Source organism: Salminus brasiliensis, chromosome 11, assembly GCF_030463535.1.
Source record: "Salminus brasiliensis chromosome 11, fSalBra1.hap2, whole genome shotgun sequence".
In the NCBI taxonomy this organism is placed as follows: Eukaryota; Metazoa; Chordata; class Actinopteri; order Characiformes; family Bryconidae; genus Salminus; species Salminus brasiliensis.
In genome coordinates, this window is record NC_132888.1 from 35527103 (window position 1) to 35599191 (window position 72089).

Consider the following 72089-nt stretch of genomic DNA (forward strand, 5'->3'; position numbering starts at 1 on the left):
ATTTTATATGACCCTGAATACAAGCTCATTATCCTACAATTGAATTTTTATGGATGAACTGTTCACATGGTTTCAGCAGTGGATCGTGGTCGCAGGAGGAAAATTTAATGACAAATCAAAGAGACGGCTAATACGAATGGTAACAAAATAGCCCAGCAAAACCTTTAAGAAATTAAAGGTAAACTTCAAGCTCAAGGAACATCAGTGTCAGATTGCACCATCTGTCATTGTTTGAGCCAAAGTGGACTTCATGGGAGATGACCAGGGAGGACAGCATTGTTGAAAACAAATCATAAAAAAGCCATTTGCCAAAGTACATGTTGACAAGCCCCAAAGATTCTGGACAAATGTCCTAAGGACAGATGAGGTGGAGGAGGCTCTGTTATGTTCTGGGGCTGCTTTGCTGCATCTGGCACAGGATGTTTTGAATCTGTGCAAGGTACAATGAAATCTCAAGACTATCAAGGGATTCTAGAGAGAAATGTGCTGCCCATTGTCAGAAAGCTTGTTCTCTGTTGCAGGTCATGGGTCTTGCAACAGCATAATGACCCAAAACACACAGCTAAAAACACCCAAGAAGGGCTAAGAGGAAAACATTGGACTATTCTGACATGGCCTTCTATGAAAATGAGCCCTGACCTAAATCCTATTGAGCATCTTTGGAAGGAGCTGAAACATGCCGCCTGGAAAAGGCTCCCTGAGACAACTGGAGCAGTTTGCTCATGAGGAGTGGGCCAAAATACCTGCTGAGAGGTGCAGAAGTCTCATTAACAGTTACAGGAATCGTTTGATTGCAGTGATTGCCTCAAAAGGCTGTGCAACAAAATAGTGAGTTAAGGGTACCATCATTGGTATGTCATAAGATATGTCCTCATTGGTATATCATCGTGTCATGAGGCCTTATTTTTTTTTAAATAATTCTGTTGAAGCATGGTAGAAAAGCAATGTTTGACTTTCATTGGTTAATTTTCATAGATTTTTTATTTATTATTACTTTTGTCAGATTCAAGGTATTTCTGTGACCATTGTAGGTTTTTCTTTCTGAGGGATACCAACAATTTTGTCCATTTGTATATCCTCCTGGTTTCAGCAGTGGAGGAGGAGAATCCAGCTGTGTGTCTATGAAGAGTGACTGGTATATAGTGAATCCTTTTGTATTCAGTGGTGGAAAAGGAGAATCCAGCTGCACATCCATGAGCCATTGCCCTGGTTTCAGCCATGGAGCTGCATCCTCTGAACCAGAATGAGTTGTTTTGTAGTGTAACACTGAGTTACCATGGTGCCTTAAGGTTTGTTACCGGTTGCCCTCACTCACCACTGCACCTTTTATGGCAGAGTTGAGTGGCCCTCATTGGCTGCACGTCACCTTTGACACTGGTATACTTTCATATATAAATCCATTCAAGGCCAACTCCCTCAGTATTTGTGGTTATATCTCAAGAACCCAGAGTATTTACTCTGTATGTTCCAATGATTGTTATCTATATGTTCCCAAAGTTCACACTGAATTTGGCCAGCACTCCTTTATGCATTTTGCACATGCTGCTTGGAATTCACTACAGATTCACTAACTTATTTCTATTGAAACATTCAGAAATATTGTTAGAAACCTGGAATCAGTCACTTATTGTTCCTGCTCCTGCTCCTGTCAATTCAGTGTCCAGTTGTTACCTTGCTTATTTAATGTTCCTAAGTGTATCTTGTCATTGTCTGGTTGTTCCAATGTTTTTTTTGCTCAGTTTATGTTTGTTTATCTAGTCAGTGTCTCATTGTTACCTCGCCCTGTTTGTCCTTTAGTTTCTTCTAGTTACTCCAGCTGTCACTTTTTTTCATCTGCTCATTCAAAATGAGTACATTTTAGTAACATCAAATATATTAAAGGAGCATTTATGTGCACTACTGAGCATTAACATGTTTCATGGAGCGGAAAATATGATGAGTAGTTGCCTATAGGTATTGTAATTATGAAAAAAGTCAAACTTCAGAGGCATGTGATCAATAACCTTTATTTGAATTGAAATGTGGTGTCTAGTTGGGACGTTTCACTTGAGTTCTCTTAAGTCTCTGCCACAGACATCTTCATGCTAGGCTACAGTGTAGATAGGTGGAACCCCAGTGTATTCTGGGGTTTTCACTGAGATCTTTAGGGAGGAATGTGTGCTTTACCAGAGGAAGGTCTACTGCTTTGTTCATCTGAGCTTTCAGGAGTTCCTGGCTGCTGTTTCACTGCTACCAGTGCAAGAAAATGAAGGAACTGCAGTTTGTCAATCCATGGTACAAATAAAAATTCCACTGGATGATCTGCTAAAAGGGTTTAATATATAAAGCTGCAGAGAGTCAGAATGGGCACCTGGATCTTTTCCTACGTTTCCTGCTGGACATCTCACTGGAGTCCAATCAGCCACTCCTAAAGGGTCTACTGAGACACACACACATACACTCAGATGAAACCACAGACTATATCAAAAGCTTTATCAAAGGAGATGGTGGACAATATCACATACCTCTTTCTACTGAGAGATCCATCAATCTGTTCCTCTGTCTGTCTGAAATGAAAGACCAATCTTTCTCCAGAGAGATTCAGTATCTTAGATCGAGGAAATACTCAGCAGAGAAGAAGCTCTTTCCTGGAAAGTGTTCAGCACTAGCCTGCATGCTTCTGACCTCAGAGGAGGTGCTGGAGGAGCTGGATCTGAAGAAATGCAACAAATAATGTCAGTTACAAGATCAACAATAAAAATCTACAGTAATGATTGAAAATCAAAAACTGCAACTAACTTAAGAAACTGTTGATTAATCCTGCACATCGGCTTGAAAGAATTCATTGCTCCATACAAACAGCTTCAATGTTAGTTGAATTCTCCTTAATCATTCTTCAGTAGAGTGACTCGTGTGCTTAGGGTAATTATCTTGCTTGATAAGTCACATTCTCTTGAGATTTAGGTCACTAATATTTTCCTTTAGAATTTGCTGGTGTAATTAATGTAGTTAATGCTAGTGAAGCATTAACAATGTTAAGGTCCTCAGAAATCATCTTTTTAAAATAAAAATGTGTTTTTTTTGTTTTATTCATTTATTGCAAATTTGACCCAAATAGATGTTTTGTTCCAGCGAAAAAGCATTGTGTTGTTGTACACCAAATGATCAAGTGGGTCAAATAATCAGAATGTATTTATATATTTTCAGTAATTCGACATAAGGGAAGGTTCCTATGAATCTTAGCATAAATAAATTTCTTATAACTCCTGATGTAGCAAAATACTAGACAAATATGAATAAATGTGAGGATAAGAATGCGTTGGATTGGATTGAATTGGATGAACAAAACCCGTCGGTCATAGTGATCATTTCATGAATAGCAGCAGCTGGCTCAATGATGGATGGAGACCTTTTTGGCAGCTAGTGGCAGAAGCTATTCCTCCCAGCATGCAGGGTTTCAGATCTTCTATAGTTCAATCTTCAAGAATTCAATATTTCGCAACAACCTAACCTAAAGTCTGGGCTTAAATACCAAACTAGCATACTCCAGCTAAAAAGCTCTGCTAATAAAAATAATTAATTTAACATTCATTTAAACGTTAAATGTTTCAACCAGGTTTGGTTGAAACCCTTAAAAACGACCCCTCCGTGGCAGGTCTTGGTGAGTAGTTTAACATAAAAATACAACACTCTGTCTCTTTGCTAGTTGTGGTGTTCAGGGCACTCGTTAATGTTGCTAATAGACTGAGTGGGAGGATTGTTAACCTGCGAGAGAATCAGTTACACTCACTGACCACTGACTTTATGTAACATTGAGATTTGAAAAATAGGAAAATTTTCTTGCAACCCAACCCTAGGCAATCTCCTCACCCCTTCCACTGTCCACATCCCTTTAGGGTTTAGTTCACACTGCCAGTCAAGCCAAGGCGGTGTAGTAAAAAAGCACCTGGGAGCAGCTCTGAAAACTCCATTTCCCAGAAGCCCCAGTGCTAATTACTGCTGATCAGACACACCTGCTGGGCTTTGTATGAAAGCTCTCCCAAACAATGGCTCAGTGCTGCACCTTTGTTGAGGGGCAGACAGTACACAGGTAAAAGGAAAACTAGAACAAAGGTCAACTGAGGTCTTAATTTAGGAAATATCTGGCTTTAAATTGTGAGCCAAACCAAGGGCTCAACTCATTGCCTTTAAGTTCATTAATTTCTGTAAACAAGTATTTTAGTTGCAGTCTAAAATAGTTGGTTGCAGTATTCTCAGCCCCAAGACTGTGAGTGTCTTTTTTTCTTACTTTCTGCAGATTGTCTGTTTACAGAAGACGGCTGTTCATTTCTGGCTTCAGCTCTGAAATTAAACCCTCCCCACCTGAGAGAACTGGATCTGACCTATATTCACCCAGGAGATTCTGGAGTGAAGCTTCTCTCTGATGTACTTGATGATCCACACTGTGTCGTACTGGGCCAGAATAATAAAACATAAAAAAGCACATTTACAGACATCGTATGAGTAAACATATTTGTGGTAAATGGTTTGCCCATTCATTTAAGAAATATATAGTACATTAAATATATATTTAAAAACTATTAAACAACAACAACAACAACAACAACATATGTACTTAACTGGCCTCATGAGTGGCATAACTGCTGTATTAGCCCAATCTTCAGATAATTGGTAGTTCTTCAGTGATTGCCACTGCAAGTTGGCCTCACTGTCTTTGTCAATTAAAATTAGTAAGTAAAATTAGCAGGAAGCATTAACTTCAGTGTTTGTTCAGCTCCAATGGTGTTGCTTTAGACACAGTTTGAAAAGCTGTGGTGGTGCTTCATGTGTCTTGAAGGAAGCAGTTGCTAGAGGCATCACAGGGTAGAGACCAGTCAAACGGGTGGAATGGGAAAAATGGAATAATAGGGGGAACACATTTATGGAAACACATTTGTTAGGATACCTCATGAAAACCTTTTATCTCATTTAACATTTTTATACTATTCTGTTCTCCCTTCAGAGAGCCCATTACTGTAAATGAGCTGTTATGGTGACTTTGTTTGAAAGTGGTTGCAACAAAAAGTGGCAAAACGACAAGAAGTAAGCTAAAATCTCATCTAAAACATCATATTAGTTTTCCAATCTGGGGACATATATTACAGTTAAAAAGAGTCAGATTTTTGTTTCCATGGAGACAGAGTCTAATTGCAGTCTTTTAAATCACCATCCTGCTGACTGAGCATTAAAAAACACACATTCTTCAGACAGAGAAAGAGAGAGAGAGACTGGAATTTGACAAGCCCCAAAGCTTTTGGGAGAATGTCCTATGGACCCCATATCTGCTTTTAAGTCCATCTTGGTGGTATTATCCATCAGAATAAATGACCATCTGAGACTGTTATCGGGTCCAGCCCTCTGGCTCCCACAGGTAGCTAGCTGTCCCATTACATTTAAGAAACACACTGTTCACAATCTGCATAATGGTATAATTGATTTTTTTAATAGTGCATCTCTCACTGTAATCACTGCAGTATTATAAACATACAGAAATCAATGAGTAGTGTGTTGTCATAATACCACAACTTACTTCTGTATTTTAAAAGATCTGTTGTAATTTTTGTATTTTTATAGACTAGCTCTGTGTGGGGAAACTCTTGTGTAACCCTGGGATCAGCTCTACAATCAGTAAACTCAGCTGGACCTTAGTAACAATGACCTGCAGGATTCAGGAGTGGAGCTGCTATCTATTCACAATGTAAACTGGAGACACTCAGGTAAATTTATTCCTGACAGGAAAAAAAAGTTAGTGTGCCGTCCTGATCTGCTGCAATTGAGATTCACAAAAAATCAAAGTTTTGGATGCGATAGTTACTTTCCTAAATCTGGCCAAATATTTTCAGTGGGGTTTGAGTCAAATGACTGTGATGGCCACAGTCATTTGCCGATCTTACGTGACTTCTTTTGAAACCATAATTTGGTGCACTAAAGTATGCTAAGGAGACTTGTACTGTTGGAAGGTTCAATGACACCAAGCCTTTTTTGGGGATTTTCCAATCCTGGAGCATGTTTACAAACATTTCTGAGATATTGTCTAAGAAGTGATCTTTAAGACCAGTAGACCAGTAAAGAATAGTATTCCTAGTTCTAGTGAATCATATCAGTGCTTCATTAAAGTAGATGGTGAAGTCCATACAGTGCCTGGAGTTCAGAGAGAAGATCAGCAAGCTTGTGTTCTAACCACGTATGAACGACTAAACTGACCAACACATTCTGTTTGCTGAACACAGACTTTGTTTGTTCGGGTTTATTTGATTCTAATGTAATAATTATTAGCGTTAACATTTTGATAGATACATTTCATTACCTCAGTTTTTTTTACTGACTCACTGAATCATTTTACATCTGCGAGCATCTGGTTTGTTTGACAAACACCACAGCATCTATTTTAGTAGTAAAATAAAACTATTTTAAAACTATTATATACTACTACTTAAAATGATTATATATTACTACTAAAACTATTTATACTTCTAGATTCAACACATGCATTCTTTTAGAAAACATATAATGGCTGATTACTTTAAGATTAAGAATTTTACTCTCTTAATGTAAGAATTTAATCACTTAATGTTATATGGTATAGTAGTGTTTCTGATTCTGGAATTGAACCTCATTCTCCCTGCTGCAGGTCAAACATGTACCCTAGCACAGCAAATACTTTACTGATGGAATACTTGATCTCACAAGAAAGAAACAGTCTAATTGTGGTCTAACAGCAAGAATTAGAAATTAGAAAAAAATGAATAGGGTTTTATTGTAAATTTTGTTGTTCTGCTTTGTTGAGTGTTGAGGTTTATTTTTAATATTCAGTTTATCTTAGACCTGTGCCTCTTTTTCCTTTCTTCCTTCCTTCTTTTCCTTTTCTACTGGATGATCCACAATGTAAACTGGAGAAACTTCTGTGAGTTGTTTGCTTTATTGGGCAAGATTCATAAAACAGACCACCAGATGTCTAAGGATGTTATGTATTATTATTATTATTATTATTATTATTGCATTAACACACTTGCTAATTAATGCCAATAACTGAATGTTTTTTAATTGGGCAAAATGTTGTGCTAAATATAAACATTTTAAATACATATAATTTTTTTTATCTAAACAAAACATATATTTAATTGGGCTCCTAGGTGGTCTAATCATTCACTGGGAATACAAGACAGCAAAACTGGCCCTGCTTTTTCTGGGTGCTGACTGAGCATCTGGATGGGGTATAAATGTCCTTTTTCAGACAGGATATCTGAAGTTCTAAATGGTTTAAAGTCCTCCATTACTGCCTTACATTGTCAGATATGGAGTTATTTTTTAAATAATCATTGTCTGATTTCTGAGGGTCAGTTCTTTTCATGTGTGTGTGTTCTTCTGAACAGGACAAACTAAAGTGACTCCAATCAACTCCAAACTGAAAACCAACTCTAACATGTCTTGTACATTTGTACACTTCTATATTTATATATAGTGCCCAATAGTGTACATTATAGAGGACACTACACATTTAAAGCAGACATATTTACTACTGTGTTGCAGATGTCTTGCAAGAATTGCATGTATGTCTGGCATGATTATGTTGCTGTAGGATGAAGCTCTGCCCAATGAGTTTGGAGGCATTTACTGGAGCTTGAACAGATAAGATCCTTTACTCCTCTAAATTAATTGTGCTACTTCTTTCAACAGTTACATTATCAATAGAGATAATTACATTAGTCCCTGTGGCAGCCATGCATGCACAAACCATAGCACCCCACCACCATGTTTCACAGATGAGGTAGTATGCATTGGATTGTGGGCAGTCAACACTTTGCTCTAACCTTGCTCTGATATGGGTTAATCTTGGTCTCCCCTGTCCACAAGACCTTTGTCCAGAAATGTACAAGCTCTTTTATGTACTTTATGGAAACTCTGGCCATTCTGTTTAGTTATTTGTGTCTTACTTCTGTGTTTAGCAGCCTCTGTATTTCTATTTGTAAAGAAAGATTGTTGTCTCAGATAAATACACACCCACATCCTGAAGATTTTGATCTGTCGGACAGACAATTGATGATTTTTTAGAAAATTAGGGATGATGCATAGTGATTATTTATTTTTTACTTAGCATATGATAATCTCTTTTAAGATTAATGTGCTCAGTGTTATTTCTTCTTAATGATACTCAACACTGCTGATTCTGGAAATCCCAAGGTTTGACTGGTCTATTCTTGCTTTTCAGCCTTGTAATAGCTTATTTGAGTAGCTAGCAGTGAGATGCCTGGGTAGCTAATGCCTGCACCGATGAAGCACTGGAACACAACTGAGTAATTACAAACACCTGTGATGGCAAATACCCTAAGCATTATGGTGCCCTAGAATGAGGCTGCTACTTTAGTCATTGCATTGAAAGTGGCAACTAAGTGTGAATGAGCCCAGTGAGCTCTGACTGTGGCAGCACACACACCTGTACTCTATGCTAGTCAGGGTCTAAGATGATTAACCAGCATAACCAGTTTTACCAGCAAGAGCAGAACAGACAAAATGGTAGTAAGAAGTTTTAGAGGTCCAAGTTAATATAGATACTGTTGAAACTTCTGCTAATACATGCTATTATCTTATGTTCAGCATTTAATTACACTTCAGTGGCTCAGTACTGTCAAAATGGCAACTTTGCATGATTTAAAAAAAAAAAGTTCGTTACAGTAGAAGGCCCTATACTATACTTCCACACACTTCTTTACACAATTAAATATATCACCCATTCATCATTGGTCAGTTTCTGAACACATTTTATAATCTCACACTATGTGAAGTATAACACATGGTATAAATACTGAAATAACAATGGATGTTAAAACTTCCTCTCGCTAAACTCTGAGAAAACAGGGCCTTGTGCTCGATGACATTTTATGAGACATAAAAAACAGTTGAAATAAACCAAACAGCAGATTAATTTAAGCTAAATGATTCAACCTCAAAATCTAGCAGAAAGTAGTAGGTAAAAGGTGTTTATTCACAACATTTTCACAAATTATTTAAATGGCAATTTGGTAATAAAACCAAGATTGATAAAACAAACTACTTATGAATGACAAAACTACTTATAAATGGTTGGTAAAATTTTCATCATAGAAGCCCCCCAAAAGATGGCAGCAATGATAGCTAGGTAGAGTGTCTGGGGCAGCCAGCAAGCTGGCCTATAGGACAGCATGAAATTAAAGCTAAAAAACAATGCCCATCAAGCTTGATTGGGTTGAGCTGCTCTGCCTGCTGGATTTTGGCCAGTGAAAGCCTTTAAGGCAAGAAGCTCCCTATCCCCAATGTTGTAATTGTATTCTGCTGGTATTAGCTGGTGGAAGTAAAATGCACAGGGTGGAGCTTCTTGGCTAGAGCTAGATGTTGAGAAAGGACTGCCTTATGCCAACATCTGAGGCATCTATGTCGATGACAAAAGGGGGATATCATTCCTCAAATGCCTCTTGGATTTTGGCTGTCCAATGACATGGACCTGAAATCTTCTATGTATGAAGGGACCCACCACATACACACACAAGAAGGCAAACCCCAGGAACCATTGGGGCATTTATGAGCCCATGAGACATTATCCAGTACTCATAATGCCCAGTGAGGTAAATGAATGCAATCTCAAATTCTTACCAAGGGATCCTCAGCACTAATTGCAGTTGGGGGGCTTGGGTTAGATACAATGATGTGTTTTCACTGCGGGACCCCACCCTTAAAATTATAAAAAAGGCAAGGAAACCAAACAAAACAAAAAGCTGATTATAGATGCAAATTTTAAAACAATGAATCTGAAAGTCAAAGCTTGAAGCTTTACTTTCAGAGCAGAAATCTCTTTTCTTTTTTATTTATTTTCCAACTCTTTTCCTTTTCAACTCCTTTCTTTTCTTTCTTTTTTTTTTTCAATTTTTCTTTATTTTTTCTTTCACCTCAGTGTACCTTACCTGTCACCCCTCTACAAATGTGTCCAGCAAACAGGAGTGATAAGGACAGTACCTGACATGGGCAAAAGAAGCCATGGAACAGGTCCAAAACCAGTTATCAGACATTACCAACCAAGCCCATGCAACCCAAAAGGGCAAAACAGAAAGAAATAACAAAAACAAGCAAACAAAAAATAATTATGTGAAGGGAATCGACAGGGGCAGAACCCAGAAGTGTGACGATCACTTACGCTCATAAATATTTAAGCACTAATTAAACTAATTAAATTATACTTCTTGCATGGTCACTTGGGATGTCAGTTCCAGTTCTCAGAAGTGTGCAGATTACCACGTGCCGTTTTCCTTCTATTTCGTAGTGATGGACATGGATTTTTTTTGTATCCATTCCCTGACTTATACTCATCATTAGCCTTTTCTTGGAGTTGCATGCAGTGTTCTTTTGTGTTTATGGTGTATTTGTAGTAAATTCTCACACAATCACTTATTTTACATTATAGTTTTATTTCATTGACATTACTTTGTAGAAATCCGTTTTCACTTTGACATTAAAGAGTTCTTTTTTTGGAAATTCTTGTAAAAAAAAAGGTAAGCAAATTACCATGATTGCATTCCTGAATTGGGGGTGGCTTATAATTTGTGCAGAAACAGGTGGGCTACAGTCATAAAGAGATTCAAAAGCATCATAAAAAGAAGTATGAGAGCTTTTGTGAGGGAATCAAAACAGAACCCTCCTGAACAGGTTTTACACACAGCTGTACATCATAGAGGGAGAGAGTGAAGGAGTGAATGAGGAACATGAGGTTCTACAGATGGAGAAAACACCCAGGAGACAGAGACGATACTCCAATCAACTACTCAGACACCTTTAAGCCTAAACAAGCTCTCAGATACCAACAAAGAAAAGAGGATAAAGGACCAAAAGTTCCAGCTTTTAGTGTGGAATTGAAAAAAAAAAAAACTGTCTCTGTGCAGAAGTTCAGGGATCCAAGATCTGGATCCAAATATCTATGATGAATTCAAAACTGTGTTTATATTTGATGGTCTGGATGAAAGCTTGGATGAATTCCAATGAATTTCAAGAAGTGCAAGAAAGTACCACCATGACATCAGTGGGTGTGTTGATGACAACCCTCTATTTGAATATTGGTGGAAAATCAAAATAAGTTTCCTGATTCATTATTATTATTACGATTTTGTCCATTTGTTCTATAAGAAAGCATGTACATTTTGTTTATTTAATCTAATAAGTTTCTGAATTTAGATTATAATTTAGATAGAAATTATAACAGTATTTACATTCAACATTCTCCTTTTTTGACCTAAATAAATACTTTTTCCTTTTAATGTATTTATAACATCATTGCAGCTGGAAACATTATTGGTTTAATTATAATAATCAGTGCCTGTTTATAACTGTGTTTAAATACTGTATTTGTATTTAAATTGTGATCAGGTGTTTCAGCTAGGAAATATATATATAAGAATCAAATTAGCTAAATGCATTAACACTGTTTAATTAGTTATTGAGTTATTCATTTTCATGTTAACTTCAGCAACCCTAATATGTATGATCAGAGTAGTTCAGAGAGAGGGCAATAATCTCTGTATTCCCATAAAACAGCAGAGAAGAATGAGGGGGCACAGGCCTACTATACATTGCTGAAGGAGCTTCTACATAAGAAATTAAGTAGTTAAGTAGTGGTTAAATATTATCCTACTTTTTTTTTAACTTATAGCGTCTGTATGGATTTATGACCGAAAGTTTTACATTATCCTCTATTTATCCTTACAATTAATCACAGTGTTTTTCTTATTGTGTCTTTAAAACTGACATATGTCCTAATGTTTGTGGACACCTCTTAGAATTAATGCATTCAGCTAATTTAAGTTGCTTACACAGGGGGTGGTTTTTTTTGTGGGTACTACTTGGGGGAGGCCTGTGCCGCACCTGTAAAAAGGTAAAGGTAAAGATGAGTACACACACACCCAAAGCGGTGGGCAGCCAACTCCAGTGCCCGGGGAGCAGAGAGGGTAAAGGGCCTTGCTCAAGGGCCCAATAGTGGCAGCTTGCCGAGCCTGGGAATCAAACCCACAACCCTGTTATCAATAGCCCAGCACTCTAATAACACTGCCCTTGTGTGCCACTATGTGCCTCCCCCTTTCAAATGTCCTACATCAGTGTTTCCCAGTTTAGGCCATACTGTCCCAGGCCTACACTAACACAGGTAAATTGGGAAATGGTGACTTTTGTGTTTATGCTAGTTATACTAGTGTTTTCAGGCCATATTTCAAAAGTTCTCCAACCACAAAAATGATGGGAAAGGTGAATGGAAAGCATGAACGACTCATTTCCAACATTTTTCGTGTCCATGATACTGCTAAATGCAATGTAGCAGTCAACACAGAGAGAAAACAAAGAAAAAAAGACAGGAAGCGAAAAGTGATGTATTTACATTGAGAGTCTTCTCAGAAGAAATACAGTGAGATATTTGGTTTGTGTAAGCAACAGTATCCACCAGCAGAGGGTGCTACCATTTAAAAAAACATGTTATTCTGTTTCCAAACTGCAGATATAGATGAGAGAATGTGGTTTGATTCTCCTTTTTTGGAATATGAAGACACCCAAAATTGCTGGGCCAGTTAGACTTAACATTAATCTGCTACAGACAATATAAACCTTGGAAATAAGTGGAAACTCTGAATTAAGGGTATTCAGAGTTCATTCTGTTTTTGTTGGAGTAACTGTCTCTACTGTCCAGGGAAGGCTCCCTACTAGATTTTGGAGCATTGCTGTGAGGATTTAATTGCATTCAGCAACAAGAGTGTTAGTGAAGTCAGGAAGTTAGATGATCTCCACCCCACCTCATCCTAAACTCCCCAACACATTCCAAATATACTGGATGAAGTACAATCATTCTATAAAACACAGGTTCACTTTTCCACAGCCCAATGTTGGGTGGGGGAGGGGGTTTTACCCCTCAAGCCCATACCTGGCATTCAGCATGGTGGCAATACTTCTTTCTTTACAGGGACTCGACAACCTGTGTATGTGCATTTGCATACCTGTGTCAGCAATGGATGTAACTTTTCTTAACTGTATGGTTAATTTCTGGATGATTTGCATAAAACTAAGTAAATATAAATAAGTAAATAAATCTTCTACAGAAAAGTTCCTGTAGAAGATTTATTTACTTACATGCACCTACAAACATTTTCTGATTTATTAAATTACATTTATTAGATTACAGAATGAGACCATCTGTCTAAAAACTAAAGCTGACACAAAGCATCACACAGCTGAAAGAATTCTGCATGGAGGAGTAGGAAAGATTGGTGAACTGAATCAATCAAATTGCACACACGAATGAACTGGCCATTGTGAGGGCCAGGACAATTCCTAGTGGGGCACTATGCGTGTGGACTGCTTAGAAAGCGAGAAAAGAATTGTTCCCTCAGCACACCAGCCAATCACACAAGCACTGACTAGTGTACTGAGAGTTGTGCTTGGGTTCATTTTCCACTACATGATCTCTATCTCTCACACACTTTTTCCCACACTTCTTCTTTCTCTCTCTTGCTTTCCCTCCCTGCCACTCTCATGCTTGTGTACACACTTTCTGTCTGGGCAGGATATAGATTCATTTTGTTAGTATATACCACACCCTGAGGTTGAGCACAAAGGAGGGTGGACTTTGGCTTGAAACTTTGAAAGGAGATAAGCAGATTCTAACAGCAGCTGAAGGATTCCTTACATGCACTCTACTCAGAAATCAACACAGTGATTTATTCAAATGCATGGTCTTCAGCTTTGATTCAGTAGTTTCATTTAGTTCACTGCTGATGTGTTTTCTGGTGGTAATTAATGTTTCTTAGATAAAGGTTGCAGGTCCAGGGGTTTGCAGACCCAGGGAATTGTAGTACATTGAGATGCTGGAGCTGTCGTCTCGCTGCTTACACACGATCACTCAGGTTTGTTGACGATGGAGCAGAGAGATGCAGGCATTTTCAGGGTGCTGTGTGTTTGTGTTACCTTCTGGCTCTCTCCTTTTAATTAGGCTGTTATAATCAGACCTGAGTCGTCAGACATATTCTGATGCTGATGCTCAACATTCTCTGCTCTCCATAAAATCCTCTCAGAACTAACCCTCTCTTTTTACCTTCTCCGAGTAAATGGCCACCCAGCCCGACCTGCTGGGAGATTGCCTGCTGAGGTCCCCTCTACCTCCGTCAAACCAGCTGCCACCTACCGGTCCAACCACCAGGCCCCCAACCCACCACCACCCATAGCAGACCAGCAGCTCACCCACCCACCACTGCTACCTGTTTAGTGACCATGTTTAAACCATTTTTAACTATCTGTTATACCTGGTTTGGTAATTTTTTATCATTAATGTTTAAATAGTTCTGACTAGAGGAGGATGGGTCCCCCTTGTGAGTCTTGGTTCCTCCCAAGGTTTCTTCCTCCAGCTCTGAGTGAGTTTTTCCTTGCCACTGTCGCCGTTGGCTTGCTCAATGGGGGTTTTTGATCCATCATGTCTTACATTATTTTCTTCTTTTCTTCTTTGTCTCTGTCTTTTATTAATCACTATTTATGTAAAGCTGCTTTGTGACGACAACAGTTGTAAAAAGTGCTATACAAATAAATCTGACTTGACTTGACTTTTCTCAAGACGCCAGACTTGACAGAATGTTTCTTTACTTTCTTTACTAAAAAAACTTAGAACCAAGAACTGTGGACAGCTCACTGCTAGTAATAAATAGGTATTCACAGCTCACTGTCCATTACCAGTAATAGGTGCAAAGACAAAAACACACACACCTTTGTAGTTTCCTTTAGTTACACACTATGACAAAAATGCGCTCCTACCGGTTTCTTACTTTGTACAGATACAGAGTTCAGTCGAGTTGTAGTATAGTGTGGACTCAGAAAGTGTTCAGGTGTGTAATGGACTAAAATGGCTCAATGGGAGCAGAAACAGCACTGAAATGGATGGATGAAGTTTGTGTGATTGTGTGTCCAGTAATGTTTTCTTTCCTAGATCTGCTGTAAATGAAGACGAACTGAGGAACTTCTAGACGAGCCTCAGAAAAGGTAGCAGTGCTCTCAGTTTGACTAAAATGTGACTGTGGTGTTGTTTTTCTCAGAAACAGAAACTGTGTGTGTGTATTTTGGTTCAAAGATGTTTCGGTAACATAATAACATAACATAAATATGTATAAATGCAGATCAGATCTGACTGTCTGTGCTCCAGTCGGATGTTTCTGCTGGGATCTCCCCTCGTCATGTGACCACTCAGTTAATAACTTATTTATTATTGTTTCTAGTCTGTTTCGGTCTATAAAGCTGCTTGCTGAAGTGCTACAACTTTATTATATAGATCATTTGTTACTGCAAAATGTGGTAATTAAGCAAAAAGTAACCAAGTATTGCTATAATAGCAATTAATTAATTCCTTCTCGCTACAGTAAACCACTGTGTTGATTACATTGTACTGCTCTAGTCACCAATATTGAAGTACTGGTAAATACATGTTTTTCTTTAATGAATGCTACTCATGAAAGGTACTCACTAACCAATCAGTGAGTTTGAACTAACTAAAGATGAACTATTATAAAACAATTAAACAATGACCCCCAACACCAAAACTTCAGCACTGTGAAGCATGATAGAGGGAGCATCATAGTCCGGGTCTTCCCTAAATCAGTGTCTAGACACCTAGCAATCATTGAGAAAATGATGAATTCAAAGATGTATGTGAAACATTTTACATATATCTTGGACCAGCAGTCCATGGCCTTAAGCTGAAGAAACATTGGGTGATGCATCAAGACAGTGAACCAAAGATTTAAAAAAAATCAGCTGAAGAATGATTGAGAAAGAAATTGTGTTATTGAATGCCCATGTCAGAATCCTTACTTTAACCACATCAAGATGCTGTGGAATGACCTGAAAAGGGCTGTACACACAATGTATTCCAGAAATACTGATGAACTGTAAAATCTATCGTTCCATTACTGGATAGTTGCTGATTACCTAAGCATTAATTATGAAAATCTTAAACACTGCATATTACTAAATTATTACACATCTTAGTTCATTATACTGAGGAGTATTGAATACTATTCATTAAATAGTACATATAAAAAATATTTTAAATAAAAGACTAATTGTCTCTCAAAATGTGTATTTTGTTATATTGCAATCACTTCTGCATTCAGCAGTGGACAAGGAGAGACCAGCTGTGTGTCTATGAAAAGTGGCTGACTTATGGAGGACCCTCCTGTATTCAGCAGTAATAGAAGAGACCCTAGCTGTGTGTCTATTAAGAGTGACGGGTCTATGGACGACCCTCCTAAATTCACCAGTGGAGGAGGAGAACCCAGCTGTGTGTCTATGAAGAGTGACGGGTCTATGGACGACCCTCCTAAATTCACCAGTGGAGGAGGAGAACCCAGCTGTGTGTCTATGAAGAGTGACTGGTCTATGGACGACCCTCCTAAAATCACCAGTGGAGGAGGAGAACCCAGCTGTGTGTCTATGAAGAGTTACGGGTCTATGGACGACCCTCCTAAATTCACCAGTGGAGCTGCCTCATCTGACCCAAGGTGAGTTTCTATATTTTAGTGAAATACTGATAGGTAATTAAGCATCAGAACATTGAAGACTACTTAGTCAGCTTCCAGAATTTGGGACACAGTGTATTTGATGAAGCAGTATGTAATGAGATTTATAATATAATATAAAGACTTTATTTACACCTGGTTTAAATTGTGGTTAATCTTCTAGAAAAGTGCATAATTTGTTAAGCCAGTGTTTCCCAAACTGTGAGAAAAAAATGTTGTTACATTTGTTGACACATATCCGCATGCTGACAACTGCCTTTACTGTAAATGTAGAAAATGTTCCCTTCACTTCCTCATTCCTGTTACAGCCCTTTGAACAGTCTTTCAGAGTGAACCACAACTGTAGTGCAGTAATGCAGTCAATGTAATGCTAATGTAAATTTACATGCTCTTTTACATATAAATGCAGTTTAGTTGTTTTTAGTAGTTTAACCAAAACCCATCTTATAACATCCAAAATATTATTTATTTATTGAGTTTAACTTACTTATTTATTCAGTTTCATTCACCACTTTTTGATCCCTTTACGAAAAGAGGAATGGGGCATGGTGGAGCTTGAGCAGAAACTGAGGGGCTGTAACTGTGTGTAACTATAAACTCTTATTATGCAGTTTACTTTATTTTATTTCTAATGTAATAACCAATGGGTGTAGAGAGGTGGACATTATAAACAGTGTAAGTGTAAGTAATCAAATGCAATGGAAATAATATTGATTTATGATAAACAGTGCAATAGTATAGTGCAATGGTGTGTTTCTGATGTTGTGATGACTGTGTTTTCACCTCATCAGGCAGCGCTTCATAGGAACAGCACCATACACTCACACTCTGGTGGAAGAAACTGGACCCCTCCAGCAGGATTTTCACCAACCAGTGGACGATGTCCTGCACAGAGTCATAAAGAGACACAAAAGCAGCATGAAGAAGAAGTACGAGAGCTTATTTGAGGGAATCAAAACAGAAGAGAATAGAACCCTCCTGAACAGGATTTACACACAGCTCTACATCATTGAGGGAGAGAGTAAAGGAGTGAATGAAGAACATGAGTTTCTACAGATGGAGAAAACACCCAGGAGACATGGAGAAGATACTCCAATCAACTGCTCAGATATCTTTAAACCTCTACTAGATCATAAAGGTCTCAAACACAAAGAACAAGAAGATGAAGAACCAGCTCTAAGAAGTGTGCTGACTAAAGGCATTGCTGGAATTGGAAAAACTGTCTCTGTGCAGAAGTTCATTCTGGACTGGGCCGAGGGAAAAGCCAATCAGGATGTAGATTTCATGTTTGTTCTTCCGTTCCGGGAGCTGAACTTGATTAAAGACCATCAGTACAGTCTTCATGGACTTCTGTGTGACTTCCATCCTGAGATTAAAGACCTGGATCCAAAGATCTATGAGAAGGTCAAAGCTGTGTTCATATTTGATGGTCTGGATGAAAGCAGAATTCCACTGAACTTTGAGGAGTGTGAGAAAATATCTGACATCACCATGACATCATCAGTGGGTGTGTTGATGACAAACCTCATCAAAGGAGAACTGCTTCCCTCTACTCTAATCTGGATAACCTGTCGACCTGCAGCAGCCAATCAGATCCCCCCTAAACACATCAAGCGTGTGACGGAAATCCATGGATTCAACGATGCACAGAAGGAGGAGTACTTCAGGAAGAGGATCAGTGACCAAGACCAAGCCCAGAAAATCATCTCCCACATTAAGACAGAGAGGAGCCTCCACATCATGTGCCACATTCCTGTCTTCTGCTGGATCTCAGCCACTGTGCTTCAGAGACTCAAACATCATCACTCAGAAATCCCTAAAACTCTGACTGAAATGTACTCTCACTTCCTGATCACTCAGACCAGCATGAAGAACCAGAAGTATGAGGAGAAAGATGAGAGGGACCCAAATAAACTGCTGGAATCCAACAGAACTGAGCTTCTGAAACTGGCTGAACTGGCTTTCAAACAGCTGATGAAGGGCAATGTGATGTTCTATGAAGAGGACCTGAGAGAGAGCGGTATTGACGTCACTGAGGCCTCAGTGTATTCTGGGGTTTTCACCGAGATCTTTAGGGAGGAATGTGTGCTTTACCAGAGGAAGGTCTACTGCTTTGTTCATCTGAGTTTTCAGGAGTTCCTGGCTGCTGTTTATGTGTTTCACTGCTACAATAGCAAGAAGATGAAGGAACTGCAGTGTTTAAAACCAGAACAGAGAGAGTGGACTGAATATGTTTCACTGTATGATTTGCTGATTGGAGCTGTGGATAAAGCTGCAGAGAGTCAGAATGGACATCTGGATCTTTTCCTCCGTTTCCTGCTGGGCATCTCAGTGGAGTCTAATCAGAGACTCTTACAGGGTCTACTGAGACACACACACATACAGCCAAAGGAAACCACAGAGTACATCAAGAAGTTAATCAAAGGAGATCACAGACCTCTTTCTATTGAGAAATCCATCAATCTGTTCCTCTGTCTGTTTGAAATGAAGGACCAGTCTCTCTCCAGAGAGATTCAGGAGTATCTAAAATCAAAGAGAGGCTCAGAAGTGAAGCTCTCTCCTGGACAGTGTTCAGCAGTAGCCTGCTTGTTTCTAACCTCAGAGGAGGTGCAGGAGGAGCTGGACCTGAGAAAATACAACACATTAGAGGAGGGTTATAGAAGACTAATCCCAGCTGTGACTGTCTGCAGAAAAGCTGTGTGAGTGTTTTATCTACATTAACACAACACCGAGATTTATCGAACATCCATATTTGAATATTGATGGTCAAATAGGAACATTTACCTCATATCAGGTGCTTTCTTTGTGCATTCACTCATTTGTTTATTTAGTCTAACCAGAAGGGGTTTAGTGGTACACAAACTTGGTTTGGTACAAGTTCAGTACAACAGGGGAAAAAAAACAACCCTCCCACCACCCAAAGACATTCATTTACAAAATATTTTGAGTACAGTTCTTACTCATCTTCCATCTTTTTCATTACGTTGAGTTTGAAACATACTAGGCAGAGTTAGAATTAATTCTCATATTGAACTGATGCTGATTGCAACATCTCAAGTTTGTTAATGAACAGTTTTAGGTGATTCTTATAAACATAATGAAATATCACAATCAGTAAAATAGCTTTTGATACTTGATACATTAACACTGGCAAGCACTGCCTTCCTGAAAAAATCCAGTTGTTACCTGAAATTTCCAAACCATAGACTGCTGTTTTTTTTAGAGTTCTAACCTGTGGAGGGAGAGACAGAATAAGGGACAGACAGACACTAAATGCCTAAATAAAATCAGGATCCAAAATCAAATCAGGATCCAGTGACTTATCTAGTGAATAGTAAAGTCTCTAGTCAACAGCCCAATCTGTTAATCAGACTGTGGCTTGCCAAATTCTGCAATAAAAACTGGATGATGTCTTATGGATGGATTCTATTTAACAAGCATTAGAACAGATTGTGTTTCCTTAAGGTAAATTACAAGAAATGCAAATGTGGAGAATTCCAGGAGATACTTGTTTAGAGCAGAACCTGTCATGGTACAGGAAACCTACACCAGTGTCCACCAGTGAACATCAGGGATTGGTCTGTGTGAAAATGTATGTTTTGAACACCAGTAGAGGACTTTTCATTATTCCTTTTAAAACTAGGTTGTATATCTCTTGTTTTATTATTTAATAAATGATTATACTATATTATAGTATATGTGTATGACTATTTTTATATTTGATTATTTGTTTACTATTTCTTTTTAGACTTGCTGGCGGTGTTTTAAACAAGGACTCTTGTGAAGCTCTCTCCTCTGCTCTACAATCAGTAAACTCCTCACTGAAAGAGCTGGACCTCAGTAACAATGACCTGGATAATTCAGGAGTGGAGCTGATCTCTGCTGGACTGAAGAGTACTTACTGTAAACTGGAGACTCTAAGGTGAATCTTCTGTGTGTTGACTCGACAAAGTTTAGAGACAAACTGTTACTTCAAAATACATTTCTTTCTTTCTTTCTTTTTTTTGGGGGGGGGTGTAATATTTGATTGTATCTTTCACAGTTGTTTTACTGTGTCCAGACCACATAATATACTTTACCAGTTTTGTATTCACATATCCTACTTTGAGTATTTTAAAAATCCATAGTAATTTCTTGTCTTTTGCAGACTAGCTGAGTGTAATCTTGGGGGAAAGTCTTGTGAAATTCTGGGATCAGCTCTACAATCAGTAAACACCTCTCTGAAAGAGCTGGACCTCTGTAACAATGACCTGCAGGATTCAGGAGTGGAGCTGCTCTCTGCTGGACTGAAGAGTCCTCACTGTAAATTGGAGACACTCAGGTTAATCATCTGTAAATCTCAACTAATGTGCATGATGTATCTAAGTAGTTGTAGAATTCTATAGTGTATATAATCACTGCAGTAAAATAAGAATACACTAATAAGTGTTGTCAAACAGTCATTATACTTAGTCTCCTTTTCAATTCAGATAAATTTACATGGGGCCCTGGGGTAATTCTCCTTCAAGGGGCTCCTCTGTGATTTTTATTTCCATCTGGATCTGCCATGTCTTTTGCACTGTTTTGCACTAAACTTAGCAGTGATCTAATCATTTTAGTTCTGTCCAGATTCACGTCTGTGTTTTAGTCTCTAAGTGCAAGTTTCTGAGACCCTCAGATAAATATTAAACACTTTCTAAATTGCATTTAAAAACCTTGATGGTATATTTAACTTTTACTGTGTCCAAATCATATAATATAATGTGTCTGTTTTTCTATTCTGAGTTCCTCCTTTAAATAGTTCTTCTTTTTCTTTTTTAGACTGTCTATGTGTAAGTTTAGGTGGAGCTCCTGTGAAGCTCTCTGCTCTGTTCTACAATCAGTAAACTCCTCCTTGAAAGAGCTGGACCTCAGTAACAATGACCTGCATGATTTAGGAGTGGAGCTGCTCTCTGCTGGACTGAAGAGTTCACACTGTAAACTGGAAACACTCAGGTGAATCTTCTTTCAATTTATTCATGACAGGAAAAAACATTATGAAACAAAATATAAACTCAACTAATCTGCAAAATGCATGTCATTAGTTTTACAATTCTAATCTCTTACTGCAATAAAATAAGATTACATAAATAAATGTCATCCAAACAACATACTTAATCTCCTTTTCATTTCAGGTAACCTATTTGAGAATACTTAAAGATCTGCTGTAATTTCTATATTTTTGCAGACATAGAAATTTCAGTATTTTATAAAAATCAGTTGTCATTTCTCTTATTTTCCTTTTTTTAGATTATCTATGTGTAAACTTAGGTGGAACTCTTGTGATAATCTGGGATCAGCTCTACAATCAGTAAACTCCTGCCTGAAAGAGCTGGACCTCAGTAATAATGACCTGCAGGATTCAGAAGTGAAGCTGCTCTCTGCTGGACTGATGAGTTCTCACTGTAAACTAGAGACACTCCGGTAAATTATCTGTAAATTAGTTTAAATATTCGGGTCTGATTTTGAAAGATACAGGTGCTGGTCATAAAATTAGAATATCATGAAAAAGTTGATTTATTTAAGTAATTCCATTCAAAAAACTTGTATATTATATTCATTCATTACACCCAGACTGATATATTTCAAGTGTTTATTACTTTTATTTTTGATGCTTATAACTGACAACTAATGAAACCCCAATTTCAGTATCTCAGACAATTAGAATATTACTTAAGACCAATACAAAAAAAGGATTTTTAGAAATGCCAAATGAAAAGAATGAACATGAATAGTATGAGCATGTACAACACTTAATACTTAGTTGGGGCTCCTTTAGCCTGGATTACTGCAGCAATGCGGAGTGGCATGGGGCCGTCAGTCTGTGGCACTGCTCAGGTGTTATGAGAGACCAGGTTGCTCTGATAGTGGCCCTCAGCTATTCTGCATGGTTGGGTATGGCGTATCGCATCTTTCTCTTCACAATACCCCGTAGATTTTCTATGGGGTTAAGGTCAGTCGTGTTTGCTGGCCAATTAAGAACAGGGATATCATGGTCCTTTAACCAGGTACTGGTAGCTTTGGCACTGTGTGCAGGTGCCAAGTCCTGTTGGAAAATGAAATCTGCATCTCCATAAAGTTGGTCAGCAGCAGGAAGCATGAAAGGCTCTAAAACGTCCTGGTAGATGGCTGCGTTGACCTTGGACCTCAGAAAACATAGTGGACCCCAAACCATCACTGACTGTGGAAAGTTTTCTGTGAAAGCAACGTGGTTTCTGTGCATCTCTTCTCTTCCTCCAGACTCTGGGACCTTGATTTCCGAAGGAAATTGAAAATTTACTTTCATCAGAGAACATAACTTTGGACCACTCAGCAGCAGCCCAGTCCTTTTTGTCTTTAGCCCAGGCAAGACGCTTCTCACACTGTCTCTTGTGGCTTGACACAAGGAATGAGACAGCTGAAACCCTTGTCTTGCATACGTCTGTGCGTGGTGGTTCTTAAAGCACTGACTCCAGCTGCAGTCCACTCTTTGTGAATCTCCCCCACATTTTTGAATGGGTTTTGTTTCGCAATCCTCTCCACGGTGTGGTTATCCCTATTGCTTACTTTACACTTTTTTCTACCACATGTTTTCCTTCCCTTTGCCTGTCTATTAATATGCTTGGACACAGAGCTCTGTGAACAGCCAGCCTCTTTAGCAATGACCTTTTGTGTCTTGCCCTCCTTGTGCAAGGTGTCAATGGTTGTCTTTTGGACAACTGTCAAGTCAGCAGTCTTCCCCATGATTGTGTAGCCAACAAAACTAGACTGAGAAACCATTTAAAGGCCTTTGCAGGTGTTTTGAGTTAATTAGCTGATTAGAGTGTGGCACCAGGTGTTTTTTAATATTGAACCTTTTCACAATATTCTAATTTCCTGAGATACTGAATTTGAAATATATCAGTATGTGTGTAATGAATAAATATAATGTACAAGTTTCACTTTTTGAATGGAATTACTGAAATAAATCAACTTTTTCATGATACTCTAATTTTATGACCAGCACCTGTATACATATTCCTTCTGCTTGCTCAGAAGGTGCAGAAATATTAGCATATCTCTTGATTTGAAAATCACTGGCTGCAATGCTAGACTTGTAAGTTGACTCATGATTGTTCTTTTAGTCCCATTCATATCGATTTGGAAAAAGTAAAATGTATAATTTGTCATATCATATCTGACCAGAGAGCACTGAAATATGTTGCTAAAACATGACTACTTTAAATTAAATAAACACATTGTGTTTAGTGAATTATCCAGGAGATTAACTACTTTGCATGCATGCATACACAAGTTTCTATTGTGTTTGTCCTTTCCTCCATTTCCCCTTTATCTATAACATTGCCCTGCAGTTATTGCCTAGAGTAAAATACTTTGTCTGTGTATCTTTCAGAAACAAGAGCATGTTGTTTTTGTTTCTGTAGCTGATTTGGCTCTGTGTAAGTTTTATATGTCCCTCATTTTTCTTCCTTTCTGCAGATTGTCGGGGTGTATGGTTACAGAGAAGGGCTGTTCCTCTTTGGCTACAGCTCTGAAATCAAACCCCTCCCACCTGAGAGAACTGGATCTGACCTATAATCACCCAGGAGATTCTGGAGTAAAGCTGCTGTCTGATCTTCTGAGGGATCCACACTTTAAACTGGAGAAACTATTGTAAGTTGTGGTCATACTGGGCCAGAATGAAAAATGCATCCTTCTCATCACTTCTTAGTTCTCCTCACTGTGTGTTCAGCTCCAGTGTTGCTTTAGTGACAGCTTGAAAAGTCAGGTGTAGCTGTGTGTAGTTCTGCAGCTCCTCCTCTGAGCTACATGATGCTGTGGGCTGACCACAACAACAGTGGGTAGGTGTCCAGCACCATGAGCAACACAGCACTGCTGAGAAGGCTTGGTTTTCTTCTTTGTTTGGCTGGGTCACAAGCAGTGCTCTGTATCCTAACAAAGCTCCCAGATCCTTTAAAGTAAAGACATTACAGATATGGACCACATTTGGCCTTGAATTACAGGTTGACTCAAGGTGAGCCTGGCTGCTGCAACTCAGCCACATGACTGCCAGCCAGATGTTTGGCACATTGTGGGCCATGTCTAGGGCAAATTAAGGTCAGATAAATTAAGCTCAGTTTTACCCTAAATGAGCCAGATATTGTATAGACCAGAGGTGTGCCACATAAGGGCCATTACATATACATATGGACCATGTTGTGGAACAGAGGACATTACGACCCTAAATATTGGGCATTTTGCTGGTCAGGTATGTGAGAAGTAATTTACCATGTAACCATAATGCTGCTTCATGTAGTCCGGTCCGGATGTCGCATAGAGCAACAATTTTAAAAGCCAACATCTAAACACAAGGCTGATTGAGCTAGGCCCATGCTCACAGCTTATTTACAGTAATATCCATAGGAAATTATCAATAATGTAGTAGAACATGGGAAGAGGCACAGAATGAGCCTTTGGGCTATTGAGCAGTGGTCATAGTGTTCTGCGGAGTCATGGAGTAATGTTCAAATTGTAATGTTCAAAGGTTTTGTGTAACTACAGCCAGACATCAGGAGGGGGTGTGGCTGGCACAGTAGTAAAGTGAATGGATCTGGATTAAACAATGCCAAGTCCCAGAATCCCCAACGTTAAACAGTGCTGACCACCTGTTTCCCCCCTGTGTAGCACAGTATATATACTCAGTTAAACAACACTTTACTGGTGCACCTTTGTAGAGTGACAAATGGTAATGGTGGGTATTGAGAGAAACCAGGAAACAGGGGGGAAATAATTGAAGTCATAAACAGAATAGAAAAACAAAAGACAAAATAAGAGAAGAAAAAAGAAAAGAAGGGTAAAGCGGAAGGAAAGAGGAAATGGAGAAGAACACAAGTCAGTGTAGTAAGCTCTACTAAAGCAGCAACCTGAAAGGTATAAGGCAGTCTCTTGCAAATCGTAAAACAAGAGGGTCTAATGCGAGACTTGGAATTAGACCGTGTGGTATCTCCCATTCTGGGCCTCAATTACTTTAGCTTAGACAATCCAACAATGCACATTGACAGCCTTTGTGGGACTCCAGGGCTGCAGGGAGTTCTGGGACAGCTCCCTCACTGCTAGACTCGTTCTCACTCATATTTTATTGTAATCATCTTCTTTGAGCCTCCAGATGATTCTAAGGTTTCACAGAGGTAACATGAGTTGTTATGACACACACCAGTGTTATTTGGCACCCCCTCTAATTGTCTACTTGGATGAAAGAAACCAGCCAATTTTTTGATTGGATGATTTTGATGAGCTTGTTTGTTGTTGTGGACATGTTGTGAGGGTCAGGGTGTATATGTGTACGTACTGTATATATCATTGAACAATTATTAATTAATTATTAAGTGTTATTATTCAACTTTTAAACAACTCCTGACAAACAAGAGTTGCCCATGAACCCATACATGGAGCCATTACAGTTCTTACCCTCTCAGTTCATCTGTGTGTGTATGTTTAGGGTGGAACATGGAGGAAAGAACAGGATGAAACTAGGGCTGAAGAAGTGTAAGATTCACACACACCAGCAATTACACACACTCTCAAACACACACACTCTTTCTCACGATTACATTTTTTGTGTTTTCTCCTTAAATATGTGTGTGCGCACAGATGCCTGTAAGCTCACTCTGGACCCAAACACAGCACACAATCGTCTCTCTCTGTCTAAGGGAAACAAGAAGGTGAAGAGTGTGAGAGAAGATCAGCCATATCCAAAACATTCAGACAGATTTGAATACTGGGATCAAGTTCTGAGTGTGGAGAGTCTAACTGGACGCTGTTACTGGGAGGCTGAGTGGAAAGGGAAGAGGTGGGCTGATGTGGCGGTATCATACAGAGGAATCAGGAGGAAAGGACTCAAAGATGACGGTCAGTTTGGATACAATGATCAGTCCTGGAGTCTGAGGCTCTTTCATGACAGTTACTCTGTCTGGAACAATCAAAAGAGAACTGACATATTTCCTCACCCACACCAGTCTAACAGAGTAGGAGTGTATTTGGACTGGCCAGCTGGTACTCTGACCTTTTACAGCATCTCACCTGACACACACATACTGTCCCCAATACATATAGTTCACACCACATTCACTGAGCCACTCTATGCAGGGTTAAGGGTTGGGTCTCACTCCTCAGTGTGTGTGTGTGAGATAGAATAGCCTCTACACTAGTGGCTTATGATCAGGACTAATGACTAGTTAATGTGTGTGTGTTAAATATTAACACTGAAACATAAAGTCTGATGTAATCTTTATTATTTGTATTCTGGGTAATATTTATTATTTGTATTCTGGGTAATCTTTATTATTATAATTCTGAGACTTGTCTGAGACAAGTGCAAGTGACATTTTACGTTAAATGTAGAGAAATCACTTGTTATATTAGCTGTGTTGGACTTGATTTGAATTGGTCTTGATTGGGTTTGATTGGTTGATTCCAAAAAGCTAAACATTTGTACATTTTGCTATAAATGTTAAACTTAATTTGCAATGGGCATTTATTTAAATTTAATTGCAACAGTAACAAGGAGAATGTAGTGATTAATATTTGTTTGTGTATTGTTTTGTATGTAGATTCTGACCATGTTGTTTATAAAGCGCCCATTAGTGCAATACTTATTGTTTATTTTAAACAGTTTATTTATCAGAAACAATGTAAACAATGCTGTTTTCCACTGTATAAGGCTTATCGTGTTTGTATTTTACCCAGTTATGTTTTATGGCAGTTATCACTGCTGTTTCACTCTATTTAGCTTTGGTGGTTAATATTTAACTGACTGTTTACAAATATTTGTTTACACCTTATATATTAATCATGAATACACATCATAAATAAAACTATTCTAGGATAATTTGGAGTTTTTAAAATGTATACTGTAATAATAAATGCATGCATACAGGCCTGAGCTTATAAAAGCTCTACACTAGAGCTTAATATGATTTTTATATGCATAATAAATCTCATATCACTCATTACAACTTGATTCTATACTACAGTATCTAATGCGTCCACACCAAATTTGAAGCATATCTATGATGTGAAAATATACTACAATATCTGATGTCTTCACAGCATTTGAAGCAGACCTATGGTGACAATTTTGAGTTTTTTAGGTAATTTGAGGTAACCAACCTAATGTATGCTGTGATTATTACTGTATGCTTATTGATCTGTGCTTATATGTTTTTTGTCATGGCGTGTTAAGCCAGACCAAGATGGATGAACTATCACAGAGATGGAATCAAAGCAAGCCATTTTATTGACTAAATCAGGGTAACAAAAAGGGGCAAGTAAGGCAAAATGAGCAGCAACTAATAAGTACAAATAGTAAACAAAACTCAAACATGACAAACAGAATGGTGAACACAACAATCCTGGGACTGGGAGGAGTTGGGAGCTGGAAGGGATGCTGGATGCTAAATCCAACAGGCAGGGCCTAGGCGATAGGGGGTTAGCGTAAGCAGAAACTAGAGCAGTGCTCAATACATAAACATGGAGAGCTTGGGAACCAGCTGCTAGACCAAACAGCAAGGCCGACTTAACCTGAAATAGCAGTGTGCTGCCGCGAGCGTGGGTCGCCTTGCTTGAACGTGGGTAACCTGAGAATCCTGACAGGAAGCGAGCGAGCCTCGCTAGTCGTATGAGTAGCAGGGAGACCTACTCCTGAACATGGGTAAAGCACCGGCGCTGACCTGAACATGCGAGGAACCTCGGGGCATCCTAGAGGTTCCAGACAGTTCAATTCTCGGCAGCGAACAACGGTGTAGAGGCTCCTTAAGTACCCCCAGTCCCAGGTGTAACACATGAACCAAACAATGAACAAAGATTACAACTGAACATGAATCAACTTAAGTAAACTAAACCAAACACACATGAACACAAATGAACATGAATCAACTCAAGTGAACTGAACCAAACACACATGAACGTAAACAAGGTGGAAGTGAGGCCAAAGTCCTTATTTAGGCCTGTGGGCAGTGGCTCGGGATCGCCCCGGGGGAGGGCGTGATAACGAGGGCCTGACACCCATTAAACATCACTCATTCCAACTTGACTCTTTTCTGCAATGGCAGATAAGTGTCCACACCAGGTTTTAAGCAGCTTTATGGTAGAAATTAAAGCAGATCAATGGTGGACATTTTTAGTTTTGGCAGATTCACACAGACTTAGTCTTGTTATGAATGCATGCATTTAGACCTATATATTTACTCCTTCTCCTAACTTCTTACTCCTTATAATACATCACTCATTCCAATTGTAAAGATCTACTGTGACACTTTTAAGGTTTAGAAAAGTAACCACCATAATGTTTACTGTAATTATCAATGCATCTGTATACATCTAGGCAAAACTTTTAAGGTTTAAGGAGATGTATGATGAATTTTGGATAAGTATTTCATTATTATTAAGTATTAACACATTTACATTTGATTCTATACTATAATATTTAAAAAGTGTCCATGCCAAGTTTAAAGCAGATCTATGTTGGAAATGTTATGGCTTGGAAATGTAAACCCCTTATACATAATGTCATTATCAATGCATGCATATAAACCTGGTAATTTTTCTTCTTAAAATTCATTAAAACACAAATCATGCACTTATTACTCATTTTGTCACATATTCACCTTGGTATATGACGTTTTAAAACTTCATCATATATCACTTAGCTTCCAGTTTAACTATATGCTGTAGTACTTCATAAGTGTACAAATATATCAGTATAGCATATTTAATAATTCTACTCCTCATTTTTCTCAATCACAAAAATCAATGCAGAGTACAATGGGTATTGTGTGTGTTTGTGTGTGGAGGGGGGTGTACTGTTGTGCATGTATTAAATTAGTGTTCACTGACAGTCAAACTCCTCAGCAATTAAACTACTGCATGATTAGACTACTGAAAAGTAAAGAACTGCTCCCAGATTAAATAGATTAACCAAGTATTTACTGAACACTGTACTCTCATTGTGGATGAACTGTTCTCAGTAGACCTGCATTCTCTGACTCGGAGTGAATTCTCGTCTTTTAGTGAAACACTGACGACTAATGAATCAACAAACTTTAATAATAGAGCATGTACTCTCTCTCTCTCACACACACAATGGAGATGGACAGTGTAGAACATATGGTCACTGGCTATGTGGTGCACTGATGGTTATTAATAATATATAAAAATCTGTAGACATTAATAAGACAAATATTCATAAAGCTGAAAATAATAATATTGAAGCACTGACCCTGCATTAACCAATGATGTCTGCATGTATAAAATTAAAAAGTAATTAAAAACATAGTGATGGTAACTTCCATAATATTCATGATTCTGAACACAGGAGAAACTCTAAATAAAGTGATAAAATCTGAATACATCAGACAGAAATTCAGTAAAGATGAAGCATATTTCATTTAACTTTGCACCTTTACCTTTACCTTTATCTTGGAGAGCCCACAACATCTCTACAAACAGTGAAACACTCAACACACCTATCCTGTGACTTAATAGTCTTAATCAGTTTCTCTGAATAGCTAAGCAACTCATAGATGACCTGATTTCCAAAACAGTGGAGACTTAGACAATAAAAGCAATAAAATACCTGAATGGTCAATTACAAACCTGCAGTGTAAGACTGGTGGCAGTACTGCTGAAAGCTGTAAAAAGGCAGAACCCTCTTATAATACTTATTCTGTCCAAAATAACCCCCACTATGAAACTTCATAAAACAGACTAGACTAAGAGTAACGTCTCCCTCTGCTGGCATGGGCTAAGCTCCGCCCTTCATGATTGGACTGATTAGGACTTCTCTTAAGCACCTCAGTTTTGGGTGTTCTTTGTGAAGTCACTGTTACCAATCTCTGAAGTTTCTTTGTTGCTTATTCTGCTTTGTATTTTGACATGGATTATGGATTTGCCTGAGTTGTACCTGCCTGCCTGTTTCCGGACCTCTGCCTGTCCTGACGATGAGCTTTGCTATAGCCCCAATAAAGTCTCTCTGCACATGCAGCCTGTGTCAACCCATATGTTACATTAAGCCTGTAAGGGTTCTACTTTATGGATGAGCTGAAGAGAAAATTGGGGGTTATATATAGCATGTTGTATTTGACTGCAGTCTAAGACTGTTTTAGGTGAAGCTCAGGGTGAATATCTGAGTTCTGATAATGAAAATAGTGAACGTGTGCCATTCAAAAATTAAAAATCTAAGAAAAACTAATGTTTATAGCTAACACAACAGACATTTAACATTCCGTATGATGGCCACATGTCAGCTATTTAAAAAGCTGGGCAACGGAGTGCAGTTCTCTTGGGAACACTTTTCACTTTCTGCAAAAAAACAAGCCATGATGATGATGGAGGATAATGCATAATCAAGTAATGAAAAATAAAACATCAGTAAGTGGATACTACCCTTATAGTAATATACCATATAGAAGATTCAAATATATACCATTACATTATTAAAACATCCCATTTTTAATCTTAATCTTAATCTAATCTTAAAGACACAATGATAGCAATAATAATTTCAAGGAAAACAATTTTATATTTTAGTGTGACCCCTGTGACAAGGCCTATCTGTCACTTCAGCGGATTTGGCTGAGGAAGTGAAAAGTTGGTAAGACTAGTTGTATTTCATATCTTATAGTCACATCTTATCTGTTTGCATGTGGAGATGCAGTAGGGTTCGCCCGCTTCACAAAATAGTGGGTGAAAGATCAGTGTGACCAAAAATCTTGCTTACTTTCTTTTCTAAAAAAAAACAGCCCTACTAGACAGCTCACTGTACCCAAACATAAGTAACAGATAATACTACTACTAATTCTACTACTAATAATTAGATGGTCACAACATTACTGTCAACCAGTAATATACATAAAGATATTAACACACACACACACACACACACACATCTGTAGTATCCTTCAGATATACTCCTGATGTAATGAGATCTGACTGGTTCTACAAGTCTTTCTTCTTCATACTTCTTTCTAAGTTCAGTCACGGTGGAGCACTGAAATAGAAATTAAATGTGTGTGTGTTTGTGTTCAGTAATGTTTTCTCTTGTAGCTCTGCTGTGAATCAACACGGACTGAAGAACTTCTAGAGGAGCTTCAGAAAAGGTAGCAGCGCTCTCAGTTTGTCTCAGATGTGACTGTAGTGTTGTGTTTCTCTCTGTTAGTGATTCTAACCTTCAGTATCGAGCAGATTTACACACTAAAAGAGGATAGAGACTAAAAAACTCTGTAAAGCTTATGTAATTATTAACTGTAAAGACTGATTTGGTGAATGACGATTATTATTTTCTGAACTGAAAGTACATCTGAAAAGTGTGTTTATTTGTGTGTGTGTGTGTGTGTGTGTGTGTGTGTGAGTGTGTGTGTGTTTCAGTATAACAATGGGTCAGTACATAATGAAATGTAAAAGCATTTTAGCTCTCACTACGTCCTTCTGATAAATAAATAAAATATAAAATTTAAAATATATTTTAAAAAAGAATAATAATTTGTTCTTAGTCTTATGACAATGCCCAGTCCAAACAAGTCTGGCCTGTGGGCATAGCTAAAAACCTACATGAGTCTTAAAGACATGCAGTGAAGTTTCTAAAAAGTGGAAGTGGTGGTTGTGCTTTGACAAGTGGTTGCTGTGGCTTTACTAAGCAGTTGCTATGGTGTCCCAGATAATTGCTAGGCATGTATTGTTTATAGTGTTTTATAGTGATCTGGTGTCCCTGTCCATGGCTACACCTTTAATGATAAGAGGTAGCTTTGCAGTTACTGGGATATTCCAGATTGCTATGCACTTTCTATGTTTTGCACATGTTTGCTATGCTGCTACTAAGCAGTTACTGTGGTTTCTCAATATGTTGCTATGCAGTTGCTGGGCAGTTGCTCTGGTGTTGCAGTTGGTTGCTATGCTGCTGCTAAACAGGTGCTATGGTGTCCCAGGTAATTCATGAGTGTCATGATAGTCATGACAGTGATATTTCATGACTGTCATATTCATGATAGTCTAAAATTAGCATTTATTAAAAGTCATAAAATCATGCATTTATAAGCAGCCTCCCACCTTCCTGCTGTTGTTTTATGCTTACTGAGGTTTCCTCCTTTAGCTTGGAGGGAGTTTTTTCTTGACACTATCACTTTTGGCTTACTCACTGGTGGGGGGAGGGTTTATACTATTTTTATATTTTATTGTCTGTTTTATCTCTTATCCTATTACTGGATTCTTGTAAAGCTGATTCCTGACAAAATCAGTAGTAAAATGCACAATACACACAAATATTAATAGAAAATCTAATGAACATAACAAACATATGGAAAAAGGAACATGCCTGAGGCCCCTCCTCCCTAATCTAGTGTCCTATAATCTCCATCTCTACCTTGTTCATGTCTACAACAAAGCTTTGGCAACCCTCCACTAGCTCTTTCTCTTTCACTGTTATCTTTCATTCCTTATCAGACTGACTGGCTACCTACCACAAGCAGAACTCCACCTGAAATCCAGCCCAAAGTTTTCTAAGTTCTCTCTTCTCTCTTACTGCCTCCTCCTAAATCATCATATGCTGATGGCATAGTCTGAACTAGAAAAGTGATTGTACTCTGTTTTAAATGTGCGTATATAGGGAGGCTAAGGGACTTCCAGACACATGATGTAAACGAGAAATGCAGCCTCACCGGTTTTCTTAGATTGGAGCAGCACACCTTGAGGAAACAGTCATGATCTTTAAAGTCAGTTCTAATGTTAAAATGGTGCCAATATATTTGTATCTGATAAATATGAAAGTCAGTCATCCTTCTCAATTAATAACTGTATGTTTACAGCAGCTGTTCCTGTTTATAACAGTCTGAAGGTTCAGATAACCAGCTTTGGAAACTTTCAAGTCTACTGCAGCCCAGTCACATTATGCTAAGAATTACTAGAAAGCCTAATACCTGAACTTTAATATTGATTAAGTAGACATATAAAGTATCCATTGCATTAATGCTGATTTATTTAGGCCAATTTAATTCAGATTACTGCACAAACTTACACAATGACAATTTTATTACACTGGTTGCCTCCACATCTCTGCTAGAAGTGAAAACATAAACTGTGTTTTAGCTATAACTCTTTCCATAGGTGGGGTTAACTGTACATGGCTGAGGTAGGTGCTGTAACAGTCACTGAACAGACTGGTAAACTCATACAAACTCCATTTATTCAATCCTATTCTATATGCTTTAGCTGCATCCAAATATAAGTACAATCAGTGAAAAGAGGCTGCTATATCAAACACTGGCATATTTTTTTTAAAGAGGCTTGTGCACCACTGGGGATCAAATTCATGAAACTACACACTTTTTAGAAACACTTCACTGTAAAGCATTTTGAACTGCTAGTTAATGTTCTCATTGATTAACTACTTATTTTTTCCCAAACATCTGGTCACATTGCAAGATTTTGGTTCACATTGTCTGGTACTGTGAGAACATTGCTACTGGCTTGCACTAAATACATTAAATTCGACCAGTAAAGACCACAGATCAGATTTTAAACAATGTTTTGACAGCATTAGCATAATGAAATGCATTAATAGATATTAACAGGGAGGATTACAGCTGTTTGTTTGTGTGTGTAGAGTTAAAACCCCACAATGGAGCTTCATCACTGTGGAGGAGGAACCTCTGATCCAAGCTGTGTATCTATGAAAAGTGATCAGTCCATTGAGCATCGTCCTGATTTCAGCGTTAGAGAAAAAGACCCCAGCTGTGTATCTATGAAGAGTGACCAGTCCATTGAGCATCGTCCTGATTTCAGCAGTGGATCTGCACTCTCTGACCCAGAGTGAGTTCTCAACTTTTATTTAATTAGAAATCTAGTGCATAAACACTCTCAGCAATGAGGCAAAAGAAATCTAGTGCACACATGCACAATCGACAAGACATCTTTCATCATTTAGAACATAGTGAAGTTCATTATGGAGCCAGAGAGTAATGTTGCACATTGTACTGCATATTCTCAGCTTCTCATTACCCCATTCAACATCAATCAGTGTCTAACCAACTGTTGTTCAGATATAACTTTAGTGGTGGTTGACAAAAAACAGATATGTTAACTCAGAGTTTATGAGAACCTGAGATTTTCTGTTCCAGAGATCAAAGAGGGTGTCAGTTACTAAAGCAACTTAAGATCTGAAACTAATCTGCTTTCTGACAGGTTTCCACCTACATTACTCATGCAGACATGGCTAATTTATTTCTCAAGGATTCAGTGGACATCAAACCTCACATTATTTTTAGAGCTCTTTGTAGAAGAATGTGATTAGATGCAGATTAGATATTATGTTTTACCTGATTAATATTGCAGTCAGTTATTGCTGGTCAGTTAACAGGTGTTTTATATATTGTGAATCAGCCCTGAATTCTCGGTGGAGTTTATGCACCATGCATCATTTTCTGCCACTGGAAGTTTGCATGTTGCATTAAAACACTTTGCACACAACTTGTGGTGTACCTTAAGCACAAGCCTGTAATGTACATCAAGGAGTAATTCCACAAAATTGTGGATCAAATCATTTAATCTTTCAGGATTTTCAAGGGCCATTAGCTTCAATACAAATTAGCATTTAACAAAATCATGTGTGAGCTTTTAGAGATTTGCTGTTTCTCTGAGTAACTGCTACATATTACTTTACTTGGATGGTCCACTGTAGATGCCTCATAGATACCTAACCCAAGAAATGCCTGCCTGTGTGCTCCTCTTCTGTTTAAGTGCCCAAGCTTGCTTCATATTAGCTACAGAACCAGAATCAACTGTAAGCCATGCCTAGCTAGATTACATTTAAGGACATTAAGTAGTTATGCATGAAAAGGCAAACCACTTTGATTATAAGTAAAACATTATAAGTAATGTATTTCTGGCAAACGAGTGTAGGTACAAAATACACAGAATAACTTGTTAAAAGTGACAGTACAAGTCACTAAAATATATATAAATAGACTTAAAATGACTAATGTTTGTGATTGACCCCCACGTTAGGCAAAGATTCACAGAAGCAGCACCATACACAATCACAAAAACTGGACCTCTGCAGCAGGATTATCACCAACCAGTGGACGATGTCTTACACAGAGTCATAAAGAAACACAAAAGCAGCATGAAGAAGAAGTACGAGAGCTTATTTGAGGGAATCAAAACAGAAGAGAATAGAACCCTCCTGAACAGGATTTACACACAGCTCTACATCATAGAGGGAGAGAGTGAAGGAGTGAATGAAGAACATTCTACAACCTCAACGTTCTACAGATGGAGAAAACACCCAGGAGACACAGAGAAGATACTCCAATCAACTGTACAGACATCTTTAAACCTCTACTAGATCAACAAGGTCTTTTATACAAACAACAAGAAGATAAGGAACCAAAAATGCCAGCTCTTAGGAGTGTGCTGACTAAAGGCATTGCTGGAATTGGAAAAACTGTCTCTGTGCAGAAGTTCATTCTGGACTGGGCAGAGGGAACAGCCAATCAGGATGTAGATTTCATGTTTGTTCTTCCGTTCCGGGAGCTGAACCTGATTAAAGAACATCAGTACAGTCTTCATGGACTTCTGTGTGACTTCCATCCTGAGATTAAAGACCTGTATCCAAAGACCTATGAGGAGATCAAAGCTGTGTTCATATTTGATGGTCTGGATGAAAGCAGAATTCTGCTGAACTTTGAGGAGTGTGAGAAAGTATCTGACATCACCATGACATCATCAGTGGGTGTGTTGATGACCAACCTCATCAAAGGAGAGCTGCTTTTCTCGGCTCTAATCTGGATAACCTGCCGACCAGCAGCAGCCAACCAGATCCCTCCTAAACACATCAACCGTGTGACGGGAATCCAGGGATTCAATGACCCACAGAAGGAGGAGTACTTCAGGAAGAGGATCAGTGACCAAGACCAAGCCCAGAAAATCATCTCCCACATTAAGACAGAGAGGAGCCTCCACATCATGTGCCACATTCCCGTCTTCTGCTGGATCTCAGCCACTGTGCTTCAGAGACTCATCAAGCATCATCACTCAGAAATCCCTAAAACTCTGACTGAAATGTACTCCCATTTCCTGATCACTCAGACCAACATGAAGAACCAGAAGTATGAGGAGAAAGATGAGAGAGACCCAAAGAAACTGCTGAAATCCAACAGAACTGAGCTTCTGAAACTGGCTGAACTGGCTTTCAAACAGTTGATGAAGGGCAATGTGATGTTCTATGAAGAGGACCTGAGAGAAAGCGGTATTGACATCACTGAGGCCTCAGTGTATTCTGGGCTTTTCACTGAGATGTTTAGGAAGGAATGTGTGCTTTACCAGAGGAAGGTCTACTGCTTTGTTCATCTGAGCTTTCAGGAGTTCCTGGCTGCTGTTTATGTGTTTTACTCCTGTGAGAAGAAAAACAAAGAGGTGCTGAAGTTCTTTAAACCAGAATACAGGAAAAATGTTCCACTAGATGATCTGCTGAATAGAGCTGTGGATAAAGCTGTAGAGACTCAGAATGGACACCTGGATCTTTTCCTCCGTTTCCTGCTGGGCATCTCGCTGGAGTCCAATCAGAGACTCCTACAGGGTCTAGTGACACACACACACACACACTCAGAGAAAACCAAACAGTATATTAAGAACTTAATCAAAGGAGGTGATCCACAGCATCACAAAAATATTTCCTCAGAGAGATCCATCAATCTGTTTCTCTGTCTGTCTGAAATGAAGGACCAGTCTCTCTCCAGAGAGATTCAGGAGTATCTAAAATCAGAGAAACGATCAGACATAAAGCTCTCTCCTGGACAGTGTTCAGCACTAGCTTACATACTTCTGACCTCAGAGGAGGTGCTGGAGGAGCTGGACCTGAAGAAATACAATACATCAGAGGAGGGTTATAGGAGACTGATCCCAGCTGTGACTGTCTGCAGAAGAGCTGTGTGAGTCAACACAACCTCTACATTTATAGAACATCTGTATTTGAATATAAATAGTTTTTTTTATCATTGAAATTATATTAATTAGATCACAAATAGATTTATAGATTTATTTGTATTATGTTTTCTTTTTATTGTTATTTTTTATCTGTTTGTACCATAAGATGTAGAATTTATTTATTTAATCAAAAATATATGAAGCGCTGTGGTTCTTTCATTGAGGCAATATCTAAAGAAAAGAAAAGCATATACAGGCATCTGCAGTTCAAACTAGGACAACATTTTATGTACAAATGTCTGGAAGTCAAACTAGGACCACTTTTCATTTGTGAAAGTGAAGGAAAGTTTTAGTATTTGGATAATTGGTTAGTCTAGATAGGAGCTGTCAAATTTTAATCTTTAGGGCCACAGGTCAAATCTATTGAGTAGCAGAATAATTATTTTGCTATAGTGTGTATTACATAATGCTTTTGATTGTAAGGGGTGTGGTGCCCCCTATTACCGTTTAACCTTCAATAAGCAAGCCATCAGTGACAACCTCATTCTATATTTTAAAATATTTGAAATATTTAAATATATAGGAAACATGTAATTATGGTCAAACAGAAGTAACATTGATTAAAATATTAAAAGCTACACAGAAAACTTAACACACCATAAGTTTAATACTGGGAACTTGGCTGTGTATACAACAGTGCCAAGTATACTTTTGATATTTATGAAATATTACAATTGTGACACAGTTGTGGCCAGAATCTCAAATTGATTGGTTGTTTATCACTTTTTCATGCATATTCATATATAACAGGTTAAACCATCAATAATTTAGTTATGTCTGTAAATCTTTGCAGTTGTGGATTTTTGCTTTTTTATGTCATGTTCTTACAAAAAGACACACATCACAGATTTGTTTGTTATGTATGATTCAAGAATGTATGAAACAGGTTAAACAAGCAAAAACGATGTATTTATGTGCATGTACTATTTTATATAATTGCAATCAAAATTATTTAACCCCCATTTCAAATTAGGTTTATTAGCAAAATAGACAAACTTTTAGCTGTTTACAGTAAACCAGTCTAACAAGAACAAGCTCAGCACAACTTTTAGATGAACGCTACTGTCTCAGAATTATTCACCCCCCTGAAAAAAAAAAATGTATTAGCACACATTTGCACCAGGAGTGCTTGAAATAAAATGCCAAATACTTTGACTGGCTAGGGGTTTGTTGACAGTGATGTTTGATTACATATTAGAAGTGGCTAAGTCAAGAGAGCTGTCCAAAACATCCAACAAGAGATTGCCTTGCACAAACAAGTTAGAATGAGGAAATCATAGCAGAAAGAGAAAGTTATCACCAGCTGCCACCTGTTTCCTGAGGAGGCAAGTGGTCAAAAACTATAAATTGACTGCATGATGTGCTGATATGCTCAAAACCATATAAATAAGATTATGTTCTCTGGAATGATGAAACAAAATCGGACGTTTTAGGGCCTATCGATCAGTGTTATGTCTGGAGGAGGAAGAATGAAACATGCTGAAAAGAATACAAAAGCTAGTGTCTGGCTATACATCACATTTGCAGTACGTCATAATTTTTGTTGAATTTGGAGAAGGCACTTGTTCCAGTAGTTGTTTTGAGCTATTTCCATTGTTTAATAGATGTATTACAAACAACTGAAAGTTTGTACATTTTACTGATTAACCTTTTTTACAATGGGGATTAAATCATTATGATTGTGACTCTTTTATTCAACCTATAATACACGTTTTTATAGGATGAAAGTATGAGATGCAAAGATTTCATCTGCAGGCGGTTAGATAAATACATTAACAGTGTTAAAATAGTTTGTTGGGTAAAACATTGTGCTTGAAAGGGTGCTCTCTCATTACTATTGTGTTCACTTAAAGATCAAAAGTATAAATGTACACATATTTATTACAGTCTTATTACTCTGAGAATATGAAAAATATGTTAAAAGAATGTAATCTTGAAACATTGCTGCACTAGCCAATTGCCTACACCAAGTATAGGCAACTGATGTATCCTCAAAAACAGGACAGAGAATGACTTGCTATTGTTGCTTGTACACATTTAATTCATTTAATTCTCAATAATGTGGGCCCCTAATCAGATTTTGCCTACATCCAAAAACTGCAACAAACAGGATAGAGCGACAATATGCACTGGGTCCCTGATTATTGCTTTGCTCAACCTCAAGTACTCTAAGAGCTACAGTCAAGCTTTAATACATAGGTTCTTACTGTTTGAATAGTTTTGTTATTTAGCCTGTTTTTTACTTTCCAACTGAATTGGTAATGTTATGTGATGGATCACACATAAATGTATATAGTCTAGATATCAGCATAACATGAGGGAATGGACAATGTGAAATGAAATGCAGGGCATACAATAAAGAAAAAAAACAAATAAGTCACTAGCTACATTGCTACTTTGCATAATTTCTATTTACATTATTTGTTTGTTATTTTTTGTAGCCTTGTTGGCTGTTTTACCAAGGACTCCTGTGAAGCTCTATCCTCTGCTCTACAATCAGTAAACACCTCTCTGAAAGAGCTGGACCTCAGTAACAATGACCTGCAGGATTCAGGAGTGGAGCTGATCTCTGCTGGACTGAAGAGTTCACACTCTAAACTGGAAACACTCAGGTGAATCTTCTGTGAACTAACCGAATCAATGTTGAGAAACAATGATCTGTAAGCTGAAGACACTACTGACATAATATTGTGTATGGTTTTAAAATTTGATTGCACTTATCCCTGTAACTGTGGCCTGACATAAACCACACACAAACACACACACACCAGTTTTAATGAGTTTCTTGATACAGTTTTTATGTTTAATTTATGAGATCTTGTTTAAATCCTTTTCTTTTGCAGACTAGCTGAGTGTAATCTTAAAGAAAAGTCTTCAGAATCACTTCAGATCAGTTCTACAGTCAGTATACACCTCCCTGAAAAAGCTGGACCTCAGTAACAATGATCTGCAGGATTCAGGAGTGGAGCTGCTCTCTGCTGGACTGAAGAGTTCACACTGTAAACTGGAGACACTCAGGTGTGATTTTTAATTCATTAGTGATTGAAAATGTTAGGATATAAACTCTGCACATAAATAATCTAATTATATTCATAGTGTATTAAATTTATTTTCACATTTTACAGTATATCTCACTAGACCCATTGCAATAGCATAAGAATACACAAATGATTGTATAAATAACAGTCTTTACATATTATTTTTCTGGATTCAGTTATATTTGGTTGTGTATTATGGAAAATGTGTTTTATTTTTATTTTCTGTTGTAGACTTGCTATGTGTAATCTTGGGGGAAAATCTTGTGTATATCTGGGATCTGCTCTACAATCAGTAAACTCCTCCTTGAAAGAGCTGGACCTCAGTAACAATGATCTGCAGGATTTAGGAGTGGAGCTGCTCTCTGCTGGACTGAAGAGTTCACACTGTAAACTGGAAACACTCAGGTGAACTTCCTATATATTTAGTCTGTATGGTGGTTTCATTTCTGTACACTCACAGAACACTAAATTGGGATAATTTCCTTTTGACTTTCATAACAGCCTCAGTGGTGCATTATGGAAAAGTAAACATTTGAACATGATTACATTTTGTCCATGGCGGGATTTATATTGGCCCAAATAGTACCAAGACCACATTCCCCACACCTCCACTAGCCTTGACTGTTAACACAAGACAGATTGGGTTCACGGCTCCATGCATTCTGACCTTACAGTCTCTGTGCCTCAGCCGAAATTGAGACTCCTCAAACTAGAACACTGTCCAGTGTTTTGGTGATCTGGTGCCCACTGCAACCTCAGTTTTCTGTTCTTGGCTGACTGAAGTGGAAGTCAGCATTGTCTTCTGCTGTTGCAGCCCACCCACCCCAAGGTTGGACACATGTGTTGTGCATGCTTTTCTGCTCACAACAGTTATGAAGAGTGGTTATTTGAGTTACCACAGCCTTTCTGGCAGTTTGAACCAGTCTGGCCATTTTTCACTGACCTCTAACATCAACAAGGAGTTTCCATCTGCAAAATTGCCACATGCTGGATGTTTTTTATTCTACCCCATTCTGAGTAAACTCTAGACACTGTTGTGCATGGTAATTCCTGGAGATCAGCCACCAACACTAAAGCAATGCACAAGAGCAACGAGAACACATTTTCTCTATTCTGACTGTTGATGTGGAACATTTTAGATACTGGTCCATATCTGCATGATCATCTGCAATGCACTGCTGCCACAAAGTGGTATGGCCAAAAATGTGTATCACAGTATTTCTAAAGATTCTGGCAGTTTCACAGTATGTCACAGCATTTATGTTGTTTTTGATTTAATGAATAAATAATGAAAATGAAATTAGTGTGTATACAACAGCTGAAATTTTGTTATTGTACAAACTGCACCAGAGTAAAAAACATAACTTAAAATATGACAAACAACATTACTTTCTTTTAAAACAACCTATTGTACCCTTAAACAGCCTGTCAGAGGCCTATGACCTGTAAGGAGCTAGTAGTATGGAACAATTATACAGTAAACAGTATATTCAACTTAATTATAACTGACTAATGAATTGTTGATTTTTAAAACATACTCCTTGGGGTTCTTGCTAGCAAGGTTATGCTATCTGTGTATCATACCACCCAGCACTACTGCCACAGAATTAGTTGATTAGATAATTACAGCCATTACACTAAATTTCTCACTATAACCTCAGCAGTAATAAAAAAAATCATACAAAAAGCCTTTCATTTCTCACCTTTTGCAGACTAACTGTGTGCAATCTTTGGGGAAAGGCTTGTGAAATTCTGGGATCAGCTCTACAATCAGTAAGCTCCTCCCTGAAAGAGCTGGACCTCAGTAACAATGACCTGCGGGATTCAGGAGTGGAGCTGCTCTCTGCTGGACTGAAGAGTTTACACTGTAAACTGGAGACTCTCAGGTGAGATTTTTATTTATTAGATTATAAATGATACATGTTTTCAAAGAGAGCAGCATTTCTTCAGCTTCTGAATAATTTGCTTAAATAACTATTCATTCTTTTCTCTGTTCTCTCGAATATGTTGAAGCTATTCCAAAAAGCTCAAACCAGCAACCCTGGCAGTGTAGGTCCAACACTGTGTGACCAGCAAACACAGAGAAATTGACATAGCTCAGACAAAGGACAGATAGCAAAAATTACCAATCAAATATGCCTCTCTCTCTCTGGAGAGGGAGATGATTATTGATGCAGCTTTTTAAAATAATACATCTCAAAAACAGGACTTGCGTTACTTTAATCTTAGTCTTCTGTTAGTTCAGCTCATTGTTTTTTGATGAGCTCTGAGCTCTCTTTTCCCATTGTGTTTTCTCCTTCTCCTCTTCTACATGCTTTTGAGACTTTTTTTAGGGAACACAGCAAATCTTGAGATGTCACATACACACGTGGACAAAATTGTTGGTAATCCTTGGTTAATGAAACAAAAACCCACAATGGTCAGAGAAATAACTTGAATCTGAAAAAAGTCATAATAAATAAAAATGCTATGAAAATGAACAAATGAAACTTAAACCTAAACTTAAACAGGCCTTAAAATAATGTGAAAATAAAATAAAGTGGACTTCATGGGAGATGACCAAGGAGGACACCCCTGTTGAAAACAAATCATAAAAAAGACTGGAATTTGTCAAATTACATGTTGACAAACCCCTAAGCTTCTGGGAGAATGTCCTATGGACAGATGAGACAAAAATTGAACTTTTTGCCAAGGCACATCAGCTCTATGTTCACAGATGGAAAAATTAAGCATATCAAGAAAAGAACACTGTCTCTACTATGAAACATGGAGGTGTCTCTGTTATGTTCTAGGGCTGCTTTGCTGCATCTGGCACAGGGTGTCTTGAATCTGTGCAGGGTACAATGAAATCTAAAGACTATCAAGGGATTCTAGAGAGAAATGTGCTGCCCAGTGTCAGAAAGCTTGGTCCGAGTCGCAGGTCATGGGTCTTGTAACAGTATAATGACCCAAAACACACAGCTAAAAACACCCAATAATGGCTAAGGCTAAGTGTGTGAGGAAAACACTGGATTATTCTGAAGTTGCCTTCTATGGGCCCTGACCTAAATCTGATTGAGCATTTTTGGAAGGAGCTGAAATAAGCCATCTGGAAAAGGCACTCTTCGAAACTTAAGACAACTGGAGTAGCTTGCTCATGAGGAGTGGGCCAAAATACCTGCTGAGAGGTAGAGAAGTCTCATTGACAGTTACAGGAATCATTTGATTGCAGTGATTGCCTCAAAAGGTTGTGCAACAAAATTAAGGGTAAGGGTTAAGGGTACCATGATTTCTGTCCAGGCCTGTTTCATGAATTTATTTTTTTAAATAATTCTGCTGAAGCATTGTTAAAAAGCAATGTCTGACATTTTTATTTACTATTACTTTTGTCAGATTCAAGTTATTTCTATGACCATTGTGGGTTTTTATTTCATTAGCCGAGGGGTATCAACAATTCTGTCCATTTGTGTATGGATGTGCCATCCTGGATGAGTTAGACTACCTATGTGACCTAAATAGGCTGCTGATACCGCTCCATGCTAGCATGAGTGACAAAGGACACTGGCAAAACACAAAACAAATGAAGAATCAGTCAGCATGGATAAGAAGATAGTAGTTGTCTGTAGCCACCCTCCATAAAACCTTTTTTTATCTTTCAGGCATCAACTATAGTGTTATATTCCTACAGCTCTACAGACTCTTATATTTCTTTGGGTTTATTATAATGTTACATAGTAGGTATATAGAGGTAGGAATTGCTAGAACCAATAGCAATACATGCCAGAGGAGGTTGAGGGAACAATAAAAATCTTATAAGTTTAAATCAAAACTAAATTATGTTATTATAACACTTAGTTTTATTATATTAGGTGGCCTAACTTTATAGTAAGAATGGTTTCTAATTACATGTTTAATGTGCTGTAATGTCCATTATTGGGACATGGTGAATATATTATGTAATTTCATACAATATATTCTAGTCTTCTAGTATGGTGATGTTTGCAAAAGTGGGAAAATATGTTCTTTACAAAATGTTTTTATACTGGCAAAATTAAGTGTGAAGTATGTCAGTTGTTATTGTTTTATTAAATCCTGACTGAGGTCAGTGTTGATATATCACTTTTGGATTTATATGTTGTATTTGTTCTGCAGCTAGTTTTGTTTCTTTGTAAATTCAATTTGTCTCATTTTTTCATCCTTTCTGCAGATTATCTGGGTGTATGGTTACAGAAGAAGGTTGTTCATCTCTAGATTCAGCTCTACAATCAAACCCCTCCCATCTGAAAGAACTAGATCTGACCTTTAATCACCCGGGAGAGTCCGGATTGAAGCTGCTCTCTGATCTACAGAAGGATCCACACTGTAAACTGGAGAAACTACAGTAAGTTTCTGACTTACTGTCTCCACTGATACACATACTCTATACATACTCTAAACAGAATTTGACATGGTAGTGAACAATTATGGACACCTCCATTATGCATGAGCCCAAATGTTGCTACAATTTTGCTAATTATGTGTGTGTGTGTGTGTGTTTAGGGTGGAACATGCAGGGAAAATCAGGGTGAAACCGGGACTAAAGAAATGTAAGATACATTCTCTTATATGCACACAAACAAACACTTACACATATACTCTGTGTTATCCACTAATCTCGGTATCTTATCTCTGTGTATGTGTGTGTGTGTGTGTGCAGACACCTGCAAGCTCACACTGGACCCAAACACAGTACACCCTCATCTCTCTCTGTCTAAGGGGAACAAAAAGGTGGAGTGTGTGAGAGAGTATCAGCTGTATCCGGATCATCCAGACAGATTTGACCATTTGCAGCAGGTTCTGAGTGTGGAGAGTCTGACTGGGCGCTGCTACTGGGAGGCTGAGTGGAGAGGAGAGTGGGGAGCTGATATAGCCGTGTCCTACAGAGGAATCAGGAGGAAAGGAGATGGTGTAGACAGTAAGTTTGGATACAATGATAAGTCCTGGAGGCTAAAGCACTTTCAGAACAGTTACTCTGTCTGGCACAATAAAATGATCATTGATGAACTTCACCACCCACATCAGTCTGGGAGAGTAGGGGTGTATCTGGACTGGCTGGTTGGCACTCTGTCCTTCTACAGCATCTCACCTGACAAACACACTCTTACCCACATACACACATTCTATACCACATTTTCGGAGCCGCTGTATGCAGGATTTTGGGCTGGTTATGGATCATCAGTCTGTGTATGTGGGATAGAATAGCTTCTAGGATGTGAGGATGTAAAGGACTGACTTGTTTGTGTATGTATGTGAGAGTTGTTTGTCCATTTGTTTGTACTCTGTTTACATAGAAATGTTGTATCATTTTGGCTTCTTTCAAAGGGTGATGTAAAAATAAATGACTAAGAGAAAAATGAGTAATACAATCAAGAGAAAAAGAAAGTACAATCTATTCTATGGTTTTAAATATTGGGACATAAAACATTTCTAAACAGCAACCTCAGACAAACAACAACACATAACAGATTCAACCGTCATTATTTATTTAATCAAATTATTATAATTAACAGAAAATAGGCCATGATGGTAAAACCATGGGTGAAAAAAGTCCACCCAATGAATCAGAAGCTTGTAGGACCATCTTTAGCAGCAATAACCTGAAGTAATTGTTTTCTGTATGATGTCATCAGTCTCTCACATTGTTATGGAGAAAAGCCTTTGACTACAGCCAAATGTCCTCTCTGGGATTCCACTTTCCTCCTGCTTTTGTGATTGGTGCTACTGCTTTAATTAATTCATTTTATGATTCTAGTAATATAATTTCTCACCTAATAATCACCCCAATCACCATGGAATGCTACCGGTGATATTTTGCACTCTGCCATACATACTTCTCTGTGTTTAAGCAGAACTGAATAATACGCAGAACAAGCAGAACTCCTTAAATTAAAGTGTGTTGTAATCCTTGTCAAACTTCCTAAAGTCCTAAAAGTAGATGGAAAAAATATCCAATATTGGTCCAATATCCAAAAGAATTGATACCCTTAGGATTAGCAGCTACCTCTAAAGAGTGTGGACTCCATAAATCTGCAGTCAAACAGATTGTGTACAAATGGGAGAAATTGAAGACTATAATTACCAACAAAAATTCTGCCAAAAGGCATGTCATAGTCCACAAGGTCACAAAGGAACCCAAGGTGACTTCTAAGCAACTAAAGCCCTCTCTCGCATTGGCTTATGTTCATGAGTCCACTATCAGAACACTGAACAACAATGGTGTGCATTGCAAGACTGGAAGAAGAAAGTTACTGCTCTTTAAAAAGAACATTGCAGCCCATCTGCAGTTTGCTAAAGATCACATGGACAAGTCAGAAGGGTATTGAAAAAAGGTGCTTGGGTCCAGCAGGAGAAGGTCTTCTTGTGCCCTCAGAAATGCTAAGCCATCGGCCCTTAGCAGGAGTTGGTTGTAATGTCAAAGGGCCATAGTGTATATAGCTAATACACAAGGGCAAATGTAGCACTTTCTAAAACATATTTTATTGCAATTATTATATACTTTAAATACAATGTTATTATTTTTTTCATTCTTTATTATTATTAATGGACACTTATTGTTAGTCCAAATATTTGCATATTACATTGGTGATGTTTTGCAAGTGAGCAAGCACATGTGAGAGCATGTGAGTAGGGAGGGAGTGTAAGTGACAAACATCCCAAAAGAGTGACACAGAGATCACCAGTATTGGTCTTTCTTTTTTGCTTAGTAGATAAAACAGTATTCTCTGTGGGTGGGATATATACACTGCTCAAAAAATAAAGGGAACACTTAAACAACACAATATTACTCCATGTAAATCAAACTTCTGTGAAATCAAACTGTCCACTTAGGAAGCAACACTGATTGACAATCAATTTCACATGCTGTTGTGCAAATGGAATAGACAACAGGTGGAAATTATTGGCAATTAGCAAGACACACTCAATAAAGGAGTGGTTCTGCAGGTGGGGACCACAGACCACTTCTCAGTACCTATGCATTCTGGCTGATGTTTTGATTACTTTTGAATGTTGGTGGTGCTTTCACACTTGTGGTAGCATGAGACAGACTCTACAACCCACACAAGTGGCTCAGGTAGTGCAGCTCATCCAGGATGGCACATCAATGCGAGCTGTGGCAAGAAGGTTTGCTGTGTCTATCAGTACACCAGGAGACGTGGAGGAGGCTGTAGGAGGGCAACAACCCAGCAGCAGGACCGCTACCTCCACCTTTGTGCAAGGAGGAACAGGAGGAGCACAGCCAGAGCCCTGCAAAATGGCCTCCATTGTTTAGAAAGAGCCCAAATGTCTTCCTTTTGTTCTTTGCTGGAACATGTTTCCTTTTAGAACCCAGACCAGATAAACCAGTTTATATTTGAAAGATCAGAGAGACTGAAACACTTTTATTTAGACTGAAAAACCTAACATAAACCTAAAAACCTCCCAACCCAAAAACTATGGGCACCTCACTTCACTTTAAATAAAGAAATAAAGAAAGAAAGAAATGAACAAATAAATATTAATTAGATGCAGAATTACTTTCAACCTGTGACAGATGTAAAAACGCGCACACACACACACGTCTCTGTAGTTTCCTTGAGTTTCCACTCGTCAAGTAATGAGACAGAAATGCACTCTAACCGGTTTCTCTCTTAATGGACTAAAGTGTCTCAGTGGGAGCAAAAACAGCACTGAAATGGAGGAGAAGTGTGTGAGTGTGTGTTCAGCAATGTTTTCTCGCATAGATCTGTTGTAAATGAAGACGGACTGAAGAATTTCTAGACGAGTCTCAGAAAAGGTAGCAGTGCTCTCAGTTTGTCTCAGATGTGACTGTAGTGTTGTGTTTCTCTCTGTTAGTGATTCTAACCTTCAGTATCAAGTAGATTTACAAACTAAAAGAGGATAGAGAGTTAAACACACCATAAAGCAGGTCACATTATTATCACCTGTAAAGACTGCACAGATAGATGTAAAATAGGTTGTTTCTTGTATAAACAGGAATGGATTTACAATGATAAAGATAAATTGGCAGCATGAAATTTAAAAGCAGATCAGACTGGCTGTGCTTCAGTCAACACGTTATTGCTTGGTTCAACAGCATTCAGGGGAGTGATACAGTGTTTGTGTAAAAAATGTGCTGTCATGAAGAATCAACAGCCCGGTTAGAACGCTTCTCATCCAGTCAGCTTGCTAAATGTGGTATAATGGTAATTATTGTAGGAGTAAGTTACTTGTGGGATCCTAAACAATAATGAGAACACTGATATCTCAGTAATTAAAATTTAATTCAGTTAGAACAGTGTAAAATGATAAAATCTAGATAATGCATATCAACTCTTTATATGTTTTCAGCACAGTTAGTTTATTATGCTAAATAATTTGCAAATAACTATGGTAACATTTGATCACTTACTTATTAGTTCCTAAATATTAGGTCCTAAATACTTATACATATTTTACTATCTAACATATTACAATTTCATTGCAGTTTATTATACCAAAGAATAATTCATATTATTATTAGTATTGTTTTAATAAAGAAATTCTGCTGTTTGTCAAATTTGAATTTTCTCGAAACCCTTTGATTTCAGTCAGCATTGTATTGTTTAATTAGCAATGTATTACTTTACATTACACAAAAAAACAGGCGCATTAACCTACACTGAGTGTTCTGGTATTTGATTAATTTGTTAGGATGAACTGTTCACAGGAAGCAGACCAGCTCAGTGTGTGTGTGTGTAAAGTAAAAGATCCTCAATGGAGCATCAGCAATCCAGCAGTGGAGAAGGAACCTCAGACCGGAAGTGAGTAAATTTCCACCAGCACTTAGTGGAGTAAATACTCTTACACTCAGACTAAAGAAAGTATTTACTGAACACTTTACTCTCATTGTAGATCAACAAAGCGTGCAAGACCTCCAGAACAAAGTAGTGTGTCTATAAAAAGATTCCGGTCCACAAAGGAGCCTCCATTATTCAGCAGTGGAGGACAAGAACCCAGCTGTGTGTCTATGAAAAGTGACTGGTCAATGATGGATCCTCCAGTATTCAGCAGTGGAGGAGGAGAACCCAGCTGTGTGTCTATGAAGAGTGACTGGTCCATGATGGATCCTCCTGTATTCAGCAGTGGAAGAAAAGAACCCAGCTGTGTGTCTATGAAAAGTGACTGGTCAATGATGGATCCTCCAGTATTCAGCAGTGGAGAAGGAGAACCCAGCTGTGTGTCTATAAAGAGTAACTGGTCCAATATGGATTCTCCTGATTTTAGTAGTAGAGCTGCACTCTCTTACCCATAGTGAGTTTTTGTCTTTCAGTAAAGCACTGATGAGTAATGAAGCAACTTTACCACATAGAACACACACACACACACACACACACACACACACACACACACAGTTCCAAAACTCTGGCTTTAAACCTCAGCAAGACAGTCCAGCAGGTCCAGTCACTGGCCACATGGTACTCATTTTTATTAGTCATCTGTAGAATGTTATTGACATAAATAAAAAAAGTATTTATAGAGCCTAAATTCATTTTCATACAATTGACCTTGCATTCACCACTCCTGTATGCACAAAATCCAAAATCAGATCTGTAGATGTTCAGCTGATGAAACATTGATCATCTAACAGGTCTAATACAGACCCTCCCAATTTACTCAACCATCTGTTATAGACCTGTTGGTGAAACTAGTCTGGATAAACTGGATCTTAATTGTATTAGGCTGAGATTAAGGGGTCAGGGCAAGGGTTAGGATTAGGTTTTGGATTAAGGTTAGGGTACGGATTAAGAGTTTTCTGTTTTTCTGATGTTTGTGTTTAAACACCATTACAGCTCCAAAGAGGAACTACCACACACACACACACTGGTGGAGGGAACTGGACCTCTGCATGAAGATTTATACCAAGAAGTGGACGATGTCCTGCACAGAGTTCTAAAGAGACACAAAAGCAGCATGAAGAAGAAATACGAGAGCTTATTTGAGGGAATCAAAATAGAAGAGAATAGAACCCTCCTGAACAGGATTTACACACAGCTCTACATCATAGAGGGAGAGAGTGAAGGAGTGAATGAAGAACATGAGGTTCTACAGATGGAGAAAACACCTAGGAAGTATGTTCACAACACTCCAATCAACTGCTCAGACATCTTTAGACCTCTACAGGATCATAGGGGAGAAGTAATAAACAAAAACATGGCAGAACAAAAGAGCATATTTCAACTTTGTAGAGAGTACATAAAAGCTGTATTACCCTTTAAAGAAAGAAAAGAGGATAAAGAATCAAAAATACAGAAGCTCAGAATCGTGCTGACTAAAGGCATTGCTGGAATTGGAAAAACTGTCTCTGTGCAGAAGTTCATTCTGGACTGGGCCGAGGGAAAAGCCAATCAGGATGTAGATTTCATGTTTGTTCTTCCGTTCCGGGAGCTGAACTTGATTAAAGACCATCAGTACAGTCTTCATAGACTTCTGTGTGACTTCCATCCTGAGCTTAAAGACCTGGATCCAAAGATCTATGAGGAGATCAAAGCTGTGTTCATATTTGATGGTCTGGATGAAAGCAGAATTCCTCTGAACATTTCACAGCGTAAGAAAATATCTGACATCACCATGACATCATCAGTGGGTGTGTTGATGACAAACCTCATAAAAGGAGTACTGCTTCCCTCTGCTCTAATCTGGATAACCTGCCGACCAGCAGCAGCCAATCAGATCCCTCCTAAACACATCAACCGTGTGACGGAAATCCAGGGATTCAACGACCCACAGAAGGAGGAGTACTTTAGGAAGAGGATCAGTGACCAAGACCAAGCCCAGAAAATCATCTCCCACATTAAGACAGTGAGGAGCCTCCACATCATGTGCCACATTCCCGTCTTCTGCTGGATCTCAGCCACTGTGCTTCAGAGAATCACCAAACAACATCACTCAGAAATCCCTAAAACTCTGACTGAAATGTACTCCCATTTCCTGATCACTCAGACCAATATGAAGAACCAGAAGTATGAGGAGAAAGATGAGAAAGACCCACAGAAACTGTTGGAATCCAATCGAACTATGCTTCTGAAACTGGCTGAACTGGCTTTCAAACAGCTGATGAAGGGCAATGTGATGTTCTATGAAGAGGACCTGAGAGAGAGCGGTATTGACGTCACTGAGGCCTCAGTGTTTTCTGGGGTTTTCACTGAGATCTTTAGGGAGGAATGTGTGCTTTACCAGAGGAAGGTCTACTGCTTTGTTCATCTAAGCTTTCAGGAGTTCCTGGCTGCAGTTTATGTATTATACTGCCACAAGAGTGTTAAGATGAAGGAACTGAAGTTCTTTAAACCATGGTATAGAGGAAATGTTTCATTGGATGAGCTGCTGAAGGGAGCTGTGGATAAAGCTATACAGAGTCAGAGTGGACATTTGGATCTTTTCCTCCGTTTCCTGCTGGGCATCTCACTGGAGTCCAATCAGAGACTCCTACAGGGTCTACTGACACACACACACACACACTCAGAGAAAACCACAGCGTATATCAAGAGCTTAATCAAAGGAGATTACAGATCTCTTCCTATTGAGAGATCCATCAATTTGTTCCTCTGTCTGTCTGAAATGAAGGACCAGTCTCTCTCCAGAGAAATTCAGAAGTATCTAAAATTACAGAAACACTCAGAAGTGAAGCTCTCTCCTGGACAGTGTTCAGCACTAACCTGCATGCTTCTGACCTCAGAGAAGGGGCTGGAGGAGCTGGACCTAAAGAAATATAACACATCAGAGGAGGGTTATCGGAGACTGATCCCAGCTGTGACTGTCTGCAGAAAAGCTGTGTGAGTGTTAGATTTATATTAACACAACCTCTACATTTATAAACAATACTTAAGGATTGAAAGGGCCATCAAATTAGTTTGTAGATAAAAATATATATAGTTTTCTGACCTATTTCTATTCTGGCTGTTATATATTTATTAATTTATACTACTGTATAAATGTATATCATTTATTACAAATGTAAATATAGTTTATTTTAATCACTAAATATCCCAGATTTTTGGCAGTCTAACGTTGAGGCTTAGTGATCAGTTCTATTGAATGCAATGGCGTTTTGATTTTGACATTGGTGTTGACAAATGAATGGAGCCCCCTTGAAGCTAAGGCTTTTATACTAATGATAGACTTCTGACTGCAATTTTATGTTATCTGCAACCTTTATTTATAAATAACACACCCACAATGCTTATCTGTGCAGCACCATAGTTAGCTTTTTGTATCTTAGGATAGAAAAATTAAACAAGCAAACATATAAATTGAAAAAAACAAAACAAAACAATGCAATTCAAGGATTTACAATTAGGTCGTTAGTCTACACTGACTTGCATTTAATGACAAACAAACTACTACCTGTCAGGATTCTGTCACCTAAAAATAACACACTGATGAATGCAAGTGAGACAACATGTGCCTATTCAAAGCACTCATTTTAGACACTGATATGTCATTAGCCTAACATCTGTCACAATACTGAATCTCACTACCAACATATCACCAATTTATTATCTAACTTTACGTCACCCTACCTCTCCACCTGTCTCTCCTCTGTCTGAACTACTGCACAGTTGTGTTTCTGTCATCTGACAAAATAACACACTGATGCTGCCAACTGAACAGAGAGCAACAACATTTATGGCTTTGCTGAGTATTATTATTACAATTATTGTTAAATCTACACATTATCAGTTATGATTTTTCATTGACTGGTAAAGAAGGTTAGGGTTAGTAGTTAGTATTAGTTTCCACCCATTCTGTATAATAGCCTATGTATTCAATCCCCACTTTTTTTAAATGCACTGTCCCTGACTGAATCAATATGAGCCATGATTTTTATGCACACAGCTGTTGGATGGTGTCTCTCACTCAGCCTATGTGCACATCTAGTTGGTGAGTTTTGGCAGTTCTTACAAATACAAATCAACATCTCACATCAACAATTACTCACAGGAGAACAGGATATCCAGAATAAACTGTTTGTGTGCCGAATACATTGACTAGACAGACCATTGTGTTTTCATTTTTGATCAAAATTATTGCTTGGAACAATTCAGTAGTCACTGGATATTGGTAGGGACATGTCCCTACCCAATTCTACACCCTTGATTGAACGAGCTGTGTAATAGGCTCACAGGGGGAAACAACAAAACTTCAGAAACTACTTCCTTTCAGTATTTAAATCGTTTTTATTAGAGATCTTTGTAAGGGTTTAGTCCACACCGCTGGCCACCAACAGCAAATCAGTGTAGTAAGAAAGCACCTGGAAGCAGCTCTGCAAACTCCATTTCCCAGAAGCCCCAGTGATTACTGCTGATCAGACACACCTGATGGGCTCGGCATAAAAGCTTTCCCAAACAATGGTTCAGTGCTGCACCTTTGTAGAGGGGCAGATGGTATGCTGGTAAAGAGAAAAGCAATGAAAGAAATGAAAGAAAACTAAGGACAAGAGAAAAGAAAATAAGTCAAGTGAATTCTGACTTTAGGAAGGAAACTCTTGGTTTTAAGTGTGAGCTAAACCAAGAGCTTAGCTCATTGCCTTTAAGTTTATTAATTTCTGTGAACAAGTATTTCAGTTGCAGCCTTATTCTCAGCCCCAAGGCTAAGGGTGTTTGTTGTTTATTCTCTCCCTTTGTTTGAGTAGCCCTTTTGTGTGTCTCCTTTGTTTGTTGTTTGCGCCTTTTTCACCCCACTGCTACTTGGAGTGTTTTTTCTACTTCTTTTCACACCTCCCCTGTAGTGCAGTGGTAACACTCTGCCTTTTGGTTCAGTGGGTTGCTGGTTCAAACATGGTTTCCAGGACACTAAGCAAAACACACCCAATCATCCTTGTCCCCTGTTCACCTTTCTGATTATCAATTTTTCAGTTCATTTATTTATCTCCCTGTTATAATAAAAACATTTGCCAAAAGCTCTGCTCTTGGGTCCACCACCCCCATCCTGTAACAGAAGGGTGCAGCCAATCATTGACCTAGCACAGCTGGAATGACTTAAAGAAGCCAAACAGCATCAGGGCTTGGCTACTGGCTGCCATGAGCAACTGCTGCATCAAATTGTGCAGCAGGTGAGCAAATTATGCAAGCAGCTGCTGCTCAGGCTCCTGTTGCTTGGACTCTCTTACCAGATCCTACTTCCCCCCTCAAGCCTATTCTTGCTGTAGATGGAAAGTCACTGAGTCACACCACACTCAGCCCCTTACACTATGGATGGGCTCACATGTTGCGTGAGTGGAGTTATGTCACCCAGGCCCCTCATCTTCAGTTGGTGTTGGAATACCCCTGGCTTGAACTCCATAACTGTCCCATTAACTGGTGTACCAGGTCTGTGTATGCATGGGGGCCCAACTACCAGGGCAATTGCTTTGGGTTCTCAGCACCCATGTCCGAGGTACAGGCACCTCAGTCTCAGCCAACCTTTTCTCATGTTCCAGAAGTGTACTGGGATCTCAAGGAAGTGTTCAGCAAAGAAAAGGCCCAAGCCCTACCTCCCCATAGGCCATCTGATAGTGCCATCAACCTTGGAATCGGGCTTCATAACACCCTCCTCTTCTCCTGCAGGGGCAAGCTTTTTCTGTGTAGTAAAAAAGAATGGAGGGCTTTGCCCTTGTATTGATTATTGTGGCCTTAATGCAATAACATTTAAGACTGCTACCCCCTTCCTCTTATGCCCACTGCCTTTGAGTCACTCCAGTGGGTTTCCATATTTACCAAGTTGGACCTGCAGAGTGTCTACAAACTCATCTGCATAAGAAAGTGGGATGAGTGAAAGACTGCATTTATCATCCCTTCTAGGTATTACCCAAGTAATGCCCTTTGGGCTCATGAATGTGCCAGCCATCTTCCAATGTTTTATTAATGAGGTGTTAAGGGAGACCCTGGACAGGTTTATATATGTGTACCTCGATGACATTTTAATTTAAAACCAGCTCCTGTTGGAGAAATGTGTTTCATGCAGACTCTGTGGCCTTCCTGGGCTTTATTGTCTCCAAGGGTGCCCTTCACATGCATCCAGCCAAAGGTAAGGCATTTACTGACTGGCCACATCCCACCTCCCTTAGACTGGTCCAGTGTTTCCCAGAGCTGATTACTAAGAACAATAGAAATTAAAAGAAAAAGAGAATGAGAATTCCGAATTAAGGATAGAAACTCTGGGTTTAAAGTGGCTCAGCTCACTGCCTTTTAAGTTTATTAATTTGGGAATAAGCCTTTTCTGTTGCAGCCTTATTCTTAGCCCCAATGCTGAGGGCGTTTTATGTGGTACTCTGTTTGTGGTTTATTGTCTCCCTTTTTTTGAGTATGCCATTTTGGTTCTCTTTTGTTTGTTACAGACCTTGCTGTGGGAAAGATAAATGAGGGGGGGATGTACACCTTTTATTTATCAACACTTTGTAATATTTGGGTCGACTCTTAACTCTAAGAATGGCTTTAATGGGTTCTTGAAGGGATGTACAAAAGATGGAACCTCATTCTGTTGACAAGCGATCACCTATACAAACCACCTGCAAACAGCCAATCAGCATCTTGCTTACTGCATGTTTGGATACTTGGATGCAGCAATGAGCTTAATGTAATTGGATTGAATTGTAGGAGAAAATACAAGTTTGGCAGGAGAGTGTGAGATTGAACCGAATTCAAAGAGGGGTATCTGATTATTGGTGTTAAGTCTTTAATCTGTTTCCCCCATAAGACGCAATACTCTTACCCAATTTTAAACATATGTCAGTCTGAGGCATTTATGGTGAATGCTATCAGACTGCATACTGAATAATTCAAAATAAATGCTATAATGTATAATAGCTAGAGCATAAAAATCAATAAACCTAAACTTGAAAAAGCCACCTTAAGATGTTAATAACAAGATCCATCTTTAATTATTAACAATATTGTATATTATATTATGTTGTACATTATAGTCTACTCTTTGCAGACTTGCTGGCTGTTCTCTCACCAAGAACACTTGTGGAGCTCTATGCTCTGTTCTACAATCAGTAAACTCCTCCTTGAAAGAGCTGGACCTCAGTAACAATGACCTGCAGGATTCAGGAGTGGAGCTGCTCTCTGCTGGACTGAAGAGTTCACACTGTAAACTGGAGATACTCAGGTAAATAATTAGTAAATTGACTGGAAAAATGTTAAACACACAAATCCTAGACACTGATGACAATAATTTACAGTATGGAGAAAATAGGTTCTCTGAGGTTTTATGTGTCAGAATATATTACAAACATTACGTAAATTCTTTAGAATGTCAGGACATGTGAGCATTAAGAGATGCACGTATTTGTCACTGTACAGTGTACACTGTACAGCAAAATGTGTCCTCCGCATTTAACCCATCTGGTAGTGAACACACACTCTCTCACACACACACACACACACACACACATGTGTTGGGGGCAGTGAGTACACACACACACACCCAGAGCGGTGGGCAGCCAACTCCAGCGCCCGGGGAGCAGAGAGGGTAAAGGGCCTTGCTCAAGGGCCCAACAGTGGCAGCTTGCTGAGCCCGGGAATCGAACCCACAACCGTTATCGATATCCCGGCGCTCTAACCGCTGAGCCACCACTGCCCCTAGCCACCAGTGCTCCTGCCCATTACATTGCACACAGACTGGTTGGGTCAACCAGCAAAGGGGAGGGGCCATGGTGTAAGAGCTTGGCTTTTAAGATCCTGACACGCTGTAAGCAAGTGGTAGATTCCATGACAATGTGCTAAATTGCTTCAAAAGTTTATTTATGTTCCTTTGAAAACTCCATGTTCAAGGAATAGAGCAGGCCGAAAAGCTGGGTAAAAGCAGTAGGGAGGTCTAAAATGTCTGAGAACAATGACCTCTTTCAGCACAATGGCAATATTACGGCAGCTGTTGGAAATGCTTAGGTTAGCTAACTGGCTGGTAGAATAATATATTTTACATATTTAAACATGTAACTATGACAAAGGTAGTATTTCAACCAAAATACTCCAAACACTCACCTTCTGGACCTTAATATTCAGTTCAGGGTAACCAAAGTCAATCCTTGCTGCAGGTGAAATCCATTTCAAGATGGCCGAAGTCAATTTCTGGCATAATTAGGGTTCAACTACAATTTGTAAGTTTTGACAATGCAGGTTGTAAGATCAGGTAAATTTTTAACAAGAAACCTTGTTATAGTTTTGGTTCAGCTTAACTAAAAATCATATTAAGGTAAGCACTTTTAAGTTCTGTTTTTTACTTTCTACTTTATGTAGGCTGTGTGATCTTGTGCTGCTCAGTGTTGCACTATGTTCCTGGAGGAACGTAGTTTGTCATTTTGAATGACTTGATATACTTCATCACTGACTCCCTTTAGATATTCTTCTTTGAGTATAATTGATCTGTTTGGATCTGTTGTAATGGGTTTTTTTATTGGCAGACTGGCTGTTTGCAAACTCAAGAAAAAGTCTGGTGAATATCTGGGATCAGTTCTACAATCAGTAAACTCCTCCCTGAAAGAGCTGGACCTCAGTAAAAATGATCTGCAGGATTCAGGAGTGGAGCTGCTCTCTGCTGGCCTGAATAGTTCTCACTGTAAACTGGAGACACTCCGGTGAGTTTTCTATTCATTCATTCCTAAAAGAAAAAAGTTAAGTAACAAAGTTATTTAGTGTATCACTCACTACAATCACTGCAGTTAGATAATGCAACTAAATACTCTCCAAACAATAAATACTTAGTCAATTCAGATAACCTTCTTAGAGTATACTGGAAGATCTGATGTAACTTATATTTTTGCAGACTAGCTGTGTGTAATCTTGAGAGAAAATCTTGTGAAAATCTGGGATCAGTTCTACAGTCAGTAAACTCCTCCCTGAAAGAGCTGGACCTCAGTAACAATGACCTGCTGGATTCAGGAGTGGAGCTGCTCTCTGCTGGACTGAATAGTTCCCACTGTAAACTAGAGACACTCAGGTGAGATTTCTGTAAATCAGATTATTAACAAAATTTCTTACACATATAAGACACAAGCTTTTCCTTCATGATAACAAATGATAGATCTGAAATTCAGTTTTATTCATCAGTTATGTACATATCAAAATAATATTAATAATGAATATAAATAAGTAGCATATTTACAAATGGTTTTGAAGTTTGCCAAGCATCAAGACTCTTCTGCTGGAGTCTTTACTAAAAACTACTTATTGTATAATGCCATACAAGCTACAGCAGCTAACGTTATACACCTCAGGAGAGACTTTGCAACACTAGGTGGAACAAACTCTAACTTGCATGAATGTCTGTTTCAATGACTATAAGGAAACATACACATCGTCTTTAAAAAGTGAAGTCTAGCGCCTCTACTAGCTGCAGTATCATGTGTAGTTCCACCCCATATGTTTCAATAACACAATAACAAAACAGCTTATTTTCCATCTTGTTTTTCTCTTTTAAACATTTTCTGTCTCTAGTGCCTAATTCTAGCAGTTAGTTTTCCTTGTGCTTATATAATCCCCCCCCCCCCCCCCCCCCAGGATTCAGTTTCAGTTCACTTACGAATTAAGTAATTGACAGTCTTTACTCAAAGAGCCTGCCTGCAGGACCTAAGTTGTAGTTGATTTTTTTTTAGGCAGCTAGCTAGTGAGTCATATTATCTATCAATACGTATTACAGTTTGTATGTTTTCACAGCCATGCCGTGATGTGCTGTTGGACATATTGATAGACACTCTAGAAAGTTCTTTACAGTTTTTTGGGTAGGTGTGATGTTCGTATAAAATGGCCAGTGTGATCTAATTAGTTGTTTAGCCAGCTAGCCAATATTAACCTTGTTAGATATGCTGGACTGGGGTTAAACTGGAGTGTAGTAGCTTCATTGGCAAAATGAGCTATGCTTCAATTAAATTTCTTTGTTTCAGTTTTAAACATGAAAATCACTTTTTCAACAAGATTAGCTGATTCCTTTATTTCTCTTTTAACATAAAAACTTATGAATAAAACACAAAAATGGTGAGTTAAGATTTAAATTATTGAATTAATAATGGTTAAATGGAGAAAAATGGTAGGCCAAACCGAAATGTGTGGTGTTGCCGGAGTTAAAACTATTTCTTGTCTTCTACAGGCTAATAGGCAACTGTACTTTACATCAAATATAAATAAATCATGGATGTAAACAAATAATCAAACTAACACTTGTGATTTCAGTTCTGGCCCAAGAAAGACATATTTTCAATGAACCATTAAAAAGTCTTATTGCCTGCATAAAAACTGGCCAGATATTTGGAGAATGGCCCCTTATAGCAACTTGCCCTATTCAAATGGTTTGCCATGTTTGATGGTGTTGAATGATAAGCAAATTCTTGTTGAGGAAGCTTGCATTTAGTGTACTTTTAAACCTTTTCTGAAACATTGCTATTGCTAGCCTAACTTACCCCCTCAGTGTCATGCTGGCTAGGCGGGACAAGGGAACACTCGCAGGGACAGAGCAATGCAAGGAAACAGTCTTTAATGACCAAACCAAAATGAACAAACACAAACAAACAGGTGACAACTGAAACGGGGATAAACCTGGAAAACCGCCTGAGGCTGGAAAGCAGTTCGGGAGCAAAGCGAGAGGGGACAAATCAAATGGGGGGGAGGAAGGCTAGAACGAAACAGAGCCAATGAAACTAACAAACAAAAACCTCACCCCAAAACCGCGCTCGTCAGGCGCCGATGAACTTACTCGACTCAGGTGCAAGGGAACCGGACGCCAAATCTCCCTGGCGACCAACCGGTGAATCAGACAGCGAAGTCCTGAACGTGAAACCGCTCCGATAGAGCATAAACTACTAGAACTCGTAGACCTCCCTAGAAGTCTCCAAAACATGAAGCCAACCTTACAGCTTGGCATCGCAAGAGTATTTCTCGGCGCCGAGGCATCTGCGTTTGCTCCCTTTGTACCCCAGCACTCAGGTGAAACAAATCAGACATAAACAGAAAACATTGCACCTTACTGCGACCGCTGTCAACAAAAAAAAAAAGTCCTTAGTGAGAAAACCAACGGGAGGAACAGAAAGTATGTGAACATTGAAATCAACCCAACATTGACTGAAAAGTCCCAAGGAGCCTGTGGACCGCGGCCCGAAGCCGCCCGCTGGGGGGGGTGCGCGGCGCCGCAGGGCTGACAGTACCCCCCCCGAGGCGGCCGGTCGGGTCCCCCGACGGGGACGCCCCGGTCGCCGGCCAGATGCCTGAGAACCCAGAACGTGCGAAACATGAAACACAGGATGTATACGTGAGTGTGGGGGTAAACGAACCTTAACAGAAACCTTGTTGATGTGCTTAACAATCTCGAATGGACCCATGTACTTAGCTGCCAGTTTCTGTGACGGAAGACCAGTCCGAATGTCCCGTGTGGAGACCCATATGCGATCTCCGGGCGCGTATGACGGGGTCTCCCCACGCTTCTGATCGGCCTGTGTCTTGTAGCGCCGCAGGAAGGTCTGGATGTGCTGATGGGTCTTGGCCCAGACGGCTTCGCTGCGGCGCATCCAGGCATCGACTGCTGGTACATGGGTCTCCGCAGCAGTCCAAGGGGCCAACGGGGGTTGGTAGCCTAACATACACTGATAGGGGGTGAGGCCAGTGGTCGCGCACCTCAGCGAGTTCTGGGCCATCTCGGCCCAAACCAGATACCGCGACCAGTTGCTGGGGTAGTCATGACAGTTGATCCGCAGAAACTTCCCCAGCTCCTGGTTAGTGCGCTCGCACTGGCCATTGGTCTGAGGGTGGTATCCTGAGGAAAGACTTACACTCACCCCCAGGTGCTCGCAAAACGCACCCCACACCCAGGATGTGAACTGGGCCCCTCGGTCTGATACTATGTCCTCCGGGATTCCGAAATTCTGGAGGACGTGGTCTACCAGGGCTTGGGCTGCCTGCATGGCTGTGGGCAACGTAGGGAACGGGATGAACTTAACCCCCCTCGAGAAACGATCCACCACCGTCATCACCACCGTGTAACCCCCGGATTCGGGCAGATCCGTGACAAAGTCTACCGCCAGGTGAGACCACGGGCGGTCGGGGACGGGCAGAGGCACGAGCTTCCCTGAAGGGAGCGTCTTGGGGGTTTTGCACAGGGCGCAGGTGCTACATGAAGCAATTATACGGTGAATGTCTGCCCGCATCCCTTCCCACCAGTACTTGGCTGCCAGTAGGTGGAAAGTACGGGTCTCACCTGGGTGGCCGGCCGTTGGAGAGGCATGGGCCCAGCCAATGAGCCTCTCCCGGAACGTGCTCGGTACGTAGACCTTGTCTGGGGGGCACACCGTGGGAACGACGGTGCGGGAAAGCGCCTCAGCTATCTTCGTATCTAGGTCCCATTGAATCGCCGCGACTGAGACCGAAGGTGGTAACAAGGGTACCGGGTCGACCTCCGCCGTTTGGTGGATGTGGGAGAGGGCATCCGCCTTAGTGTTACGGGAGCCCGGCCTGTACGTGATGTGAAACTGGAATCTGGCGAAAAACAGGGACCACCTGGCTTGCCTGGGGTTCAGACACTTAGCTTGCCGGAGATACTCGAGGTTCTTATGGTCCGTAAGGACTAGGAATGGGTGGGCAGCTTCCTCCAACCAATGACGCCACTCGGACAGTGCCATCTTAACCGCCAGGAGCTCCCGATTACCTCCCGCTTACCTCCTGTCTCTGACAGGACGGCCCCCACCCCTGTACCGGAGGCATCCACCTCCACCACGAATGACCTACGGGGATCGGGGTGTCGCAACAATGGGGCCAACGTGAAAGCACGCTTGAGTGCTTGGAACGAGTCCTCCGCGGCCGGCGTCCAAGTGATGCGCCGCGGGGCTCCCTTAAGCAATGACGTGATGGGCGCTGCCAAACTACTGAAGTCTCTAATGAACCTCCTGTAAAAGTTTGCAAACCCTAGAAAACTCTGTATTTCCTTGACCGAGCCTGGTGTCGGCCAATCCAGGACCGCCTGAACCTTTGCCTGATCCATAAGAACCCCCCGCTCGCTGATAATGTAACCCAGAAAAGGTATCTCCGGCACGTGGAACACACACTTTTCTAGTTTAACAAACAGCAGGTGGGACCTGAGTCTCGCCAGGACCAGGCGGACGTGGCGCACATGGGTGACCAGGTCGGGGGAGTACACCAGTATGTCGTCCAGAAAGACCACCACGAATCGTCCGAGGTAGTCCTTCAGGACGTCATTAATGAACGACTGGAAGAGGGGGCGTTGGCTAGGCCATACGGCATGACCCGATACTGGTAATGCCCCGTGGTGGTCATAAACGCCGTCTTCCACTCGTCCCCCTCCCTGATCCGCACGAGATTATACGCACTGCGCAAATCCAGCTTGCTAAACACTCGGGACCCCCGCCACTGTTCGAGGGCAGACGGGACCAACGGCATGGGATAGGGGAAGCGCCTGGTAATAGCGTTAAGTGCCCGGTAGTCTATACACGACCTCAACCTCAACCCCCCCCCCCCCCTTTCTTCTGAATGAAGAAAAACCCTGACGCTACGGGAGACTTAGACGGCGTGATAGTGGGGGGTAGTGGTGAGTATGTGGAACTGGTCTGCGGCATCATGAGCAAACAAATGTCAAACGTTTTATCCTTAATTCACATCCATGCCTCATTTAAATGATTGTGCAACAAAATTAACAATAGTGCATAATATCAAATTACAAATGTATTTTTTTTTTTTTTTGCACAGTCCTTGTTTATTTTCTCACTTCTTCATTAAAGTAAATCAGATGAGCTGCTGGTGGAAATGAACAATCCATCCAATGTTCACAGAGATGATCAGCAATCTAACTTGACTTTTCCCTTTAACTCTTCTAACCAACACTTCAATAACTTTACTGACCAACAGCACATTCTAACCACTGATTGTATGTTGTGTTTATTCTAATGTTATACATTATATATTGTTTTACAGGTAGTCAATATCATTGACTTAATTTTTTGGGGGTTTATTCTAATGCTATATTGAGTTGTTCAGGTAAACACACTCACTGACCACTGACATTTTATGTTTATTTGAGTATGTTATTCTACTAGTAATTATTTAAGACAACAAATGTATTTCATTATCTGAGATGCTGAATATGAAGATTATTAAAACCACTGCTCGCTACAAGTCAAAACCAGCCAAGGACCTGTTGGACCATAATCTGTGACCATCTAATTCTGTAACCTCAGTTATTTTATTTGTTTAGATGTTTGAACATGCATAAGGTAAAATTATAAAACTTAAGACATTTGAAAATGACAATAAATAACATGAAATATAAATATAATGTTATTATAATATAATCGAAATATTACATTCATATTAATTACATAGTAATTAATTAAATTACAATTTAATGTACAAAAACAAGTTTGTAATGTCAGTAACACTTGCACTGTTTTTGTATTCATTTAACTTGAATGCTAGCACAATGCAGACTTTTACAAACATTTTGAAGAATGAAAAGTATCTAATTGTCATTATTGGCAGAATCCCCCCCAAAATTGTGATATTATTGCAGTATCGCACACCCCTACATTAAAGTGTCAATTGAGATTTTATTATTAAAATTAGCTAAGGTTAAGACCTACATCTACATATTCAACACATGCTCTGCAGTTTATTTTGTCTCTGTGTAAAAAACAAACAGAAAAAAACACCTTTTTCCTTTCTTTCTGCAGATTGTCTGGGTGTATGGTTACAAAAGAAGGCTGTTGTTCCCTGACTTTCGCTCTGCAATCAAAGTCCTCCTGCTTGAGAGAACTGGATTTGACCTATAATTACCCAGGGGTGTTTGGAGTGATTTTGCTCTCTGATCTACAGAAAAATCCACACTGTAAACTAAAGAAACTGCAGTGAGTAGTGACGATATTGGGGGGAGGGGGGGTTATGAACTCATTTGTACTCATTTGTGCATGTGCAGAGTTCATTACAGAGTCATACACACACACACACACACACACACACAGTTGTGTGTTAGGAGCAAGCTTCACAAGCTTGCGCTGCTAATTGTTCAAAGTTTGAATTTACTTTCCTGCTATTTCTGTGTGACTAGTCAGACTGCACTGGTTTGTGTTTTAGGATGTGGCTTTTGAAGCAGGGGGAGGCAAAGAGTGGGATTTCTTCTGTTTGAATTTTTCTAGCTTACACAATGTTTTCTACAAAATCCCATACTCTGGCTTTTTACAAAATGTGTGTTTTTGTGTGTGTTTAGGGTTGATCATGGAGTGGAAAACAGGATGAAACCAGGAGTAAAGAAATGTAAGATACATTACACTCTCTCTCTCTCACACACACACACACACACACACACACACACACACACACACACATGCATAGACTTACTCATAGTGTTTCAGTGGTGTCTAATCTGTGTGTGTGTATATTTGTGTGCGCAGATGCCTGTGAGCTTACTCTGGACCCAAACACAGCACACGCACTCCTCTCTCTGTCTGAGAGCAACCGAAAGGTTGAGTGTGTGAGAGATCAGTTTTATCCAAATCATCTGAGCAGATTTGAACACTGGCAGCAGGTTCTAAGTGTGGAAAGTATGGCTGGACGCTGTTATTGGGAAGCTGATTGGAGTGGGTGGGGCGTTGTGATAGCCGTGTCATACGGACGGATCAAAAGGAAAGGAGATGGTCATGACAGTCTGTTTGGATTCAATAATCAGTCCTGGATTCTTAAGTACTTTAATAACAAGTACTCGGTCATTCACAATAAAAAGGTCATTGGCGTACTTCCCCACCCACACCAGTCTGGCAGAGTAGGAGTGTATGTAGACTGGCCGGCTGGCACTCTGTCCTTCTGCAGTGTCTCAACTTACTTTCACACGCTGACCCGCATACACACACTCTATACCACATTCACTGAGCCGCTTTACGCAGGGTTTGGTGTTAATTCTAACTCCTCAGTGCGTGTGTGCAGAGATAGAATAGTCTCTAAACAGTATCTAGTCTAATGTCTGGTTATTGTATGTGTGTGTCATCTATCAACTTTATCTTACTCTGAAATGTTCTTCTAATTAAGTAAAGATCTGTTTTGAAATGTTTATACAGTAAGCTGTTGCCTCAATTATAAGAGTCGCTGTTCTGCTCTTATTTAAGCTTTACTTTCCTTTATAAATGTTCTTAACCCACGGAAACATGCTTTCCACTTAGCTGACCCAAATTGTTTTTTATATAATTGCTCACAAATGAATATTTGTACTATATTACTGATTTGTAATAAAGTTGAAACTGAGACATTTAGATGTTTTGGGCTCTTCTTTGCACAGCAAGCTTCCATAAGGCAAACACGTGTTCTCCGAGGTAGTTCAAAAGGCTGTTAACACTGTTCTCATCCAGTTTCTCATATAGAAGGAAGGTTTCAAAAGTACTTTTGTAATCCTAGTAAAACAAAACAAAACATGAGATTACATATAATAATCAAACCTGGCGGCTTTCTACAAATTAGTTCTAGTGCATGTAGATAAATTGGCAATGCTGCATAAGTACATGATATAGACTGTGATGGAAATTATTATCCACTATGCAAAACCTGATTCTGACCTAACATAAATTTGGGTTATACATCACCATAGTGAAAACATCACATAGTATTCTAGTAAATAATAAAATAATTACATTCAATTATTTCACTTTAAATCTTATAAATCTTTAGCATTTACAGCCCCCTTTACAGTATGAGTCTCTACTGATTTGGGAAGGCTTTGTGCTATATGCTGGAGCATTGCTGTGAGAATTTGACTGCATTCAACCCAAAGAACAGTAGTGAGGTTTGTTGAAAACGAGTTGCTGGGCAGCAAAAATCAGTTTTGTTTTACACATTCTCATTTGGCCTCTTGCAAAGATCACAGAAAATCAAAGAAAGCTGACTAGTGGGAACTGTGTTACGCACTTGTAGCAAGTCATTGTGTAATAACTGCCCATAATCCTGCAGACTTTTTTTTCCTTCTCACTGAATTCCACATGGAAAGCAAAGTTGATCATATAGAATGGTTCCTATTATTGAAAATGCAAATGAACATGAACAAATTTGGGCAACACTTTCACAAATGAGTTACATGTTAAATAACTAATTTATCAGTTGCAAAAGTTGTGGACTGTGCTATAGTCACAGGATCTGTACAGTGTAGCTGCTCCAAGCATGTTTATTGTTGCACATCACATTAGTATTTGGCCCTGGTGTAAGTGCGCCAGTTGTTTAATTGCAGTCCATACCAGTGACTTAACAAAAACTGGCTAGGTCTGACAAGGAGGGATGAACACTCACAGGGATAGTTAGATGCAAGAGTAATTTATTAACAAAAAGCAAGGGGTAAATGTAAATGAAAAAGGCAGCAAAGTACAGGGCCAAACGAACCAAAACACAAATGTGACAAAGAAATGTGGACAATATGATAAACACACCTGAGACTGAAAGCTAGGTTGAAAAGTGGAACGTAAAGGGGAGGCAGAACGACAACTAAAACCAGCAAACAGAGCCTGGGGAACTGAGGGATAAACAAAACCGCGTGCGCCAGGTGCTACAGAATTTACCGGGATGGCTCAGAGTAAACAATTATTGGCTACAAGTCTACTCGCGCTGGCTCCCTAAATACCATAGCCTCAGGTGAACCGAATCAATACACTGTGTGCAGAATTATTAGGCAAATGAGTATTTTGATCACATCATCCTTTTTATACATGTTGTTCTACTCCAAGCTCTATAGTCTTGAAAGCCAACTACCAATCAAGTAAATCAGGTGATGTGCATCTCTGTAATGAGAAGGGGTGTGGCACAAGGTGTGTGATACTCAGGGACATGGCCATGGTAAGGAAGGCTGAAAAATGACCACCTTTGAACAAGAAACATAAGATAAAACGTCAATACTGGGCCAAGAAATATCTTAAGATTGATTTTTCTAAGGTTTTATGGACTGATGAAACGGGAGTGACTCTTGATGGGCCCGAGGCTGGATCAGTAAAGGGCAGAGAGCTCCACTCCGACTCAGACGCCAGCAAGGTGGAGGTGGGGTACTGGTATGGGCTGGTATCATCAAAGATGAACTTGTGGTGAAGCTCAACTCCCAGACCCACTGCCAGTTTCTGGAAGACACCTTCTTCAAGCATTGATACAGAAAGAAGTCGGTTTTGTTCAAGAAAAACATAATTTTAATGCAGGACAACGCTCAATCACATGCATCCAAATACTCCACAGCGTGGCTGGCCAGTAAGGGTGTAAAAATGACATGTTCACCTGTTTTTTATTAAGTTGCCTAATGATTCTGCACACACTGTAGAATAGAGAACATAAATTAAACACACGTGAAAACAACCAAACCGTGACGTGATACGTAAGCATAGAAGTCAACCTAAAAGTCAGTGAAACTAGACATGAACTAAACTTCAACATAAAAATCCCAAGGAGAGCATGTGGGCCACGGCCCGGGACCATCCCCGGGGTGGGCGCAGCAGCACGGACCTGACAGTACCCCTCAGTTAATGAAATAAATAAAATGCTAGGAAAATTAAGCAATGAAAGTCAGACATTGCTTTTCAACCATGCTTCAACAGAATTACTTAAACTCATGGCACAGGCCTGGACAGTAATGATGGTACCCTTAACTTAATATTTTGTTGCACAACCTTTTGAGGAAATCACTGCAATCAAATGATTCCAGTAACTGTCAAAGAGACTTCTACACCACACAGCAGGTATTTTGGCCCACTCCTCATGAGCAAACTGCTCCAGTTATCTCTGGTATGAAGGATGTCTTTTCCAGACAGCATGTTTCAGCTCCTTCCAAAGATGCTCAATCAGATTTAGGTCAGGGTCCATAGAATGCCACTTCAGAATAGTCCAATATTTTCCTCTTAGCCATTCTTGGGTGTTTTTAAGCTGTGTTTTTGGTCATTATCCTCTTGCAAGACCCATGACCTGCGACTGAGACCAAGCTTTCTGACAGGGGGAAGCACATTTCTCTCTAGAATCCCTTGATAGTCTTGTGATTTCATTGTACCCTGCACAGATTCAAGACACGCTGTGCCAGATGCAGCAAAGCAGCCTCAGAACACAACAGAGCCTCCTCCATGTTTCACAGTAGGGACAATGGTCTTTTCTTGATATGCTTAATTTTTCTGTCTGTGAACATTGAGCTGTTTTGCCTTGGCAAAAAGTTTCATTTTTGTCTCATCTGTCCTTAGAACATTCTTCAAGAAGCTTTGGGGCTTGTCAACATGTAATTTGGCAAATTCCAGTCTGGCTTTTTTATGATTTGTTTTCAACAATTGTATCCTCTTTGGTCATCCACTTTGGCTCAAACTACGATGGATGGTGTGATCTGACACTGATGTTCCTTGAGCTTGAGGTTCACATTTAATCTCTATAGAAGTTTTTCTGGGCTCTTTTGTTACCATTCATATTATTCATCTCTTTGATTTATCAGTTTTCCTCCTGTGGCCACATCCAGGGAGGTTGGCTACAGTTCCATGGATCTTAAATTTCTGAATAATATGTGCAACTGTAGTCACAGGAACATCAAGCTGCTTGGAGATGGACTTATAACCTTTACCTTTAACATTCTTGTCTATAATTTTCTTTCTAAGCTCCTGAGACAACTCTTTCCTTCGCTTCATCTGGTCCATGTTGAGTGTGGTACACCATGTCAACAAACAGCACAGTGACTACCTGTGGCCCTATATATGGGCCTACTGACTGATTACAAGATTGTAGACACCTGTGATGCTAATTAGTGGACACATCTTAATTTAACATGTCCCTTCGGTCACCTTATTGTCAGGGGTACCATTAATTTTGTTCAGGCCTGTTTAATGAGTTTACTTTTTAAAATTATTCTGTTGAAGCATAGTTCAAAATCATTGTCAGATTTTCATTTGTTCATTTTCATAGAATTTTTATTTATTATTACTTTTGTCAGATTCAAGTTATTTCCATTGTGTTGTGACCATTTTGGGTTTTTCTTTCATTAACCGAGCGGTACCAACACTTTTGTCCCTGTGTGTACGTGCTGTAAGCATATTAAGATCATCAAAAATCAATATGCCCTATTATGTTCTGCACCGAACATATGAACAACATTTGTGAAACATTAATAAAAGTGCACTTAAAAAAAGTGAAAATATGTTACACTGTTTAACATTATAAACATAAACATCTCTTGTATTATATCACTGAAATAGATTATAATTTTTATGTTATTGTAGTTCTGTAGTTACAGGTCTACCTAGAGTCCATTTAATTCGTCAAGAACACAATATGTAATGTATGAAATTTTTATAAAACATGACAAAATGTACCTCTTCTACAGATTTCTCTGCCTTTTTTGATTTTCTCTTCTCACTTTTTTTCTTTCTCTTCTTACTCTTTGTTCCATTATGTTTCTTGTGTTCATCTGAGGATGACAATGAACCAGATGAGTCTAAAGATGTAGTAGTAGTTGAACTTCTCATTCTGGTCATATTCCTTAAAGGAGAGATTTGCTGAATCACAAATACATGGGAGTTTAAATGTTACTAGTAATCATACAAAGAGCAATGAAAAATACTGTGACATCTGTCTCATCTGTCATTCAATAATTGAATTGAGATTAAGTGACTATAAGCACCAGCCAATTGCAGTTGTTTTAATGTAATAATTTCATATTACAGAGGCTGACAGTATATGTCACAATCTAATCTAACAACCAGTAACAAATAACTATTTACTGGTTTCATAACACTGGCAGGTTAGTGTATGTCAACAACAAATAAGGACATTAGCCTTTAATGTCAAAGATGTTTTATACATTTCAGGACATTCAGCTGTGATTTAATCCACTCTTTTATTTTTAAGAAAACAGATGATTTGCTAGTATAGTAACTAGCTATACATATGACAGTAAAAACAAAAAGAAAACTGATTAAAAGAAACAAACATTAAGGGTCATAAAATGTAGAATATGTAATCACCGAATTAATATATCATGAAAATATCATGCATAGGCATCTATAAGACAAATTTAAGGCACAAAAATGCCATGTCAATACTCACTACAATAATGAAGGATTTTACCTATTAAACAGCATTCAAATTTGCTTAACATCATGTTGTGAAACTTATCAGTAACATTTCTAATGTCAAGCAGCTTTTCTATCAGTCACAGCTTTACAAATTACTGTTTTTTCTAATAAAGCAGAGTTCATTATTAGTGTTCATTGGTGTTCAGTGTTCCATTATTTGTTTGTGGAGATGCAGCAGACATAAAAAGTAGACATTATAATAAAATTAATCAAATACATGAATCTACATTATGGCTTCGTTTATCAAGATTTTCTCAATCCTGGTCTCAAACTTTGATTTGAGTTTTTAGAAAGAACCCAAATGTCTTTTTTTTCTGGAATGTGTTCCCTCTTAGAACCCAGACCAGACAAACCAGTTTATGGGTGAAAGATCAGAGAGACAAAAAAAAACTTTTATTAAGACTGTCTTTCATAAAAAAAAAACTTTAAATCCCAAAAACTATGGGCACCTTACTTCCCCTCAAATAAATGAATAAATAAATATGAATTAGATAGTCACATCATTACTGTCCAGTGATGGATGTAAACACACACACACACACACACACACCTCTGAAGTATCCTTGAGTTACTGTCATGATGCAATGAGACAGAGATGCGCTCTGACCGGTTTCTCTCTTTCTACAAAACAGAGTTCACTCATTTAATGGTTCAGTGTGGACTGAGATAGAGAGCGTTAAGGTGTGTAATGGGGTCAGTGGGAGCAGAAACAGCACTGAAATGGAGGGGAAGTGTTTGATTGTGTGTTCAGTAAGGTTTCTCTCTCTCTGCTGTAGACAGATGTGTAGACAGAATGAAGACAGACTGAAGAACTTCTAGACGAGCCCCAGAAAAGGTAGCAGTGATTTCAATTTAAACTGTAGTGTTTTGCTTCTCTCTTAGTGATTTATTTTCTTTTTCCGTACCTTCTGTATCAAGAAGATGTTCATACTGAAGTAGGACAGAGTTCAAGACTGCATTAAGATCTTTCTTATCTAAACGTACAGTGTGTGTTTGTGTGGAAATATTCACTTACCATACAGCAGTTTTGATCTAATCTAAGGATTAGCTACCATTTTAGTGTATTATAGGGATGAGAAATTACTGAATTAATTTTTTGTATCAAATATTGTATCAAATATTTTGTAAAATTTGTATCACTTGCTAATACATTCAGCATATATCTACAGCAGAGTATTGTTTGGTTATCACTGTATTATTTCACAGTGCACTGAAACAAGCTCATTAACCTACACTGAGTGTTCCAACATGTGTTTCATTTATATGGGTCAGCTGTGTGTGTGTGTGTGTGTGTGTGTGTGTGTGTGTGTGAAAAGTAAAAAATGATGCAGCTTCATCAGTCAAGCAGTGGAAGAGAAACCTCTGACCCAAGGTGAGTAAGTGTCAATGAGCACTAAGAGGACTAAA

The 72089-nt window shown here is 39.1% G+C and overlaps 2 protein-coding genes across 2 annotated transcripts; both read left to right on the plus strand.

The window, feature by feature from the left end:
* The first annotated feature begins 13678 nt into the window (after positions 1-13678).
* On the plus strand, positions 13679-45892 carry LOC140565116 (uncharacterized). Its single transcript, XM_072690925.1, is given in 21 exon segments — positions 13679-14426; positions 14993-15045; positions 16173-16559; positions 17369-19276; positions 20326-20499; positions 20725-20898; positions 21378-21551; positions 21846-22019; positions 24054-24227; positions 26053-26099; positions 26205-26748; positions 34314-34412; positions 35607-35850; positions 35853-37531; positions 40028-40228; positions 40458-40604; positions 40856-41029; positions 42337-42510; positions 44811-44984; positions 45143-45189; positions 45300-45892. Coding segments are annotated over 19 exon segments (7191 nt in total). The 5' UTR covers positions 13679-14426; positions 14993-15045; positions 16173-16221; the 3' UTR covers positions 45845-45892.
* Positions 45893-50557: 4665 nt separating this feature from the next.
* Positions 50558-65581, plus strand: LOC140565117 (NLR family CARD domain-containing protein 3-like). The gene is made up of 7 exons (XM_072690926.1): positions 50558-52431; positions 56573-56746; positions 58041-58214; positions 58403-58576; positions 64302-64475; positions 64835-64881; positions 65019-65581. The coding sequence occupies exons 1-7, from the start codon at positions 50573-50575 to the stop codon at positions 65579-65581; spliced, it is 3165 nt and encodes a 1054-aa protein (XP_072547027.1). The 5' UTR covers positions 50558-50572.
* Positions 65582-72089: the final 6508 nt, after the last annotated feature.

Excerpts from the sequence above, each read along its gene's own strand:
- LOC140565117 (XM_072690926.1), top strand. The coding sequence starts at position 50,573 with ATGAAGAAGAAATACGAGAGCTTATTTGAGGGAATCAAAATAGAAGAG. Across the intron at positions 58,577-64,301 it reads TGTAAACTAGAGACACTCAG|ATTGTCTGGGTGTATGGTTA; the intron begins GTGAGATTTCTG and ends TTCTTTCTGCAG. Across the intron at positions 64,882-65,018 it reads GAAACCAGGAGTAAAGAAAT|ATGCCTGTGAGCTTACTCTG; the intron begins GTAAGATACATT and ends TTGTGTGCGCAG.